This window comes from Urocitellus parryii, chromosome 8 (genome assembly GCF_045843805.1).
Source record: "Urocitellus parryii isolate mUroPar1 chromosome 8, mUroPar1.hap1, whole genome shotgun sequence".
Classification (NCBI taxonomy): Eukaryota; Metazoa; Chordata; class Mammalia; order Rodentia; family Sciuridae; genus Urocitellus; species Urocitellus parryii.
Window position 1 is genome coordinate 114266112 of NC_135538.1, and position 71789 is coordinate 114337900.

Below are 71789 nucleotides of genomic sequence, written 5' to 3' on the forward strand. Positions count from 1 at the left end.
CTGAGCTCAAGCCACAGCCCTGTGAGTGGCACACCTGGCAAGATATTTAAATGCAAGTTTTTGCTATTAAAAAATGGGAGAATAATAATACCTCTGTTAAAGCACCTACTCATAGGGACTTGTCCTGGTACACATTAATTGTTAACTTGTTTTTACTTATTTATTTGTAATTTCAGCCCAGCTGGGGGCTTGGACAGTGGTATGATCAGCAAATAGAGACTGAATCTGTGTCTGAGGTGGATGCACGTTAACCAAACCCACAAACCCAATAAATGAGCTGCCCGTGAGTGTTGCTAAGTCCATTGAGATCCCTGCTCTGCAGAGCACAGACTGTGCTCAGAGGCCCCTTGCAGGACAGGATCACTTCTGCATTCTTGCTTATATCCTTATGTCCAGGGCCATTCCTGCTACTCGCCTAAGACGTGTTGGTCCAGCAGGATCCCAGTTCATGAATATTTGCCGAATGAGAAAATGGTTACTGTGGTGCTCTCTGCAATGGCAAGACTGGAAACAATCTAAATGTGGAACAGCAGAGAGCATGTTATTAGATTGTGGTTCCATCACCTCACAAAACAGAAGAATCACGGCAAAGGACAATTAAAATGGTGATATATGAAGGTGGAAAAATGCTTGTGATGTAATTTTAGAAAAACAAAAGAAATCAAAATGGTCGGGCCATGAGATGTATCTCTGTTTACGACATTTTGAGTGACAAAGCAAAGTTCAGAGGAGGGTGTGTGATGTCACCATCAGTGTAAAAGAGAGCAAAGGATTTAAGAATCCACTTGCAGCTATAAGCATACGCCACCTCTGACAGATTCACAAAAGACCAAAAATGTTGGTGTCCTCTAGGCAGGGGACAGGGTGGTGACAGCAGGGAGACACAACCCTGATAATACTTCTGCCTTCTCAATGTTGAACCAAGCAGATGTGTTGCTGATTTTAAAATTAAATAATTTAAAATGCCTTCTGGTTTTAAAACAAATGTTTCTCTCTTCTCTGTTCCTTAAGTCTAAGAATTATGTCCTGCCCCCACCCTCAAATTTTAAGGTTTATTGCTGTCAATAGTTGTCGCGACCCCTTGCCCGCAAGGAAGACGCAACTCGGGAATCTTCTCTCAGCAGTTTATTCAGGTCCTTGATACTTTTTCTTCTCTCCCCTGGATGCCCCTCCCAGCCTTAATAAAGCACCTCAAGCCCCAATGCGAAGCTGCCACGTGGACTTTTCTCACAGGGTGCCAAGTCACAGCGTGCCAACTCATTCTGATAAGGAGTTGTTTGTCCCAGACTACAGGGGAAACCAGCGCCATCTTGTAATGGCGGCCACAGTTCACAGAAACGGCTCACCACAGTTCCCCCTTTTTTGTTTTTGTATGACAATACAGGCGAGAGTAGAGGTCCTATCCCACTGTGCAGAAGTGGCTGCATAGTATGGCTCAGCCCTAAGGAGGCGCCTTCCCCAGATCCGAGGCCATATCAGCCGACGCCTTTTTTCGTGGGGCGGGGCGTGGATAAGGTGGGGTAAGGAAGGACGTCAAACCCGCATGCAATAGGACATGCTCTCCTTGAGGTCCACTCCAAGGATCACTCAAGTGCAGTGCCTTGCCTCGCATCCTGTACCGTGACGATGGTGGACGGAGGGGGATAGCTGAGGCTGAACTGTGGCTGTGTACAATGACAAACAAGTTGACAGCACCCTGAAAGAAAGGCACGGAGTTTAAAGCGATAGAGAAGCACTAGTGTGGAAACCCATCTGCGTGCAATGGCAGCAAGACCGGCAGAGTGCAAGGGCTTTCCAACACTAAGAGAATAGCGAGGAAAGACATGTCGATCCCAGTGCAATGTTATAATAACTTGGGGTGCAACGACCATGTCAAAGATTTACTGCTTAAGATGCGCAAGCCAGACTTGAGGTGAATTGCCATTTTCTAAAGCTGCAAGAGCTTATATGATCATAGCCCTATCGTGAGCATTGCGGGCCTTGAGGCGACAGAGAAACCACAAACAGAGGAACATACCGAAGCAACACATTGCACCAAAAACGCCTACCCCCACCCACTCTTTAAAAAAGGAAAAGGCAGAAGATATCCAATCGGTGAATTGTCCCAAGGTCACGGGATCGACACGGGTACTGTTCAAGACAGCTATTTGGGTTAGTTGAGACTGGATCATGTCTTCCGCTTCCATGGACCAGTTTCCGGCCAAATATTCGCCAATGATGCGGGAAGCATTCCTGGAATCATTAAATCTGACAGAGGTTATGCATAAATGTGCACGTTGGTCAACGCAACCCAAAAGCACCAAGTCAGCTAATTCTTCTACCTGAGCTTGGAGTAAATCTATTCTTTGGTTGGCAGCTAAAATCCCTGACAAAATATGTTGATTGATTGTGTTTTGGGATTCGAGTATGGTGGAAGTTTGTTGAACAACTCGATTAATGGTGGCAGCAGTTTGTACTTGATTGGCCATGGCCACTCCGGTCGTAACCGCTGCAGCAGCAGATACCGCCACGGCTGTCACTATGGCTGCTGTGATTCCAAAATCCCTGCGGACTCGAAATAGCTCAACAATGGGGAATTTTTCAGGATCTGCAGTTACCGGGATTGGGACAAAAGTTGGAATTTTCATAACCACTGCTACAGTCCAAGAACCATTCCAACACTCAGATAAGAGACAGGTAACATTAGAACAATCTAGCATCCCTGACGAGGTGTCATTAGCCAAAAGGAACAGGAACGGGGATTGGACACAGACCATTGCAGGGGGCAATGTGGCACTATATAACAGAGAGTTGAACGAAACAGATGTAAGTCTATTTCCTCGTTCACTCTCCCTAACAGTGCCAGATGGTAAAGGCCCTTTAAACTCAGTTTCTACCAATTGGACTCCCATCTTAGGTGTCAATACGAGTCTGGAGGTGGAACAGAGGTCCAATCCTGCGGCGCCTGTAGTGGCTCTCCGCGTTTCATGGGATGGCGTAGAGACGGCCATGTCTCGGGTTCGGGTGTGACATTCTCCATTGCCCCATATATTTGTGGGCCCTGGGGTCGGGGGCCCCGTTGGCCGTTTTTTGGCCCAGCTGAAACAGGCTGTCCATGGATGTCTCTCACTGATTGACACTCTCTTGCCCAATGTTTCCCCTTTTTGCATCTTGGACACAACCCCGGTAGACGAAGGCCATTGGAAGGGCCACCGTAAGGAGGTCCAGTAAAACTGTCTTTTTTGGGACATTCCCGTCTGAAATGACCAGATTGACCACAATGGAAGCATGTTCTGGCACCAGGACCGCCCCCTTTGGCAATCCGAAGGACAGCAGCTGCAAGACCTGAATTAGTTAAAGGTCCTCCAATCTCTCTACACACCTTCATCCATGCTTCTATGCCCTTGTTTTTATAAGGAGTGATTGCTGCTTTACATTCCTTGGTGCATTGCTCAAAAACCAATTGCTTGATAAGGGGCATGGCTCTATCAGGATCCCCAAAAATCTTTCCAGCGGCATCTACCATCCTTGCAACAAAATCTGAAAAGGGTTCTGTAGGGCCTTGTAGAATCTTGGTCAAATTACCAGATACCTCTCCTCTATTTGGAAGTGATTTCCATGCCCGAATGCAAATGCTGTTAATTTGGTCATATACCTCAAGAGGAAATCCTGTCTGTTGATTAGCAAATCTCCCCTGCCCCAAAAGCATATCCTTATCCCAAGCGGGGTGTCCCGCCGCATGGTTTTGGGCGGCCTGCTCTATTGCGCCCTCTAGCATAAATGCTCTCCAGTCCAAATATTTACCCGGGGAAACGCAAGCCCGAACAAGGCTAGCCCAGTCAGAGGGAGTCATGCAGTATCTAGACAAACCCTCCACCTGAGTTAGTGGGAAGGCGGCATCCACCCCATAAGTACGCACGGACTCCGCCAGGGTCTTCACAATTTTGAAATCTAAAGGTTCATGGAATCTTCCCCTATTGTCATCCTGAAAAACTGGATAAGCAAGACCCATCTCAGCATTAACAACCCTCCATGTTTGGGCATGGAAAGCTCTCCCCGAAACACCCCCACCATACGGCGGTGGATCTGGAGGATCATTTTTCTTGAGCCCCTGTTTATTTCTGTTCCCTTCTCCCATACCTACACTCCCTAGCTGACAAGACAGCCTCCCAAGCTCCTCCTCCTCATCCTCCTCTTTCTCTGACCCACTTTCGCATGGGGGTGTGCGCAGCGCACTGAGATCTGGATACAATCGTCTCCTCCCCTGTTTCACATTCCGTACATTCCCATCCTTCTGAGATATCTCACTTCTTGCCGGAGACAGCCGCCTCCTCCCCTGTTTCATGCTCCGCACACTCCCATCCTCCTGAGATACCTCACTTTCTGCCGTCTCTGACTTCTCCTCATGTAATTGCTCTAAAACTTCCTGTCCTTTAGTAAGTGCTTCCTGACATCTGCCATCTGTGAGGCAACTACGGACCATCTTCCAAAGGGGTATCACCCCACCCTCTAATATGCCCTGCTCAGAAGCAAAGTCAAGGTCTTTGCCTAATTTATCCCAGCTAGGTATAGTAAGGCTGCCCGAGAATGCAAGCCACGGTGCAGCAATATCTGTCTTCTGTAAAAATCTCTCTAAAGTACTACGTTTCACTTCCAGGCCCTTGGAACGTAACAGGTCATCTAGGGCCAGGAGGAGCGGACTTGAAGATGCGACACCCATGACACAACAACAAAAGACGCACAAAAAACAACAAGAGATACCACAAAAAACAAAAACGAGATGACACAACAAAAGAAACACAGAAAACAAAAGTGAAAGTACACAGTGCAGCTGCAATAAATATGAGGCTCTCTCTTTCTTTGTAGAGGAGCTGACCCCGCTTTGGACGCGGATCCCACTTACTGGGACTATCCCTGCTTTCATCGCAGATCCCACTTACCTGGGACTAACCGGTGCACCACCCCTGATTGACTGAAAGTTCTGGTTCCCGGGTTTCGGCACCACTTGTCGCGACCCCTTGCCCGCAAGGAAGACGCAACTCGGGAATCTTCTCTCAGCAGTTTATTCAGGTCCTTGATACTTTTTCTTCTCTCCCCTGGATGCTCCTCCCAGCCTTAATAAAGCACCTCAAGCCCCAATGCGAAGCTGCCACGTGGACTTTTCTCACAGGGTGCCAAGTCACAGCGTGCCAACTCATTCTGATAAGGAGTTGTTTGTCACAGACTACAGGGGAAACCAGCGCCATCTTGTAATGGCAACCACAGCTCACAGAAACGGCTCACCACAAATAGTCATTCTTAATAGGCTGTGATAGCTCTCTCTGGAGTTTTTCCTCCCCCTAAAAAGCTTTTACTGGGCTGGGGATGTGGCTCAAGCGGTAGCGCGCTCGCCTGGCATGCGTGCAGCCCAGGTTCGATCCTCAGCACCACATACCAACAAAGATGTTGTGTCCGCCAATAACTAAAAAAAAATAAATATTAAAAATTCAAAAAAAAAAAAAAAGCTTTTACTAAATTGAGGCTGAATCTTCAAATAGGTGATATTTTAGAATCAAGGAAACATTGTAGATTTTAAAAAGGTGGGTGTGTGAAAACCACTGTGTGGGGCAACTGGGCCATCTTTCTTTTTCAAAATGATCTTCACTGTTATGTTTGTATCATTTCTTCAGTTTTTCCTTGAAATGTAACTTTCAGGGGTCCATCAACAGTTTGGGAAGAGTTCCCTAGCCCTAGGGAACAGATGATTGGCAACGCAGTAACCCCATGAAAGTCCCCATTTCCTCAGCTTAGTTTAGCTTAAATAATTGACCCCAAAGGCCCTGGCTCTATGTTTTGTTGTGTTACAAGGAAAGACTCCATGACCTTGGGTTTTTCAAGAGACACCATCTTCTAGGAGTTGACTGATCCAAAATAAAGAAATACGTGGCCACCAGGGAGTCTGTTCCAGCCATTGGTTCACACCTGAGTTTGGTAGCAACTCTTGCTCTGGTGCACAAAACAAGTATTGAGTTGGGAATATTGGTTCAGACAAGAGGCTGAATATTGTGACCAAAAGGTAGCTTTGGAACATTGATTGTGGCTTCCAGAAGTTAGACAGTTCTGCATAAGCTCTGTGGATAAAGGACCTATTGGTCAAATGAATACAGTTCAGAAATATGCAGATGAAGTTGGCCCATGGTGGAGCATGCCCACAATCCAGTGACCTGCACATGGGAGGCTGAGACAGGAGAGCTGCAAATTCAAGGCTAGCCAGGACAACTCACCAAGGCCCTTTCTCAAAATTAAAAAAAAAAAAATAAAAAAAGTAAAAGGTCTGAAAATGTAGCATCATGTGAGAGGCCCTGGGTTTGATTCCCAGGAAAACACACACACACACACACACACACACACACACACAGAAGAGCTAGGGAGAGAAAGACAAGCCCTTGGAGAGTCACCATGCCATCCTCATATTAAAGGCACTAAAAAGTTCTGTGTGGCAGTTTGCCTTGGTTTCTGGCTTATCCTTTCTCCTTTTTCCTGGTTAAACAAATCCTAATTCTGTTTACATTCTTGGGGCACTATGTCCTTTAGGGAAAGCAGGCCCTGGATGGAACAAGGGAGATTTAAAAAGGGCAGATAAACACAATCCTGGCCAATAAGAGAAGAAATCTGCTGGGGGATTATGAGAAAGCTGTCTTTGTTCTTTGAAAACTGACTCACAAAAATTCTGCATCCAGTGATGGCTGAGTAGCTCCCATTGGGCCAAAACCTCCCACATGACAAAATTATAAAACACAATTATGAAAACACTTGAGAAAGATCCAAACAGCATGGATACTGGGGAGAACACTAGGAGGAAGGGAATAGCACAGGGTGTTTGTTTTTATTTTTATTTTCTTGGAGCTTTTTGCCTAAGGAAAGCCACCAGTAAAGGTTATGTGAATGTTTAAAACTTGGATATAAGCCCACAGTAGTCCTGGCATGAAAAACCAGAGGACAGAATTCTAGTGACCACAAAGCTGGACAGTGAGACAGGAAACCCTGCAAAGATGAAGACACAAACAGGTAACTCCAGATTCTGTGTCTAGACCCTGTACATCACTGAACCCCACCTGTGTGGTATAGACTCCAAGCAGCACAGCCAAGTCTAGAAGATCTAAATTAAGATTTCAGCTCCTATCCAACAGAGGGGAGACAGCATTTCCAGTTTGAGAATTCAGCCAAGTTAACTGTCTGATAAACAAACACAAAAAGCAGTATATTCATTGGGAAAATGAAAGGAATCCAGAGTCCCTGCACTATATAGTCACAATGCTCAGGATACCATCCAGAGGTAGTTGACATGAAAAGAAACAGGAAAATGGGACTCACAGAAAAGAGAAGCAGAAGTCAACTGAAACCAAGTTCAAGATGGTCCAGATGTAATAATTAAATACAAAGACTTTAAAGCAACCATTATAACCACGTTCAAGAACATAAATGAAAGTATGTTCATAATGAATGAAAAGATAGGAAATCCAAGGGGAGAATCAGCAACTATAAAAAGACCACAATGGAAATTCTGGAACTAAGAATGTGACAACTGAAAGAAAGAGACCAACAAGAAAAAATAGCCCATTTTTTCTTTGCCTTTACCACTATCAGGATGTGGTGCTTGTTTCGCCACAGTTACCTTCTGGTCATGAGGACAGCTGGCCTAAGGAGGCCCAGGCACTATGCCATACATGGCACAGCAAGACAATGAACAGGACCTGAGTCCTTAATGATGTCATCAAGCCACTAGATTAGCTGCCCGAGGGACTTCTCTGCTACCAGATTTCTTGTATTGGGAGAAAAAGAAAATGTCTTTATTTAAGCTATTTCTGTTTGGGTTCTATGTTACTTATATGAGAAAGAAAGCATCATAACCCTTGCCCCAAAGTTCACTAAATGTATGTCACCACATCTTCTCCAAGTAATATCTATTGACACACCCAGAATGCTTGGTTCTGGTGTAGACCCTCGTTTCTATCTTCTAAATCTGCATCATTCGAGTTTATCACCTGTAGAACAGCAAAGGCTACAGTCTATTTTGACCAAATTGGTGACTTGAAGTCTGCTGGGAATGCATTACCAAAAAGTTCAGGTTTGCAAATTGCCGTTACTCAAAGTGTGATGTGGGCAGCGTCAGTGTCTCAGCCCACCCCAGCCTACTGAATCAGGGTCTGCACTTCAACAAGATCCCAGGTGAGTCACATGCACACTGGAGCTTGAGAAGACTCCTGAGAACTACAAGCGACAATACAGGTGTTAGCTGTATGTCACTAATTAACAAAAAACTTCTTAATCTGTTCTCAGAGACCTTCACAGAATCATTTCATTTGGTTTTCACAGCAATACTGAGAGATTTTTAAAAATCCATTTATAGACGCGGAAATGAGATTCAGAGAAGTAAAATGACATTTACATGATTATGGAAAGACAGTGCTCTTCTTTGTTCTGATACTGTGTTGTGGTTTTCAGTGATTCAGACCTTCGGTGTCCAAACTGGGAGGTAAGTTCTTAGCAACCCACTGACCGTCTTTTTGTATTCTCTGTTAGGATTGTGCCCTTTTGTCCCTGAGGAGCACATGAGCAGCCCCTTCTGTCTGCTTACCAAGGGCCTCAGCCCCTGTGACGAGCCAAGTTCACGGCTATACCTAATGATATACCTAGTGACACAGTAAGTAGCCATATTTTAAATGTTTGTGCTCAAAGTATATTTGGTATTGAATGCCTTTCCACTCAATAGATGAAAAAGGTTGAAACAAAGTTAAAAGTGAAAATTGCAAGACAAGATTATCTGTGACTTACCAGCTATAAAAACTGGCCTCAGCTATATTAGGAAGGGTGAACCTGGACTAGTATGATCTTTTCCATCCATCCAGGGAGTCCAGCCATTCTTCAACTCTGGCCTCCTCCACCCGGCCTCCTTGACTCCACTGGGCCTCTTGACTCCACCCTCCTTTCCCTTATCCCTGCTCCTACTGGACACTCTGGTCCTTGGACAGAGCTGATTTTCTTTTAAGCACCTGTCCCTTCCACAGGGCCCCCCACATACGTGCATCGGTGTCTGGGTTTTTAGGTATCTTTGTTCTGCCTTCCACAATGCCCAACCCCTGTTCCAAATCACTCACCAGGCCCTTTGGTTCTGCTTCCCACCTTTCCTCAGCTCTCTCTTCAGGGCCTCTGACCAGGGCCTCCTTGTCTCCCTCAGGGACCACTGCACCATTGCAGCTATCAGTGCTGAATCTTTTACTTGCAGCCTTAAGTAAAAGAAAACTCAACATGGAGTGGCTTGTGTAGTGAGGAAAGTCTACACTTTCTATTTAGGAAGCATCCTGTCTAGAAAGCCCTTGAGAAGACTTTCCCTCAGAGTTTGCCAGTTGGGAGGGGCTCACATGTCCATGCCTTAGCTGCAGCGGAGGCTGGGACAGCCACCATAGCGGGACACAGACTCTTCCAGAAGAAGGGAGAGAGGTAAAGGGGCAGCTTCTACTGCGGATCCAACTCTATCTGCCTCATACATCCCTGCCTTGGCACCGCTCCCCGTGCCAGCCCTTTCATACATTCCTGACACTGCCACTATTCATTCATTTAATGAATCACTCACTCATTACTTTAGGTTCAGCTAGGTTATATTGCAGGAACAATTAATCTTCTGCAACCAAATTGTTTGATAATGATGCGTTTTTATGGCCAGGGCATCAACTGAACTTTCTGTGCCATGGCAGCAGCAGAAAGAGAGCATAGAGATCTATAGTAACTCTTTAATGCCCCCACCTGAAATTGACATGTGTCAGTTCTGCTCGCATCATACTGGCTAAAGCAAGTCACACAGCCATACTGAACTTTAAAAAGGACATAGGCACAGAATTATCTTTTGCGTAGGGCGGGCAGCTTCTCCAAGCATTGGTGGAGCATCTACTGCAAGCAAGGCTGATGCTGGAGAAGTGCTAAAAATCTTTCCAGTCTAGAAGGAGGAGTCTGCCATCTGCTTTGTACCCTTGTGCTAACATGAAGCCTTCCGATGGACCACCTCCTACATTTTTGTTGCAATAAAACAACAAGGATCTGAATAGATGACAAAACCTGAAAGATGTCTCATCCCTTCTTGCAAACCTAATGCTTAGAATAGTGCTTTGCACTAGTGGAAACTTAATGTTTGCTTGTTTGTTTGAGTGGTGCATGAGATAGGGTGAACTCATACCAGGAACAAGAAGCTGACCCTGATTTAAACAAATATGGTTTGTATCTCCACAGAGTGAGAAATCCAGCAGCCACTACAGCTGGGCTTGTTGTCTGTTCAGCAAATTCACCCAGGACCCAGGCTCTTTCTAGCCTTAGGAGATTCTCAGCTTTTGGGATTTTCTCCTTGTGATTGTGCCTCGTGGTCATAAGACTGCTGCCACAGCTCCAAATAGCATATTCACACTTAAGGTAAGAACAGCAGAAGAGGCTACAAGGGCTTTCCTCCTGTGATTGTCCATTTTAGCAAGTAACAAAAATCTTCCCCGAAGCACCCACTAGCTTACATTTCATAGCCAAAATGTGGTTCACATGGCAGAAAAAGGCTGGGGGAGAAGACATCTGGGTTTCAATCTCTGTGTTATGCAATGGCAAAGAAGGGCCTGGGAATGGTTTTGGAACCAACTGATGTTGGTTGAAGAATATGTGCTCAGTAACTATCTGTGGAGGGTCTGATTCTTGTGATCTCATTCTTTACTTATTTTCAGTACCATATAAAGAGCTCTCTCATCACTGCAATGACTAACTAGTTTTGAGCACATCTTGAGTTTGTGCTGGGCCCCGGGCCAAGCAAGTTACATGAATTTTCTCATTCTATCTTTGCAACTTTATGACAGACTTATTATTGATCTCTGATTTACATATGAAGAAATTAAATCCCAGAGTAGTTAAGCAACCTGTCTAACTTGCTCATTTACTAGCTGGTAAGTGATGAAACAGGGCTTTGAACACCAGTGGTCTCAGTCCCAGAACCTGATTTCCTATCCTAGACCTTCACATCTAGAAGGGAACTGAGGACTCATCAGACCTTGCCCTTTATTTCCAGGGTGCTTAAACAGAGGGCCATGGAAAGAAGGTGACTCTGCTCAAGATGTGCTCAAAACTGGTTAGTCATTGCAACCTGCTACAGGTCACACAGCAAGCCGAAGTCAGAGCCAGACCCAGAACTCAAGAGCCCTCACTCCTAGGTGTTCCTTCCATCCACACTGGTCTGCCTCTATCTGGACACCTCACACTAATCTACTGATCTTTGAAAAAAAAAACAAAATGTCTAGCGAGGCATACTGTAGACAATTTTTAAAAATTGTATTTGAGGGCTGGAGATATAGTTCAGTTGGCAGAATGCCTGCCTCGCATGTACAGGCCGTGGGTTCAATCCCCAGCACCACAAATACACACACACACACACACACACACACACACACACACACAAATATATTTGATTTAAGGCTTGGCAAAGTAGTTGTCTTCTTTTTTGGAGTCAAAAATTGGTGCCAGGGTGCAGTGACACATGCTTATACTCTCAGAGGTTCTGGAGGCTGAAGCAGGAGGATCACAAGTTCAAAGCCAGCCTCAGCAACAGTGAGGCACTAAGCAACTCAGTGAGACCCTATCTCTAAATAAAATAGAAAATAGGGCTGGGGATGTGGCTCAGTGGTTGAGTGCCCCTGAGTTCAGTCCCTGGTACCAAAAAAAAAAAAAAAATTGGTGATAACTTGGTTCAAACTCTATTACCCATCTCAGTGGAAACTCCAGTCTCTATGACTTTTTTTCTGTTCTCAAGGAGTAAGAGGAAGAGTGTAAGGGCCAGAGCCTCCGCTGGAACATACTGAGATGACTTTGAGGCCCAGGCTCACGACCCAGAAACACTGTTCAGTCACATCCTGTTTGACACAAGCCTTGGGGGAGTCCCTTGAGAGAGTAGAAAAGTGTGGCTTCAAGTCCTGCTTCTGCCACTTGTTAGCTCTGAGATCCTAGGTCTTAGGCCCATTGTGGAGATTGAGGAGAACAAACATACAGAAGCACCTGGCACTCACTGGGACGGGGTCAGCATTTGTCCCCTTCCACGGCTGCCTGCCTTGGGACTTCTAGGATGGATATGCAGCCAGCACCCAATTCCTCGAGCAGGGCCCCTCATCCTGTGTCAGAGGAGGACGGGGGACGGGGCTGTCGCTCAGTGGTAGAGGGCTGGCCTGGCATGTGGGAAGCTCCAGATACTTCCCAGCACCTCAAAATAAATTAATTAATTAAAGTTGCAGAAAGATTGAATTCTTCCAGGCTGACTCCAACTGTCTGGAAAAGCCACTTGGTGTGGAATGTAAGACAGAGAGTAAAGACGCAAGTAGGGGCTCTGGAGCCCAGTGGGGTTTGGATTTAGGCTCTGACACTTCCTATAGTGTGTGTGGGTATGTGACCTCTTGTGCCCCAATACAAGGGAGGTAACAGTGACAGTGCCCTCCTCTGGCGTTGGCACAGGATTCAACAAGGTGCCACATGTAGAGCACCAAGAACTGTGTTGCCACATGGTGAGCACATCCCTTGGGTACCCTGGGGCTGGATTAGATCTGTCAACCTCTTCAGCAGCACATTTCAGTGTGAGCTGTGCTACACATTTTCTCTGTCTCTTTTAGGGGTGAGGATATTTGGGCAAATGACTGCATGTGGCAGCAGGGTGAGGCAGCATAGCTTGTGTCGAAGACACGATTGCAGGGCAGAAGGCCTGGGCTGAAGGCCAGCCTCTACCCGCCAACACCCCATCTAGGCTTCAGTTCTCTGCTTGCAAAATGCAGGGGTTGGAAGAGGTGATGGGTTGGGTCGCCCCTGGCTTTAGATTTAGGAGGTGACGGGGCAGGGGAGGGTGCCATCCAAACATCTGCTTAGAAACCTTAGGTAACTGAGACAGGAGGAAGCAACCATTTAGCAAAGGTAAATCATGTAATTTGGGTTCAAGAATGAAGAACACTCCCAAAATCATCTCCGAAGCCAAGAACAGCTAATTAGTCTCTTCTCCTTGGGCAAAGAGCTGGAGCCTGTCCTCCTCATCCTGGCACCCCCCCCACACACACACACACACACAACCTCCTCCAGCCTCTTGGATGGAAAGTGACTTGCCTTCCACTTCTTTCCTACGTACTAGTGTAAACTTGGCTCGCAGAGCCTTCTCCACACTCAGAAAGAAATGCATTCAACAAATGTGCACCTCCTGTGTACAAGGCACTCCTCTAGGTGCTGAAAAGAGCAGTGGATATAGTCCTTGCCCTTGTGGGGCTCATGTGCTAGGGGGAGAGGACAGAGGTAAGCAAAAAAGAAGTCAAATACACAGTGAACCCTAGGTATGGTGGCACATGCCGTAAACCCAGTGGCTCAGGAAGCTGAGGCAGGAGGATTGCAAGCTCAAAGCCAGCCTCAGCAACTTAGTGAGGCCCTAAGCAACATCTCAAAATAAAAAGGGCTGGGAATGTTGCTCGGTGGTTAAGCACCATGGGTTCAATCTCTGGTTAAAAAAAACAAAACAAAACAAACAAACAAACAAAAAAAACCCACCGTGGAGCTAGCGGAGAGCAGGATCTAACTAGAAAGAGGTTTAACACTGGCTTCTTTGGACAGCTCCGGCTTGACTGAGGATGGAGTAGGGAGACAGGGAAAGCTGAGTACTGGAGGTCAAAGAAGCAGGTAGCCAGGGCCACACCCGCTGGGGAGGTAAGTGGATAGAGAACCACTGAGGACCCAGGCAGGACCAACCACCAGAGGTGGCAGCTCAAAGTCACAGGGACACCAAGAGCAGCACCCCAAGGGGCTGGGATATAGTTCAGTTGGTAGAGTGCGCGTGCGCAAGGCCTTGGGTTCAATCCCCAGCACACCCCGCTCCACCCCGCCCCCCCCCAAAAAAAAAAAAAAAAAAACAAGGCAGAGCCCTGCAGGCAGGGAGCCTGGCCTGCCTTGTGGGGCTGCTCTCCTGTGCAGCTCGTTTTCCATCTGGGGAAACCTCTTTCATTTTTATAATAACAGGCAGGAGAGAGCCGCCTGCGTCCTGAGACGATGCCTGGGCACCAACACGCTGAGAAACGCCGGGAAGGACCCTGTGGGCACCGGGATCGAAGCCCAAGGCTCAGAGCGCAAATGGTGCCTGTGGCACGCACGGCACTGAGCTTCAGGTGACGGCTCGTTTTCTACGCGTGACAACGTGAGAACCTTCCGGTCCTCTCTGGAATAATGGCAACTCAACGGCCACCAGAGCAGCGGTGATCTGCCAGCTGTCCTGCATCGAGGGCCGCGCGGGGACAGTCGAGAGGGGCTCCGCTCCTCCTGCGCCCTCACCCGCGCTCCACCCCTGCGCCTGCCCCTGCCGGTGGGAGGAGCGGAGGAGCTCAGAACACCCGCAGTGCTGCGCGGACCCCAAAGGTTGCCACCGGTTCCATCTCTCTGATCTTTGTTGGCAGACAAACAAACCAATTTCAAAGCCTGTGACTGGGGAATGACAAACAAGGCTGAGGAGCCGTCCTGCCTGGGCTGATTGCTGCCCAGCTGCCACTGGGAGGCGGTGTGGCCCCAGGGCAGGGGCTGTGCCGCTCTGGAGGCCCTGGGATTCCTCCTCGGCCTCAAGGCGGAGGGCAGGTCAGGTTGTTCCGGAGCCTCGGCTTGCCCACCTGTAAAGTGGGATGGTCATTCTTGCCAGGCTCACACAAGGCTGTTTGAGGACCAATTAAGGAAATGGTGACACATCAGGAAGGTGGGTGCTGCTCACCATGCTGAGTGACCTCCTACTGTGTGCTGGGCACACGGCTGGGGATTGCCAACTGTCCCCTCCCTGCAGAGTCCAGAAGACGGGACCTGAGCCACACTATGTAGGAGAAAGGTCAGTCAGAGGAACATGGTAGGGAAGTCCGTTTGTACAAGGAAGAATCATTTTTTCTGGTGAAGTCTATGGACAGATTTGGGGAGAAGGTAATGAATGACACCAAGTGTGCCCAGTGGTTCCCCTTCCAGAGCATCATGTGACAGACACACCTGCTCATGCAAATGACCTGAGCGCAAGGCTGTTCACCCAGAAGGGTGTGTAATTGTGCAGGTCAGAAGTCCCAAAATATCTGCTAGTTAGAGGGGGCTTGAATAAACAGGCTACATGAAGAATAAGGAAAAGATCTTTGTGAGCCAATGTGGAAAGATTACCAAGAGTTACTAAGTGAGGGGAAAAAACTGGCCAAAACAGTACAAAAAAAGCAAGGAAGACTATCTATAGAATATACCTATTTATATGTGAGAGAATGTTCTAAAACTAGTTATCACAGACTAGCACCTTTAGTTGTCTCCAAGGAAGGAAAACTGGGAAATAGGGGTAGGAATATCATTGCAAATCCTTTGTGTCCTTTGATTTTGGGGCCATTTAAATGCAATATCTATGAGAGAGAGAATAAAGAAAAAGGAGGAAGAGGGAGAGAGTGGGACTCCAGAATCAGACGTAAGAATTCCAGCTGTTCACCCAGAAGGGTGTGTAATTGTGCAGGTCCACCACTTCCCAGCTATGTGACCTTGCCCGAGTTACTCAACCTCTCTGAGACTCAGCCTGGGCCTGAAAGAGGCATGATAATATCATGATGCCTCCAATCTACCTGGTCTGTTGGGAGTTAGAGACTAACGAGTTTCAAGCACTAAGTTGAACGTGATTATTGTAGCAGTCATGGCTTCCCACTCTCCAGATCAGCTTCCAGACTCCCTGTAGGACATGCTGCTTAGTCATAGGGAATGTCACCGGCACCCAGCCCTTGGGAATCCCATGCTGCAGGTTACCAGGTCACAGCTGAGTTAGGAAGGGGCACTTGTCTGAGTCACGTGCCACCCCCCAACATGCTCTCTCCTAGAGCAAACACCCCAGACTAGCTACTGAGCTCTCTGGTAGGGGGTCCAGTTCTGCTGAACCCCACAACCCTTTGTCCTGGGCTGCACCTCCCCAGGCAGATGAAAACAGCAGTTGTCAAGTATGGCTGTCAAGTTCAGGTAGGAGCGGGCATCTGAACTGCTGGCACCATGGCGAAGCCTGGGCCCACCCTGGACCCCATTCTGCCCACGAAGCTCTCCAAGAGGGAGACCAGAGGCACTCAGGGCTCTAAGTCCCACATCCTTTACCCAATACATCTTCCCAAGCACATCCCAACCTTTCCACCCTCACTCTCCTGAGTCTGGCTGCCTGGTGTCTTGTCCAAGGATCCTCACTTCCCAACCCATCAATGCCCTTTCTCATACTTGCTTCAGTGATGCCTGACTTGACAGAAGCAGCTCAAATATCCCTTCTCCGAGGAACCCTCCATCTAAGGCTCTGCTGGGCCTCCTCCAAGAGCCCTAGACCCTCCAGCTTCACCACAGCTTCATAGAACTAGACCGGTCTTGGATGACAAGGGAGCCAGCCCATGAACAGAGTGGTTCAGTAGCATTGGCCTGGTCCACTCCCAGCCCCAGAAAAGTAAGTGCTGTTGTCCTTTTCATGGTGGGGAGAAGCTGAGACTCAGGGAGGGCTGAGAATTCAGCCAAGGTGGCACAGCACATAGGTGGGGGGCCAGGGCGTGTCCTACATTTGCTTGTTTCTGCGCATGTGCTGCCCCGGCCCCTTTGAGACTCATCATCTGAGAGAAAGGGGTGGGGGGGTTCAGGGCAAATGGAACAAGGTGGCCCTGCAGAGAGCAGGTGGATGAGGCTCCAACCCTGGGCTCCAGGAATTAAAGAAATTTGCTGAAAATAAGCAGGCACAGGCCATAGAAGAAAGCAAACTGTCTTCCATCTAAACGGCTCAAGAGGTTCCTGGTCCAGACCTGCCCACCCACACCTCGCGCGCAGGTGCACTTTGTTCTCCACACCCTCAGTCAGGTGCCGCCCAATGGTTAAAGATTGGAGGCCATTCGTAAGGAATGGTGCAATCAGTCAGGAGAATGTCATATGATGGCACCCTCTGCAGCCAAGATGGGAGGAGGAAGTCCTCACTGCTCTGATCAGGAATCATTGCCAACATGCATTTGAAGTAAAAGAAAATGCCAGGTGCGTAATCGGGGAAATGAAAACCAAATCTGCACTTAATGACGATTGACCTGGATCCGTCTGGCAAGTTTAAAAGGTGATTAAGGGGAACTCTTACCGCGGGCGGGTGTGTGGAAAGTCACCACCACTTTAGAAAACTGATCGGCAGCATCTACTGAAGTCACCTGCATTCTTTCCCTAGGACCCTGCCCAGGACCCGGAGAAGTTTTGACTCAACCCTCACAAACACCAAGTGAGACAACTAGGCTCATGCACACCACTTCTCCGCCTAGAAATAGAAGCTCGAAAGCAATTCAAATGTGCTCCAACAAGACGATGGAAATGAACCCCAGTGTCTCCATACCATGGAATTCTGTGCAACAGTGAAGATGGGCTGGGCTGGGGCTTAGTGGTGGAGCGCTCGCCTGACACTTGTGAGGCGCTGGGTTCCATCCTCAGCACCACGTACAAGTAAATAAATAAAACAAAGGCATTGCGTCCATCCACAACTAAAAAAGAAAGAAAGAAAGAAAGAAAATGATCAGTCTGCAGCTTCCTCTCAGCACCCTGAGTCTGGGGATTACAGTCATGATTGGGATAAAAATCAGAGAGGACTATTCAAAACCCCAAAAGGTTGAGGAAGTATGCAGTATGTATTTGCTGCATTTTATTATATTTATTATATACAGTGCTTATGTTTATTATATCTACTGAATACACTACTTTTTATGATTATTTGATTATATTAAATACATATTTATTATAATATATTATAAATAAGTGACAAGATTACAAAGGAAAAAGGCATAATAGGCATAAAACTGGGGAAGTGTTCAGGGGAAGAGCAGTGGGGCTGGGGAAGGGCACAGAGAGCATTTTAAAAGCCAGCCTGGGCAACATAGGCTGTACAAGAAAAGGAAGGAAGGAGTAAAAGGAAGGAAGGAGAAAGAGAGGAAGAAAGAGAAAGGAAAAAGAAGAAAGAAGAAAAGAGAAAGAGAAAAGAGAAACAAGGAAAGTCGGCCCTCTTTGTCTAAAACAGATTGCAGATACCAGGTGGGTTCATTGTATCATGGGTGTCTTTTAAATTTATATATATCTTATGGGCTGGGGTTGTGGCTCAGCAGTAGAGCACTTGCCTAGCATGTGTGAGGCCCTGGGTTCGATCCTCAGCACCACATAAAAATAAATACACAAAATAAAGGTATTGTGTCCATCTCAAAAAAATATATATATTTTAAAAAATTAAAAAATAAATTTGTATATATCTTGTAACTGTTATATCTGCTTAATACTTAATGAGACCAATGTTTAAAAATGAGGTTCAAAACTGTGTGTGCAATATGCTATAATACGTATACAAAACGGAGACGTGCACATGCGTGTGCATACACACACTCACACACATTCTTATACTAAAGGATCTCTGGAAGGTTGCATCTGTGGCTGGTAAAATCCTCTGGCTGAGGACGGTGAGAGGAGTTTTGGAATTCTGAATCATATAACAAATGAAAATCAAAAGTCATAAGGAGAGAAGATTGAGAGGGAGACAACTGGTAGGGCGAGATGGAGGATGGAGGGGAGGCACCCAGTCCAGGTCCCAGGCTGGGGGCAGAAAAAGGGGAAGTGGTCTGTGGCTCTGGCTGCCATTCCTGGGTATGTCCAGAGCCCTGTATCCAGCTCAGTAAAGCCTGTGGCCTCACCCGCCTCTGAGGACCCACCCCCTGTCCCCAGTCCTAGATGATACTCTTGAGCCTGAGGACAAGGCCAGCTTCAGATCGTTGCTCAAGTCAACCCTGGATCCACAGTCCTATGTGTCCAGAGCTTGGCTCCCTCATGAGGCTGCCCAGTCTCTTCCCCTGACCTGCCTTCTTATCTCCGACGACCTTCACCCCACCAGAGATCTGAGTGAGTCCTTTGAAGTCACTTCAGAGTCTTCTGCGCCTTCTCCTGCCTGATTCTGAACACGGTCAGCCAAGGGCACATGGGCCCTTCTCCTCTCCTTTTAATCTTCCCTCAAGGTCTGAGTATCCTTGTCAATGGCCTCATGCAGACCTGCTTCCGTTGCCTTTGTTCATCCAGGGTAGCCAACCCTTTAAAGGGAAATGGACCCACTCTGACCGGGGTCGAGCCAGTGGGTCATGGCCTCGAGAGGTACAAGCATGGAGTGCTAATGGTGGGACTGGGGACATCAGCCTGTGGGCAAGGAAGGATTTGGACACGATGTGCTAAGGGTAGACTGAAGTGCTGGAGGCTGGTGTCCTTTGGAGCCCTGTGGGCAGGGTTGAGGAGGAGAGCCAGGGAAGGGCTGTATACTCTGAGCCAGGGACCGTCCAGCATGACTCACTTTGCAAAGAGCCAGTGCAGAGATGCATGGTGCAAGGTGGGTGCCAAGGGTAGAGGGCAGCACAGTTGGGTGGGCACATGCGTCTGCAGACTGCACCCGCTCAGCTTCCTTCCCCACCAGTCCCTTCAGTTGGGGGTTCCCCAGTTGAAAACACCCTGGAGCAGGGTAGCACTGTAAAGGAAGAAGAATGGCTGCCTGCTGGAGCTCAGTGGAAACCATTCAACAACCAGATCCAGAGCAAATGCCCTGGGCGAGGAGCCATGTATGACATGGATGGGGAACACCTGGACTTGTGCCTCTGCTGCGGACCTGTGTCACTGGGGAGTGTAAAACGAACAATCAATGGAAATCCGGCAGAATGGACTAAAGCTAAACATGAATCTGCCCCACCGCTGAGCGTTGCCACTCCTGGGGAAACGAGTGCTCATGTCCACCAAAGACACATACAAGAACGTTCCTAGCAGTGCCGGCCTAACAGCCCCCAAATGGAAACCCCAGTGTCCGTCAGCAGGAGAACACACAGACAGACTGCAGGGTGTCTGAACAATGAAATGCTGCTCAGAAATAGCAAAAAACAAACTATAGCTACAGGCCAAACAGGAGAGAGCTCAGAAACATGGTGCTGAGTGGAAGAAGCTAGACACAAGCAGCGCTTTCTGTGTGATGCCATTTACACCAAGTTCAAGAATAGGCGGTCACCTTTGGAGCAGGGGTACTGACTGGGAAGGGCCATGAGGAAACTTCTGGGGCCCTGGAAATATTCTGCATTTTGACCTGCACATGTACAAATTCATGGGACTCAAGGTAAAGTTACATCTAAAAAAAAAAAAGATTCAAAGTTTAGAGCCCAGTTGCTCCTGCTCCCAACCCACCCACTTAAGCCCCAGGTCTTGCCCTCGGAAGAGCATCGTGTCCACCTGAGAATGACCTTCCATTCTTGATGCTGGTGGCTGTACTAAAGGGCAGAGTGAGAGTTTCTTGAATCAGAGGATGATGTGGTCTTGTGATGCTTCCTTGTTCATGGACTTTTGGAAATGGGGCGCAATTTGGTCTAGAACTTATTCCCATGGAAATGTACAAAGTTGTTGGGACAGAGATGTGTTGCAACCGTCTGATTTCCAATGCTATGGAGACTTCCGGTATTTTAACAAAATGAAGGAAAACAAAAACAGGCAGTGTCTGGGGTGTATAGTTTTAGTAGAAGGCCAGTGAGGAGGAGGCGTGTGTGGGAAGAGGAGGCCGGGAGGCTCGCATCCTAGTCATACGGAGAACGGGGCCGCTGATTTCTCAGCCACCAAGTACAAGAAACTAAAACACATGCTCACCGAGAGAAAACAAGAGACTCTCAGGAATCATGTTAAAATGGTTATTGCTGAGGATAGTTCTTTCTCTTAGTACTTTCTTTTTTTCTGTCCACTCCAATTACCAGCTGAGGCCCTTGAAGGGGAAGGGCAAGCAGGACACCCCAAGTGCCAAGATGGAGCCAGCTCCCTGCTGCTCTGGCCCAGCACACACACACACCTCCCTGGCCCCTGCAGTCATTTAGAAACTTCTACCCCTTGTTTTAAAGAAACTATTCCCTGCTCTTGACTCTGGTAAAGGCCAGATTGGCTGCAGTTGGCAGGACCAGAGATGCGCATGATTGATGCTTGTCCACAGGCATTGATGGAGGCCTGCAGCCCCGGGGCTCATGAAGGCCTCACTGTCCATGTCCCCCTCAGCACCCTCTTGCATAGCCCGGCAGTCAAGACTGAGCCAAGCCAGGTCAGGCAAGCCCTTCTGAGAGGCAAACTCACACTCAAGTGGTAAGGCCAACACAGTGACGGAAGTGGCCAAGCCAACCATGTTTGTTGTTGTTTTTATTTTTTTCTTTTAATATTTTTTTTAGTTGTCAATAGAACTTTTTATTTATTTATTTATTTATTTATTTATTTATTTATTTATTTATATGTGGTGCTGAGAATCAACCCAGGGCCTCACACACGCTAGGCAAGCACTCTACCACTGAGCCACAATCCCAGCCCCCCACCCTCACCACGATTTTTTGGCAAATGCTTTTAGTGATATTTTAATTTTTTGGGTTTTTTTCCGTACCAGGGATTGAACCCAGGGGAGTTTTACCACTGAGCTACATTCCCCAGTGCTTCTTATTTTTTGAGACAGGGTGCTTAGGGTCTCACTAAGTTGCTGAGGCTGGCCTTGAACTTGCAGTCCTCCTGCCCCAGCAGCCCAAGTCCCTGGGGTTATGGGTGTAGGTGTGCACCATCACGCCAGGCTTCATGGTATTTTAAACTTCTTAGAAAAACGGGATTCTCTGTTCCAAGTCAGACCTCCCCTGCTGCATGCTCCAGGTTTAAACACCGTGTTAGACTTTGAGTTCATGAAGTCCAATCACACCATGAACAGAACTTACTAAGGACATGTTTGTTCCCCTGGAAGGCTCCGAGGGGTGGGTCTGTGGAGTAGGTGGTGCTGGGTTCTGGGCTCTGCTCGGGCACCGCCTTTTCTTGCCTTGTGACGCTGAGCACACCTGGCCAGTCTTCCCCCCATCCCCACCTGTGGGATGATCCCTAGGGCTTGCCAATTCTCCACAGCGACCCCTGGGGACCAGGGCCCTCTGAGGGTGCTGTCTCTATCCTCTCCCTGCCATCTATACACACATGGGACTTTCCTCAAGTCTTTTGTCACCTCCTCTTTCCTTGGCCGTTCTGCTAACTGCCCACCTCCTCGCCATCCATTCCTTTTCTTGAACTCCAGGTCCAACTCCCACTTGCATACTAGAGGTTTTTCTCAGAAGCTCCATAGGCAACAGAATGCACCCTCCAAATCCCCAGGCTCCCTGATCCCCGCAGTTAACCAGCAACCCTGTCTCACACACCTGTTTCTTTTCCTTTCTGATCATCTCTTCCCTGTTCAAGTCCTTAGCGGATGCTGCCACTTCCTGTGTACTGATGCCTTGCCCTGGGGGTCCTCCACTACACCAGTCTCAGAGAGGCTTAGAGATGTTGACTGTCATGCTTGAGGTCACACAGCCAGTGAGTGACAGGGTTTTTAAGCCTGATGGCACTGCCTCACCACCTTATTGGCTTCCAGTCAAAAGGGGTTTTAGTCAGTCACTAGTCAGTATATGCACAATTCTTTCCTTAGCCAGGACAAGTTGCTTCATCTATCTTTAGGTGTGCCTATTAAATCCCACCCACTTGGCCATTTTTCCTTATTTCTAAAGTATTTTATAGGCTTCATAATTTCATTACACTATTTCATAATTCAAAATTCAATTCATAAATAAGGACTTTTTGACAACTTTTCAAGGCTTGAATTGCTTATTTCTTCTGAAAGTTTTCATTATTCTTCAACCAAAAAAGTCTCCCAAACTTCCCCAGGCTTCTGGGAATCTGGTACTGGCCTCGTTCAGAGATTTCTGTGACGTCTTATCATCAGGTTGTGAGAACCTTGAGACCCAGGGTCTTTGCAACACAAGGATCATCAGCACAAAGGAGGAACCTCTTCAGTGTTAAGCTGAACTGACTTTCACACATTAGTAACCTCAATATCAAGAATGTCACAGGCCTGGGTAGAAGATAGTCAGGAGACCCATGTCCTCTGCCACACTAGATAGGCACAGGAGCTGGGCAGGCCCAGAGAGGCGGTGGGATGGAAAAAGCTATTTGAGGCCCAGCAACCAAGCAGCTTGTTCCTGGGAATCCTCCTGCTGCTTCCCTTCTTCTCAATGCCCTTTCCGGAAAGGTGAGGCCACAACCACCAAGAATGGGGAGCATGGTATACAAGAGGCCACTGCAGCCTTGAAATGCTGTGGAGCCCATGGGGCGCTCTGGCCAGATCCTCCTCCCAGGACTCTGCCACCATTCCCTTAGCTCGTGGACCTTGGTCAAGCCTTTCACTCCTGCTGGCCTTGTTCCTTGTTTCTGTGAATTGGGGGCTAGGCAGGTTCAAGGATCCCTTCCAAATCTAAGAAGAGCTGGGCTCTGTATGGTCAGCTGCCCATCTACAGAACAGACCAGCAATAATGGCAAAAGGAGAGAGCGTCTTAAACTCTTGAGGTGCTGTGAGTGTCCGGATGGCCACTCCTCCCACTGAAGAGGAGCAGAGCTCCTACAGGAACATGGCCACAGAGAATCTGAGTATAGGAAGGTGGGCTGGCCCTTCCGTGGCTCCCAGGTGGCACTATCTGGGAGGGAAACAAGGTCAGCAACCATCTTCATGCCTACCCAAAGGTTCAAGAGACAGAGTTGTCTCCAGCCAGGGGCCTGCAACAGCCAGACAACCCTATTCTTAAGGGCTCTGGCCTTCTGAGGAGCAACTGAGTAGGTCTTAGGAAGAGGGGCCCCCACTGACCACATCAAACACAGCAATTGCTGCCCATTAGAACATTTATTTCTCAGAGAGAAAATAAGTTTCCGACAGTCATATTATAGTAGGTAAAATTAACTTTTGTATTCTTTACAGGCATAGATTTTCTCTGTTTATTACCTCTCTTATACCATCTGTTATAAACAATTCTAGAAAGCAAATAAAGTCACTTTCTACAATAAATAGAGCATCATGTGCTTCACAGCAGACGCGACAGAGACACATAGGCCCCATGCCACAGCAGGATCTGAGCCGTTTCGCGTTCTAAAAGAGCATTTTTAAAAATGAGACTCAGAGAGAGACTGAAAGACTCAGAGGTTGAAAAATAGACTAAGAAAAGAAAGTGCTAGGGGAAGAGAGAGACAGACATGGAGTGGGGGAGTGGGGAGAGAGCTCCAAGATCTTACAACACAGGTTTAGACAAAGGTCACAGAGTCCACAGTTGACCAACTACCTGGGGAGAGGGGACGCGTAGGCTCCTTTAAATAAACCACACTGTGTGGCCACACAATGGAGGACTCCAGTAATGGACAGTATAGGCCTGAATAATTTAGAACAGTATTTTACAATTATATACACCATGTCCTTCCCTAGCCATATGCTGAATTGTTTTTTGTTTTTTTGTTTTTATTGTACAAAATCCAAAATCCCATCCTTTATGTTATTGAGTTTAGTTGGTTCCCTTTTAAACTCTGGCTCATGTCCCAAATGTATAAGAAGTCGGTGTGTGGTTGGCTGTATTTTTAAAAAGTTGAGTGTGTACAAATGGCAGTGATCTCCCCAGTGACTTTGTTTTGTCCAAAACTCCCCTATGAAAAATTTAAAACAATTAAAAAGAACGTCAAGTTAAAAATCAACATGGCGGTCAGTGGCCTGCAAGCTGGCCTGCGACTTTGGTGCTTAAGAGGAGGAAAAAAGAAATGTCCAGAGAACAAACATAGAAGCCTCTGAAAGCTGTGTTGGTTTGTCAGTCAGCATTCCCCATTCACAGTTTTGTTTTGTTTTTTCCCTTCCATTTTTTGAGAAGGTGGTGGAGAGGAGATTAAAGAGAAAGAGGGAAGGAGACAGGGGATGAAATTCAAGGGCTATGTTCCCTGGTTTGGGAGGAGGGAGCAGCAGAGCCATGGGGCAGAGCCATGGGGCAGAGTGCAGGCAGGGGGATGTGCGAGGGCAGCGCCATGCTGTCCACGGTGGTGGAGAGCTTTAAGGCTGCAGTTACAGAACAAAAAAGCCCATGAGAGGGGAGGAGGGAGAGGGCACACTCAGCTGATGGGCACCGCTCCATCCCAACTACCCATGGCATCTCAGGGGACAGATGGATACTCTCACAATCAGCCTGGTCTGCTGATAAGGGCCCACTCCAGCCTGGGCCCATGACACAGCAAAGCAGGGAGAGGGCAGGAGGGCCACTTCATCCTGGGGCATGCTCAGATGGCCAGGCTCAGCCCTATTAGCAGCAGCAGAGGTCAGTGGAATGGGGAGGTGTGCTGGTGGGTGGGGTTCTCATGGGTGGGCTGGCCCCTGCCTGGACCCTGAGGGGCCTGGCAGAGACATCCACCCAGCATAGCAGCCGGCCAGGAAGGGAATGAGACTTTAAAGAAAAAGACAAGTTTGGTGATATTTCTGTCAGTTTGGCACAAGAGAGAAAGGAAGGAAAGGAACAGGGAAAGAGGGTGAAGACAAGATAGGTTGAGAATGGGTTGGCGAGGGGTAGAAGGGGAGCTCGGTGGGATTCCCCAAGGGACCCTGGCGCATCCACAGCATCTCTGGGATCAGTGTCAGAACCTCGCCTGCCCTGAGGTGTAGTTAGCTGGGAAGGGGCTGGAGGAGCCAGGCAGCCCCTTGAGAAGGAGCCTAGCACCTCTTGCCTTCTGGGCCAGGTCCATCTCCTTGTTGGGCCCAAGCCCCACAGCTGTTTCTACTTCTAAGTGGTTCTTCAGTGGAATAGCCCTGATGGACCTTAGGTGGGAGTTTTTGGCACACAGCAGGCCCTCCAGGGAAACCATGTTATTGGTCAAAACTGAGGCCTTGCCCTAAGTGAGGACACAGTCCAATCCCTGGCCTGCCATGAGTGGGAACTGCCGGCCATACATCTGGCTGGGCAGAAGAGGCTTCTCTGTGCCCCATGGGACGGAGGCAGGCAAGGCAGCCAGAAGCAAACCCAGCCTCATCCTTACAGGTAGCTGGAGGTGACGAAGGAGTGGGGTCCCCGGACTCGGCTCAGGTGGATCATTGCACGGTCATAGGCCACCTGCACTGACTTGCGGATGCTGGTCTTGCGGCCTTCCAGCATCTTGAGCTTGTCCACAGTATCTTCTACACCCAAGGGAAGAACTTTGTCCCTTGGAAGCCACTGCCTGAAATACAAGCACAGTTAAAAAGCTGGGCTGTGATGAGTCCAGGGGCTCCTCTGGGCCCACTTGCCCAGAACAGGCAAGGCTGGAGAGAGGTTACAGTGCAGAGTAGGTTAGATTGGTACAAATTCATGCAAGAGCCACCAAGAACCAGGTGGGACAGGGCAGCAAGTATGCAGGGGTAGGGAGGAGGGCATAGGATCTGTTTGGCAGCCAGGTCCTTCCCTGGGCCCTCACTCTGCTCTGAGGGTTGTCAGGGCCCTAGAGCCATTAGAGGCCCATCTGCTGTCCCAGAGGGCAGGCTGAGTGACCCTGGAGGACTCTGATCCTCACATGCTTTGGGGAATTAGGGAGTTATGGCTAGGAAATGGAGCTGTGATTAGGAAGTAGAGGCAATGCCAGGAATTTATAGACCTCCTTGGTGTCTACATTGGGTTTATGTGTGTGTGTGTGTGTTATCCCCCTACCCCCAACCCCCATCCCCACTTCCCTAGTTGGATCTAATGTGTGGGTGAGAGCACAGCCTTCAGATCTTGGTTTCTATGTCAATTCTGGTCAAGGTGTCTTTTATTTTTTGGTACTAGGTATTGAACCCAGGGCACTTAACCACTGAGCCACATCCCCAGGTTTTTTTGTATTTTATTTAGAGATAGGTCTCACTGAGTTTGCTTAGTGCTTAGCTTTTGCTAAGGCTTGTTTTGAACTCACGATCCTCCTGCCTCAGCCTCCTAAGCCACGGGATTACAGGTGTGTGCCACAGCGCTCAGCATCCCCTGTCTTTTTTATATTTTATTTAGAGACAGGGTCTCGCCAAGTTGCTTAGGGCATCACTAAGTTGCCGAAACTGGCTTTGAACTTGCAATCTTCCTGCCTCAGCCCCCGGAATCACTGGTATTACAGGTGTGAGACAACATGCCCAGCAGGGGTATTGCCTGAGTCTCAGCCTCCTCATATAAAAAAATGAATTGTGAGGGGACTGGGATTTAAATGAGAATAAACGAGATCATGTTTGTAAAGCAATTAGCATAAGAACATGGAGTAAGCACTCAATAAACAGCAGCTATTGCTATCATTATTTTTACCAGCCAGTTCCACCTCCTTGTTCTACAATAGCAGAGGTGACAACACTCTCCTGCTAGTGTTAAGAAGAACCTTAAGGTGTTCATAAACCATGGCAAGTGATTCCCTTGTGGAGGGTTCACATCACCCAGATGTTCTCCAGGACAGAGATGCATGTTCCCACAGCTGCAGGGAGTGCTGGCAGCTGACAGGCTCTCAGCTGAGTCTCTCTCTCCAGGAACCATCCACCAAGGGAGCTGCCTGGCCGAAGGTCATGCCCTCTCCAGGGACAGCTGGCATTCAGGGACAAATTGGCATGAAGGTACAAAGACACAGTGCCAATTCCCAACAGCCCTCCCAAGCTCCTCAGAGGATGAGCTGAGGCCTCCATTTCAAGGTTTTTGCACTTTGACTTCTTCCTCTGCCCAATGCTGTGCCCCTCACCCCACAGCTCTCTGTATAGTCTGCCTCCTAATGCAAAGCTTCACCTCGGAGTGCTTCCCAGAGAGTCCCATCTGTGACCCCCTCAGTTACTACTAATGCTAGTAGCCAGTTATCATTAACACAGCAATGCAGGATAGCTGCTGGTAGGTAACGCCTCTCCCTTCACCTGATGGCCCCAAGTGGTGCCATCACTCACCAGGTGCGCTTGTTGTCAAAGAAGAGGACAAGGAAGAGCTTCTCTCCAGCCTCTGCCTGTTTCTGCTCTCCCAGCTTCAGCACGTCCAGTGGGGGGACAGGGATGGGGACACCATTGTGCAGGAGGCCCTCCCGGGGCATCTTGGGATCGATGATCTGGAGGCAGAAAGGAAAATGGGCACTCAGTGGGGGAGGATAGGCTGAACAGGAACCCCTGGTGCAGGACCAGTTGCCAAAACACCCTATAACTAAGCCATGCAAGGGCTCAGCTCTGCCCACAACTGAGGAATGGAGAGGCCGGTGTCATCCATGACCTGCAACACTTCAAAACAGAAACCATGACTCTGTCTAATCCTCCAGCTCTGCCCAATCAATCCTGATGACAGAACTTGTTTTATGGACTATCAGGCCTTGGAGCTGAAATAAGAAATGGGAAGTTCATGCAGGGATGGTACTGAATGGGGTATCTTTAAATGTCCTGACCAGATAGGTAAACCCCTTCTTCCCAATGTCCTTTACAAAGTAAGATCAGAGGTCATTTCCCCCCTCAATTTCCCTTTAGAACCTTTGCAATTCACCTCAAATGCTCAAGGGAATTGCCTAGCACCATGGCTACCAAAAAGGCTCAGTATCAGCAAGTAGGACATCCTTTCAGTTCTATGGAAAAAAACCTGGCCACCCAACATCTTTTTTTTTTGCAGTTCTGGGGATTGAACCCAGGGCATTATGCATGCAAGGCAAGCACTCTACCAACTGAGCTCTATCCCTAGCCCACCCAATACCTTCTTGCCCAACTATAACCCCTCCTGAGGTAAGGGTCAGATACATATCATACTTCCACGATAAAATCAGAAGAGGTTCAGTATACAGGTAGAAGACTGAGCTTGGAGGGTCAGTGGAGAAGGGAGAATGAGATTGTTGGAAACAAGGACCACTGGAGGAACTAATCCTTGAGGCAGAAGCACCAGAGGTGCAGGGGCTGGGCCTGCCTCGTTCGGGTTTGTTTCCAGCACCTAGCACCCCTGGCCTAACTCAGAGCAGGTGCACAGCAAAATGGCCGGCAGCATCAACAAAACAATAATTTTCTAGGCCTACGAAGCACTCTCAAAGTTTCCAAAGCTTCTAATTATTTACACATCATCTCATTTCAATCTCTTGCTGATGCTGGGAAGTCTGAAAAGTGTTACCTGACAGACAAAAGACCAAGCAAGTAGATGTAGTTGGTTGAAGCCACGGCTGGGACGACAACCAGATACCTGGACAAGGCCTGGGCCTCTGCTGCCAGCAGCCTCCTGCACAGCCCGTTTCCAGAGGAGTGGGCTGATAGTCTCTGCGCACAAAGGCCAGAGAGACTTGGAAACTTATTGAGGAAGCAGTCTTCTCTAGAGACAGAGTAATCTTAATTCCTATACCATGTCCCAGGGGCCTCTTCTTCATAATAAATTGCTCTCATTATTTACCTTTGGGTGTCTGCCAACTTCCCCACATCCCTCTCAAGATAAGCAGCTGAAAGCAGGTGCTCTGTTTAAGAGTTTACTCCAAGGAAGAACCACCTCTACCCCACCCGCCAGCTGTGTAATTTGGTCAAAAGTCTACATCCCTGCATGAGTCCCTTCTGGAACTGAAGCTAAGGGTTCTAATAAGAACAACTACACAAGCCCTTCTAAGCTTCCTCAATTACCAAAGGAGGCAGTGGGGCTACTATGGCATGCTGGTTCCTGAGAATAGATTGTGAAAAACTTTTTGAGGGCAAAAGCAAAGTAGGTAAGCCTGCCATCTGAGAATAGCTTTTATGTCCCAAAATAATAAATAATGGTCCATTCACTCATGAATGCTATACAGATGTAAAACAAGATGGAAACAAAGCTTGTGATAAAATTTAACATTATACAATAAAGTGTACCTTCTCTATTATCACAACTACAATAAGTAAACAACAAATAAAAGTATATAAAATATTTAAGAGCAACATGTTAGAATGGTGGGGTTTATGTTGCTTTTTTTCTGTTTTCCCAAAACTTCTACATTTTAGCACACACACACAAAAAAAACATTTGTATAAAAGACAAGGAATTAAAATAAGATTAAAGTACAATATAATATGCAAATATGTACTGAAATGTGCACAGGAAAAAAACTGGGAAAGCATGCACCAAAATAAAAACACAGGTTGTGTTCAGGTGGTGGCTGAATTTCTTTTTAAAAGACTAGTTTGGGACTAGGTCTTTTGCATGTGAGGCTTAAAACAAAAAACCACTAAACCTGCACAGCCTAAATAAATCATTTCCTTAATGACTTAAGCTGGGAGTGGGGGGGGGGGTCCTACAGTCTCACAGCTGGCAGGGCCCTAGCCTTGTGAAATCGGCAGCCCCTGGTCCAATGTCTACAGCTGCGGGACACAGGGTGGATCTTCCCAGCTGCCACTACTAGGAGAGAATGAGGTAGGTAAGGCGGGTTCCCATTATGGCTGCAGCAAACTGTATAACCTCTTTGAGATACAGTCTCCTTATCTGTCCAAACAGGATTGTGTTCCTGCCCTCTTTATCTTAAGATGCTGTTGTTAGGCTCAAAAGAAGCACAGATAGTAAAGGGCTTGGGGAAGCAAAAGTCCAGAGATGTGTGCATATGAGAGACTAGCAGGTGGCTCCCATCCAGGCTACAGAGCACTCAGGAAGTTTTTTAAAAAATTATCCATGCCTCAGTCTGGATTTAAGAGAGTCTAATTTGGCGGTTGTAAGGTGGAGTTGACTCAGTGTATGTGCTGTTTTAAAATCCTCCCCATCCCCAAATGATTCTGACATGGCCCAAAGGTTTAGGATCAGTGGTATCTTCCAGAACCAGGTGGACTTTTCCTCCCCAACTGAGAAAGAGCTCTAAGAAATAAGACTCAAGGCGGTAAAAATGGAATTCTTAGCTACTGTACTATGGAAGAAATGGAAATTTTAGCTACTGTTGGTGGAAATATAAACTGGAACTCATTTTCAGGCAACTTGGGAACTTGTACCAGAATTGTACAGACTCTGCCCCAGGAAGGCATTCCTCAGAATTCATTGTAAAGAAATAACAAGGATACACAGAAAAGTAAAGATACAGTGATCTCTATTGCCAACTGTTTATCATGGTGAAAAATTGGAACAATCTAAATGGCCAACTAGGGACTGATTAAAATATGGTACATGAAAACAACTGAAGATGATGCAGTCATTAAAAGTGATGCTGATGAAGAATGTTTAATGGCATAAGAGCTGCATATTCATAGTATGCTTTTTAAGTGAAAGGGAGGTTAAAAACAGTATGCTTTCATATATATGCATATTTATGCATTTAAAAAAAGGCTGAGTGAGGTATACACCAATTTATCCCTGAATACAGGACTGTGGATGATTTTGAACTCAATGGCTCAGAACAAGGGCTTTGGCATCACACATTTTGATCCCTGGACTCAAATTCCAACACATATGCATAACTAAATAAATAAATGCTATCAAAACCCTAAGAACCCTAATTTCTGTCTGCCTATGCTTAGCCTATTTCATATGCTCCCAGCTGGAAGTCTTACTTGCCTGCCCCATCCAGGCAGGGGTAAAACTCCGCTCCCATCTACAGTTAAAGGCACTCTGACTCCCACCACACTCTGCTGGCTTGACCCACTCAGATAAGCCCCCAAGGCAAGGCAACAGGCGGAGGTAGGTGGGTGGTGTCTGGGGCAGACTCACCAAGGCAGGGTAGGAGGGGTAGCCTCGGCACTTGGCCCACACCAGCTCCAGGGGCTCCAGGTCTCCGCGGTCTTCAAAGGGCATCAGGAGGCTTCTGCCTGGGGGTGGGGGAGGGGAGGAGACAGCGCCCGAAGGGGACTTGGAATGGTGCCCCAAAGCCCTGCCTGTGGCCTCCACTTGTCTGGGGCAGCCCAGAAATGAGTCAGCAACATCCCCTCCACCCTTCCTTTACCCTGCCCTTTCCTTAGGAGAAATTCTTAGTGGATCAGGGGTCGGCAAACTAGTTCTACAAACTGCCAAACAGTAAATATCAGGTACTTAAGGGCTACATGGTCTCTGTCCCAAGTATTCAACTCTGCAGTTGTCCAATGAAAGCTACCACAGATGATCTGTGAGTGAATAAGTGTGGCTGTGTACCAATTTTTGTTCTGAACACTGAGATTTGAATTTCAAGTAATTTTCACATTATAAAATATTCTTCTTTTGATTTTCTTCTTAATAGTTTAAAAATGTAAAAACCATTCATAGCTCACAAGCCATATAAAAACAGGCAGAAGACTATAGTTTACCGACCTCTGAACTTGAACCCTGGGATGGTTTTCCCAGGGAATCCTGCTTCATCCCCAGGGTCTCAGGGAGAAGGGCAATACCCCAGCTTGGGCAGAAAGAGCCACATATCACTCTCTGGCCCCGCTAAGTAGGGAGTCCTCATGATGGAAGCTTTGAGGGAAAAAGTATCTGGGAAGGACATTGAAGTAAAACCACTTGCAAAGTGAGTTCTTTTCTGACCAGGCCACACTGGGTCATCCAGGTCACCTGGCTGTACAGCACTCAGCAGAGCCAAGGTAGGTCTGTTTTTATCAGACTTTTCTTTGGGTGTCTGGCCCTAGGCAGGCACCCTATCTCCTCAGCTTACTTCATTCTACACTCAGGCCCCACCTAGCACACATGCACAGGTGCTTCACAAATGCTTCCGAACACCAGAGGAAGCTCTTTCTCTCCCCATATTTACAAACTGGGAACAAGGAGGCGATTGCACTCAACAAAGGAAAAAGGTCCAAAGCTCAACGTGGCTAATTATATTTCTAAGGAAATACTACACTCTCATTTACAGTTTTAAAAAAAATGTACCCAAATAATGAGGTACTGTTTTGACTCTACTGAATCAACAGTAATAACAATGAAAAGATAAAAGACACTAGTGAAGAGGCAGTGTGAGTGGGAACTGGTGCAGTGATACACTGCTGATACAACTGCAATTCTTTTAGAATGTAATTTGGGGTTATGTCTCAGGAGCCATCAAAAAAGTATATGAACCATCTGCTCCTTGGCTACTTATTCTAAGAAAAATAACTTTAAAGATGAATAAAAGGATTCTGAACAAAAATGTTCACTACATTATATAATGTTAATGTATAATGTATGTTAAAAGTTGGAGATGTCTAACAATAGACCAGTTCATTATAATGCATTGATTATATTCAACACATTTTACAATAAGAGATATATAAAGATTATGTGTCAACATGAAAGAAGTATGGGATAATAGTAAAAAAAATAACAGAAGACAAAAGTGTACATGTTTTGGATTAGCACTTTGTTAAAAACATGCCTAAAATAAACAGAAGGCAACACAGAGAAATGAAGACAATAGTGTTAAGATGATAGAAGTATGAGAGGTCAATTTCCTTTGGCATCATTTTAAGTATGTGGGTTTTAAAAATAAGAATAAAATGTCACCACCAGAAGCATAAAGTGTGCCAGTTCACTCTTGGTTTTGATATTCGATGCTACACAAATTCATCTAGACATGACCCTGCCTTCTGGGTGTTGACAGTCACAGAAAGTAATGAAACACGCGGGCATGCATTCATCAACACACATACCAGAAACTGATGCTAAGGGAAAAGGAAAGGGGCAGAGAAGTGCTGCAGAGACTGCATGGGGATGGACAAGAGTGAGCTCAGAGAATAGCCTGCTCTACCTGCTGCATCTGAGCCCCAGCTCAAGTTTCTCCTCTTGGCCAGGCCCTGCCCTTTAGTCCACTGATCCAAAGAGTAAGACCCATAAAACAACAGAGTTTTGTGAGATTCACACTCTATCACTGATTAATGAGCATAGACAGGCAATATCCATCCAAATTACAAATGCATATTTCCTTCAACCCAACAATTTACTTCTATAGATATATTGCCCTGGATATAAAATGGTCTATACACACATAAGGATACTCAAAATTGATTATAACAAATAAGTGAAAACAATCTACACTTCTACCTTTAGATGGCTAAGCAAATGAAGGCGCTCCATGTATTGGGAACAAGGCAACCAATACAAAGCACAGAGAGATCTCCAAGCTATACTATTAGATGAAAAAGAGAAATGGTTTAGAGGAATATGTATACACTAGCTTCTTTGCTCATTCAAATAGACACACAAATTTTGGCTTGTACATACGTGGATTACCTCTGGAAAGACACAAAAAAAAATGCTAACAGATGTTCCAGGGAGGGGAGCACAGCTGTCATTATATACCCTTTGGCACCTTCTCTCTCTTCTTTGGTACCATGGCATGGCATGCATTATATATACAAATTTAAGATGAAAAAAATGTTTAAAAGCACGAATGGCCTACAAGTAAGGGACATTTCCTTGGCCAGTGTCTGAGAGTTTGGGGAGCTCCAGGACTGGCTGCCTGATTCTGTGCCCCAGTGGTGAAGCTGCCTGAAGAGCTGGCTGCTCAGAAGACCTGCCCCCCACCCACCAGCACTGCCTCGACACCACTCCTCACCTGAACCACTGTAGTCGGTGTCTCCGTTCACACCTTCCAGGAAGGGCACTCGAGACAGGGCTGGCTTCCCACGACTGCGTTTGGGGGGCGTTAGACCACTGCATACAGAGTAAGGAGAGGGGTGAAATGAGCAGTTTAGATGACTAACACACCCACTTCTGCTCTCCTATCTCTGACACAGTGGAGCTGCAGAAGCCCACAGGGAGGAAGTGTTCACAGACAGCTTCGCTAAAGCCCACACTGGTCCACAGCACTCTTCTGACCTCAAAGTTCCCACCAGGTTTTCGGGGACCACTGCTTCTATGTAGAAGGATTGAACACGAACAGAGAGGGCCCTGTCCAGGGACTTTGGATTTCATCCAGAGGACAGGTCACTCTAGTCTCTTGTCAATCCTTCCACAGTCTCAGCAGCTTTGCCATGAGGGAGGGCCACTTCATATCTGCCCAGAATCCCTTGCTGTGTGGTTCACATGCTGCTTCTTTAGAAATCAGTTTATTTTAGAAGTACAAAAATTTGCCTCTTTTCCAAATTTTCTATAATGGACACATCTTACTTCTAGAATTAGAAAAGACATTTTTAAATGGGAAAAAAAAATCTACTTCTTACTTCCAAATGATTTATGTGTGAAGTTTTTCTTGGATAGAGAGAAATTTTTTTTAAAAAACTAAAAAGTAGATTGACTTTTTTTTTTCAAACATGGCTTGTGCAAAGAGGTAAAACATATATCTATATTAGACAAAGACTAGAAGATAATAAGCAAAACTAAGAATAGCAATACCAGAACAATAGTATAATGGAGGCCACCCAGGAGTCAGTATTTTAAATAGCTCCCCATGCAATTCTAATGCACAACCAAGCTGAGAGCCTCTAACAAGAATGATGTGGCAAGGGCTCTTTTTCACCCAAACTTTAAAAAATATTACTGCTATATATTTTTCCAATAAAACAATGCTTAAAAGACAGGTCAACAATCTGCAGAAAAGTATATGATTTGGGAAATCCTGGTGGGAAGAGCAGCAGCCAGGGGTAGAAATGGTTAGAGAGCAGAGAGCTATTTTACTGAACTCTCATGATCTTATACTTTTTATACAATCCTCCTTTGGTACTAGGGATTGAACCAGGGGCACTTTGCCGCAGACCTACATCTCCAGCCCTTTTAACTTTATCCACCTGCCTCAGCCTCCCATAGTAACAAGGTTTTGCTTAACCAAAACCCATGAGGGCTAAAATCCTTTAGTAAACAGTAGTTACACTGGAAGGTTTTTCTTCCTAGTCAAATTAGTATTTTTTTTTTTTTTTTTTTGGTGGGGGGAACCCAGTTCACATTAAGGATTCAGTTCTTACTCACCCTACAAAAATCTATCCATGGGCTTAGAGATTTTAAGGTCTTATACAAATGTTAAGTGCTAATAATTTTATTAGGAAAACCCCTCAAAGTTCATATCCTGAGTCTGGAAAGGCATCTTTAAACATGACAGGAGAGAGCACAGCAAAGGGGTTAAAATATTAAACTTGGAGCCAGGTTCTCTCTGTTCAAAACCCAGCTCTTCTCCTCATTAGTTGTGCAACCTCAAGTGAGTTATTTAACTTCTCTGAGGTTTGTGTTCCCTGTGTGATGTTATGGGGATTTAATGGTTTAATACACACAAACCACTCATTATAGCACATACCATGAAATGAATAAACAGCAGCTGTAGTTATGTGAAGGGCTGTAAATTTCAATGTCTTATTTAAAAAAGTATTCCAAACTACTAATGTTACACTATGGAATGATGAGCTCTGAGAAGGATGAGCTCAATATAATAGGACGCAATACTAACATGAGGCCTTGGGTTTCTGATTCCTAGAAACTGCAATGGCCTGCAATGCAGCCCTCTATTAAGAGACCTTCTGGAAGATAAGTCCATGAGAACAGATACCTCATCAGTGTCTAGAACAGGGTCTGGCATACAGTAGGTGTTCAATTATCAATAGGTGAATGAGTGATCTATACAAAGAGGACACAGCCCCAACCTGCTAAGAAAACCACCAGAGAAGATCATCCCAGGGGTGGGGGGGGAAGAGGGAGTCAACGATGGGTTAGTGACCCGTTCTTTCAAGGTTACTTATAGTTCTGGGATGATGTGATTCCAGTCTAATAAGATCTTCTTTTCTGTACTTACTACCATAATGGAGGGAAAAGAAAAAAGAACTGCAGTTGGAGTCCCTCAATCTCCTATTTTAAGCCCGGAAATTCCATTGATAATCACTGAGTTAAAGAGGAAATGCCTTCCAAGAGCACTGCTCCTATATCAAGTCGGTGCCCCAAAGCAATTGGTGACATTGGTCTGGAGTTCCTCCTAGACCAGCAGGCTGAGCTGAGCCTGGCTTGCTTCTCATGACTCATAGCTGGGAAGAATGCTTTCACAAAAGGAGACCAGCACACCTTCCACCTTTAGTCAAGAGCTAGAAGGGAAAGTTGGATGACCTTGCTCCTATTCCAACCTCAATGAACTAGGTTTCCAGGCACTTTAACTTTGAAGGAAGCCAGGAACTCCAAACTGGGCCCAGATTAGAAGCACCTTCTAAGATTCTGAACTCTCTGTTTCTGGTATTTCTCCTGGTATTTTATCTACTTCCCTTATCCATTTGGAGACTGCAACAAAGAGGGAGACAACTAGGGCAGTTTTGAGGCACTGTGGGAAGAAAAATCTCAAAGGAACCAAAGTGGGAGACCAGTCTAGCACCAAAGGGTAAGTAGAGGTCCGGATGGTCCTCCCTGGAGCCCAGCAGCCAGGGTAGAGAAGGTACCTATCAAACCATACACAAACCCTGCCTTGGAAGCACTGAAAACAAAGACATGTAGTCTTCAGGTGCCGCCCTGGGACCTTTCCTTCCTTCCTCTCTGAAACTCAGCAGCTGTGGTAAGACCAAGCCATCAGCCTTGAGGACTAGTCATTTTCTTTCTTTCTTTCTTTCCTTCCTTCCTTCCTTCCTTCCTTCCTTCCTTGTTCCTTCCTTCCTTCCTTCCTTGTTCCTTCCTTCCTTCCTTCCTTCCTTCCTTCCTTCCTTCCTTCCTTCCTTTCTTTCTTTCTTTCTTTCTTTCTTTTTTAAATGGACACAATACCTTTATTGTATTTATTTTTATAAACAACCCAGTGCCTCACACGCTCTAGGTAAGCTCTACCACAGAGCCACAACCCCAGCCCCAGAACTAGTCATTTTCTTTAGTGGCACCGAGGTTCTCTCAGTTTCTAAGAGTTTCATTGTTTCTGGGTTTTGCAGAACACAGAACACAGAGCAGAGGTTCAATAAACTCAAACCTCTGAAGAAACTTTTAAGGTTCTGGTCCCAAAAATCCTCCCTTCAGGTTAAAGAATGACAAAAGAGACCCATCCCTTCCCAGCTCAAAGATGACAGATGAACTGGGGCTTTTATTTGAATAAAAAGCAATTTCAAATTTCCTATTTGCTCATTCCTTATTCCATACAGCGCCTCTAAAGAGGTAGTTGCTATGAAACCCCAAGAGGCCTGAGGCAAAACTAAGTCTGTAACAAGTTGGGTTGCCTGGGGGTGTGTGCGCACACATGCGGGTGTGTGAGCACACATGCGAGTGCGCAGGAGTCTGGCTTAAACATTAGCTTCATTGGGCAATAGGAGATTCTGCTGTCCCCATCCTCTGGAGTCCAACTTCAGTCCCACAGACCGCATAAAGCATCAGAACCACACTCTTCTCTTAGAGCACATGGTAGAGTCAAGGATCACCCTATTTCTTAGGAGCACCCCCGCTCTACCCCACCAAGTTAAAGACTAGAAGCCTCAGAAAGTAGTAGGGGTTAGAATCAAGATAAGAAGTTCAAACCACTACTGAATGGAGAATAAAGGGAGAGGTGGTGGAGCTGCTGACAAAGTTTTGGGGACAAGTGTCCTTACCTGCAAGCTTCAAATGCCAGTCCACCACTGAGACCCAAACTACATTCCGAGTCAGACCCGCTTTCAGTGTGTTTTCCAAAGCCATTGGTCACGCCTGCCAAGGACACACAGAGTGAGCCTGTGAGCACAGAAACTCCCAGCCCCTGACACATGCCACAGCATGAGGCAGCCACCTCGGGAGGGGTCAGTGAGGAGGGTGGAGAGGATGGCTGCCCTTCACTGTGGAAATGGATCTTGGGTGGTAGAGAGAACCTCACAGAAATAAAGGTTTGGGGAGAACACTCTTGGTTTGGGCAATAAGCTGACACTGCATTTTCCTTCTCCTTTAAGGAAAACAGCACACAGTTGACTTCTGCTATGTATCTGAATGACAATCTGAATGACAATTCGGATACAAAGGAAAACACTAAGACTTTCCCATCTTGGCAGGCTCACCCTGGATCTGCTTCTAGTTTCAAACCTCAATTATCAGGGAGTCTCTTCTGTTTCTTGAGGAGCCCACCCGCCTTGCCTCTTTAGATAAACATTCACACCCTGCACATCACACAGCTGGCAACAGCTTGCTTCATTCTGTGGACATGATGTCAGGAGGGGCTGAGGCAGGATAAGAGCTCCGTGCCAACGGCCCCTGAGATATCTAGCAGAGATATCAGGATTAAGAATGGGAGACTTTCCAGGAGATCTACAGCAGCCCAGATATTGCCAAGACAGGGAGTCAGAACTCGGGGTTCTAGACTGGGCTCTAAAATATTGGGTCCCTTTTCCTTGTTAAGCCTTGGCCTTTCCTTTCGTGAAGATAATGCCTTCTTACTTGTAGAAGATGCTACTCAGCAAGATATAGGGGTCTGTTTACTGCAAGGAGCCTTCAGAAGCAGATGAGGATTGGCTGGTCATCTCAGGGGCATGATCTTGCTGTGAAGGCTTCCACTCTATCTATCCAATTTCTAACCACATTCCGGAGTCCTGCAACTGACAGCTGGATCCAGATAGGCAAGGAGGTGAGCCAGGCACCTGATTTGGGAGGTGTAACAGACACCTTGGCCAGAAAAACTGTGAGGCAAGTCACATCTGTAAGAGCAGGTATCTGAGCCAAGATGTCTGTACCCTGACCTGATCTTGCCTCTAACATTAGGACCTCAATTTAAATCATCGAATCCAGCTGTGCCTCAGGTGCCTCACTTGTAAAAGATCAATACCTGTTGTTATGAAATTCAACTAAGGTTGAACACATAAGTATTCCTGGGTTTCAGGCCACCTGGAATCTTGGGACTGAAATGTATTTTCTCAGTATCTCCAGGCAGGGGGCCTCATCAGATTGGATGGTGCCAATGTCCAGACCTATTCCCAAGAGCAAGAGGTTTCATTTTTAGTGTACAATGTTCTCAGTGCTATTTGGTGGAGCCAGAAAGAGCAAAAAGATGACAATAACTGCTCTCAACTACTGTGTATATTAAGTGCTTTACACAGCCTATTTCCAATCCTGAGAGTCTTCCAAGATAAGTATCCTAGCTCCATATCAGAAAGAAGGAAACAGTTCAGAGAGGTTAGTTTCCCCAGGTTACACATCTGTAAGAAGCTGGAATATGAACTCAGGTACACCTGACTCTGCTCTTGCCCCTACATACAACGTTCTTCCCCAACACAGGGAAACTTAGGACAGATAGGAAGAAAAAGTAATGTTGGAAACAAAATGTTAGGTTGGAAGGGAGAAAAGCAAGTGCTGGTTACACATTTCAAAGCCATCACATAAAAGAACATGAGAGCGACACAGGAACAAAAGACAAGAGCAGCCCCTCCCTGCCAGCAAGCTAGCCTTCACTATCCAAGACTAAACTACTTTGCCCAGCATTCCTGATCCTCCATGTCTAGGCCTACCTTACTCAAGTAGGCTCCCCCTAACTGTCCCTCTCCTTATTTCCACACACCTGGGCCTAAGCCCTTCACCCCCATGTATTCGTTTCCATCCTACCCTCACCCCTTAGGGCCAGCTCAGATACCACCAGACTGGGAAGCCTTCCTAACTCTTTCACCTCCAATTACAACAGCTCTGGTGGTGCCACCTGTCACCCTACACTTAACCACATACTGTTGGGTTCTGTGATTTCTCTGCACCTTGGGAGACTACTTTGTTTCCCTACTGAACTGTAAATTCTTCCAGAGCTGGGACTGAGTGAATCAGCTTATTATCCCCACAGGGACCAGTTCATTCTGGACATGTAATAAGAACTTCTCAGTGATCTAGCCTCACAGCCTACCTCTGGGACCTCATCTCCTCCACCAACCTCTGCTGCAGCCACACTGGTTCCCTTGCTGTTCCTCAGACATGCAAGCATGTTCCCACCTCCAGGGCCAGTGCAGCTGCTAGTCTCTCTTTTGGGAATATTACTCCTCTGGATACACAAACAGCTCTTGCCTCAACTCCTTCAGATCTTTACTCAAATGTCACTTCCTCAGAAGATCTCCCTGGCCATCCTTTAAAATACCACTCGCATTCCCTATCCCCCTTCCCTGCTGGGTTTTTCTTCAAAATTTCTAATACAGGATACCTCATTTTTTTTTTGATTGATTTCCCTTATAAAAGAGGAGATTTTTATCTGTTTTGTTCACTGATTTTTTTCCCAGTCCCTAAGATAGTGCCTGATATAAATATCTGATGAACAAACTAAAATGAAGATAAAAACTACATTAGCATACACAAGCCTACATCCCCTCAGGGGCAAGAAAAGCTCAAACATAACTTGGCTGTCTGAAATGCCACTCAAAGCCTGTTTCCCTGGGTTGCTACTCATGTTGGTCCCACTGTGAGCTTAGAGCCCTCCATGCTACTAATAGCATGCAGAGGCCTAAGGGAGATAGCCACTAGGGAAGGTGCTGGCTGGCAAGGTAAAGCAGAAAAGCAGCGAGAGAAGTCTCAGGCAGGGTCACCTGTCTCTTCCTCCTGCTGCGGGGACCTCTCCCCTTCGCTTTCACTACAGCTCCTGCTCCTTGGCCGCTTCCGGGAATGGTGCTCCTCTTCAGTGCTGGCTGGAGAGTCAGGAGAGCCCGCCAGACCATGATCCTCACCATTCTCTGGAGCCCGGTCTGGGCTCCTCTGTAACTTAGTCCCATTCTTGGCCTTCTTGAAGAGGACTGATGTGCGGCGACCCACACCACTTAGAGGGGTACCAGCAGGGGTGTCAGGAGCCATGACAGACAGTCTGTTGATGCCATTGTCACTGAGCAAGTGATGCAAGGGCTCACTCCCTAGCTGTAGAGATGATTTTTCCAAGAGCTCATCTTCTTCCACCTTTTTGGGCTTTGGGAATCGGCTTGGAGGTTTACTATCATTGATGGGTTTCAGAGTGGGGGGATCTGGGGGAGATTCTTGCTCAGACAAGGAAGGTGCAGGCCCAGTAGGCTCCAGGGTTGGTGGGGGAGGCAGTTTGGAGTCATCTGTTAGAGAAAAAGGGAACCTGCTTGAACATTTTAGAATGAGTCTGACCCTACAAGCCAGATACTGACACTGAAAACCAGGAACCAAAGGTATGGGACTGGCAAATGTAGAAAGTTTCTTAAAAATTCCAATGCTCAGGTCCCACCCCAGAGCAACTAAACCCAAATCTCTAAAAAAAATTTTTTTTTTTTTTTTAAAGCTTAACAGGTGAGTCTAAGAAGTGAGGGTTACAAACTGTTACTCTACACCTGAGAAAGCCACATGCATAGTCAATACTTAGGTTAAGTCCCAGCTTGGCAGATCAGAGGTCTAAAATTCAAGTGTTTTCTGTCTGTCACTGATTTCCTTTCATATCACCCAAGTTAGATCAAGTAGAGCAGGCGGCAAGAATGAGTTTATGGATGTGGAAAATGAGAGCAAGTAAATCAAATCAGTGCCTCCCAAACATGTCTACTCACCACCTTGCATCTTTTAAAAATTGAGACTTTCAAGTCACAGCCCAGACTTCCCTGTCTGAACCTCTAGAAAGTGAGGCTGGGAATTTGTTTTTGTCTTTTAAACCCTAGGAGATGCTGTAGCATCTGGTCTAGGGCGCATGACATTGCCCTGCCAGAGTCCAGAGTGGGATTCAATGGCATGCACACGCCACACAGGGAGTTGGTAAGAGTCACATTGAACATTGAACCCTCTAATGCCAAATGTGACCTTTCAGCCATCTTCCCATTCTCTGCCAACTTAAAATAAAATGGGCCACTCCCTCTGATTTGGGCCCCTATTTATTGGAGATAAGTCCCAGTCTTTTGGACAGTGTGGGTAAAAGGCCCTCCCAAGCCCTAGGCTAAGATCCCAGGGCAGGTGTAAGAGAGACAATTCTATCCTCAGAGAAGGGGAAGGATTGGGAGCAACTTAGCTTATAAAGCTCTGAAGTTTCTGAGAATTACTTCCCCAGCTGCCTTTTATAGCCAGATGCCTCTGCTTGGGAGGGGCCTGCAGACCTGACTCAAGAGCCCAAGCCATATGTAGGGTCATTCCTGCTCTGCTATCTCTCCTCATACCCTCCTAACCTGCTTGAAGACTTTCTCTTCATGGTGGAAGAATCTAGGCTGATATTTAGCTGAAATGCACAATATAGTCATATCAAGTGCAAAATATTGTGATATTTATCATTTTAGGTTAGTCAATAGCTACTGCTCCAACACCTGAAACTCCTAACTAAACCTCCCCCAAATCAAGCAACTAACCATCCACATCCAGGGCCCCCAGGAGCCCAGTCCAAAACAAAAGCCTACATCTAGTATGACAGATAAATTTTGGTCTCTACAGGTTATTATATTTTGAATATCATCCCCTGAACATGATATGGAAGGGTGATTCCTCCATGGGCTTCTGCTTGCTCAGAGGGTCAGACCTGACCTGAAATTTCCAAAAAAATTCAGCTTAGATTATGCCCGTCCCATCCCTCTCACCCAACACACCAGCACCCTGCCTGCCTGTGACTCACTCTCACCTCTGTCCCCATCGTCTTCTGGCTCCTCTTGCAGGGCCTGCTCCAACACAGCTGTATCCCCCGGGGGCCCTGCTGACAGCTCCCCATTGGACATTGTCTTGTTCAATGATGGCAGCTGTGGTGGTGGTGGTGGTTGTGCCAGCTTCTGCCGAAGGGCATTGATCTCCCGGCGCAGCAGGCGGACACGGCGGGTGCGGGCTCCACTGGATCGCATGGCACTCACCAGATCCAATTTCTCCAGCAGCTCCTTCAGCTGCACCTCTGGAGACAAATGGGCCCGGTTCTCCGGGACGAGGATGTTGTCCACTGCCAGGGAGAAGAAAGAACAGAAGGGGCTGAAGGACCGGCCCAGCCCAGGACAAGGGAAAGGGGCTGAATCCCTCAGATGTGAAATGCTCTCCTGTAATGCCTGGGCCAGTGGCTTCCAGCAACATCACTGCCCAAAGGCAGCCATGGGGATAAGGTCAGAATGTGGGAAATATCTGCAGGATACAGTCCCAATATGGGCTCTGTGGAGCAGGCACGAGGCAGCTTGGCAATGCCCTGGCCTGAGTGACTGTTTGGCTATTGCCATCAAGCAGCAGAGAGCAGGGGCAGGTGGAGTTGGAGGCTCAGCGGCAACGCTGTCTTTCTGGTCTTCCACCTGCACTGAATGATCCCCCCACACAGCAGCACTGTGCTGCCCTGTCCCATGCTCCAGTGCCACACAGAGGTGATCCAGGAGAGGAAGACTCCTGTGAAGCTTCTCAAGCAGACAGCAACACCTGATTTCCCTTTTCTACCACTCAAAAGGTATTCAGTACACTGGTTAAACTTGACCCTGGGAACTGTTCTATCCAAAAGCAGGATAGAACATGTACCTACCCCCAACTTTGCTTCTGGAGCCTACACTAGAGCCCCAAGGCCCACACTGACCCCTGGCTCTCTGGGCTCTGTCCCTGTGTTTTTTCCTGGTGCCTTCCCCCCTCACCCATCCAGGCTTCTCACCGTCTTCCCAGGAGAAGCGGTAAAAGTCTTCCAATTTGGGTGATTCAGGCAGATGGGTGCCCCTCTCGGGGTCATAGCCGATGTTCTCTGCCTGCCGACGGGCATGCCGCAGAATGGCCCCTCCCAGGTCCCGCAGGCGGACAGCTGCTCGGTGGAAAATTGTGTCTTTAGCATTATACTTCATGCAGTTGGTAACTATAAGGTTAAAGTCCTCCTCAAACTCCTCCAAGGTGCGGTACAGGTGGGACTCCAGCTTCCGCCTCATAGTAGAAAAATCCATTGGCTTGGATATGAATTCCAGGTAATCTGGAACCTAAACATATAAAACCTGTACAATTACAACAACCATTTACTAGCCAAACAGGCACACCCTTCACCGGCACTCTTTGTCTCCCCAGTTTCTGATTTGGGCATACCAGGGGTTCACTCAGAGCCTTGGAGGCCTGGTCCACCCTGACTTAATGCTGACCCTCACCATAGGCAAGTTTATTGGCTTTGCCAGATCACACCACTCAGAGTAACATAAACCCTTTAGCACAGTGCTACCCACCCAGCCCCCAGTCTAGTTACACCCTATTTCCAAGAGGGGTTTGCTGCTTGGGATGTGACAGGAACTTGCCTCACTCAGGTTGACAGGCTCGGCAAAGATGTGTGCAGGATCCTTTTCCTGCAGCAAGTCCAGTGTGGTCCTCAGCAGCACATTGAATGGCATCAGCTCCAACTCCATGGCAGCTTGCTGGACCTTGACCTGTGTGGAAGGTGAGAAGCAATCAGAACATCCCCTGCAAAAATGCAGTGAAACTTTTTTTTGACAACTTAATTTTCATCAATGATCTACAACAAATTTTCACAGAATATTAAGCTGACCAGTGTATGAGGAGCTATCATCCTAACTTCAGCCTAGGAATAATGACACGACCAGTGGTATGGTATGAAGGTGTCTCTCAAAAGTTCACATGTTGGAACCTTAATTTCCAGTGCAGGAGTTCTGGGGACATGGGACCTGACTGGAGGTGATTTATATATTACAGGATTCACCCTCATGAATGGACTGAGACTCCATGAGAGTTCTTACAGGAGTGGGTTAGTTTCTGAGAGTGGCTTTGTCATGGAGATGAGTTCTCCCACCTGTGCTCTCACCCCTTTACTTTTCCACCAAGAGATAATGCAGCACAACAGCCCTCACCAGTCCACCCTTGAACTTCCCAGCTTCCAAAATCATGAGCTAGATAATGTATGTGTGATAAACACACACACACACCCCATACATATGTATTTATTTATGTATTTGGTACCAGGGATTGAACTTAGAGGTACTTTATCCTCTGAATTATATCCCCAACTCTTTATTTTGAGACAGAATCTCATTAATCTAATTAAATCTCATTAATTTCATAGGCTGAGGCCTCACTAAGTTGCTGAGGCTGGCCTCAAAATTGTAATCCTCCTGCCTCAGCCTCCTGAGCTGCTGGGATTACAGGTATGTATCACCATGCCTGTTAAACTTTTCATTATAAATTATCTAGTCAGTGTATTCTATTTATAGCAGCAAAGGAAGTAAAATAGCCACCATTTTGTAAATGTTTCCTATGTTTCAAACATCATACCAAAACTAATAATGGTAATAATAATAATTACTACTATTCTAATAGTTTATAATTTTATAACCCATACTAAGTAATAGGAATGCCCTAAACATTTTATAAAATATAAGTGAGTATATGAGGCAGGTAAAGGTTAGATATTTTACAAACAGAAAGCTGAGGCAGAGAGAGGCTACCTGGCCCAAGGTCATACAGCTAATAAGGCTAGAATTAAGATTCAGTACAAGACAGTCTGCTTCTTGACCATTATGCCCCTCTACTTCTCTATTGTATTACCTCTGTTAATCACTATAACTCTGAAAGAGAAATTTTCATCTCTATTTTACAAATATGGAACCTGAGGTTTGGAGAAAGTTGATGGAGTCACAAATCTAAGGTCATCTGACTAAAGAATAGCACAGATGGCATTTTAAAACAGGTCTGACTTAGTCCAAGAAGTACACTGATAAAATTAAATGTGCCTTGGACCAGAATTTTTTACCTAGAGTTGCAGTTATTGATTCCATTAGCACTAAAGTGTCTGGGTTGGACTGGGGTGACCAGGGCCTTCAGGCTCATCTCTCAAGTGGCAAACGACTTCATATATTTAAAGTGGAATGCTGTACAAAATCTTACTTTCTATGTGTACCCTAATGTGAAATGGTTGGGAAGCCCACCTCTTGGCCTCATCAAAACAAGCCGGACTGCTTTACCAGAGCCAGGGTCTCCTTTTCCCTCTCATTTCTCTGACCTGAGGCAGGAAGAAAAGTACAACTATGGGACCAAGCCTGGGATGGCACTTAAAGTCTGAATTCATGGAGAAGATCCTGAGATAGCCTCCATGGTCACTCATGCTAAATATGGTAAGAGCTGCCCAGAAGCATAAGGAGAAACTCAGGTTATTGACCTGCTAGAGAAGAGCTGAACAGTAATATAGGGTTCAGAGAAAGAGAGTAAGGAGCATTTTTAACCCAGGCCTCTGAAGCACATGAGTAACGGCTGCTATTCCTGGACCAGAGAGAACAATTTTGGCTTGTCATCCATTCAATTAATAGTATTTGCTCTCTGCCATGTGCAGAGCCCTACAATAGATACTTTAGCAAGAAAAAGGGTATCAGTAACAACAACTACTGACACTTCTATAGTCCTTACTAGGTAAGCACTGTTCTAAGCTACTTTTTACATATACAAAGTCATCTAACTTCACAAAGACCTTATGATTTAGGCTCTATTATTACCCCCATATCACAGATGAAGAAATGAAGGTATTAAGAGATTAAGTACCTTGCTTAGTGTTACACAGGTAGTAATTAGCAGAGCCAGGATTTAAACCCAATCTAGTGTCACAGCCCATGTTCCTAAACCCCTGTGCTATATCACCTACCTCACCATGCTCAGGGGAATAGAATTTCCTAGAATTGAGGTTGGGAAATTTAAATGATTCAAGACCATAGTGTTTAAGGGCCAAGTGAGAACTTCTCCTCAGCAACTCCCAGGCCAAAGGTTTTCAGTAATAACCATTAGAATGGCCTAAGAAGCTCTTCAAAATATCCAAGGTAGGCTTCCCACTGAAACATCTGAATCAGAAACTCTAGGTATGCACTCTGGCATGTGATATGAAACTTATGCTTGAAGCCACAAAGAGTTGAACCTCAAAACATAGAAGCCATCAGCAGCTCTATACCAAATACAGAGCAGGTAGATCTTGGAGCCCATACAGCTAGGCAGGAAAGGAAGCAAGGGGTCTCCTAGTGCCACACTAAGATTGGGAGAAAGGGACCTCAACAAAGCGCCCCACGGCTGGGGGTTCCTCCTTACCTGCTCCCGCTTGAGCTTTTCTCTCTTCCGAATCAGCTCAACTAGCAGCCGCGCCCGCTCCAAGTCATGCCGCAGCTTCTGCCAATATTTCAGCTCTTCCTTTACTGCACTTGTCTTTTCGTCATGTTCTCGCTGTAGGAAGCAAGAGGAGGAGCTGGGGGCCTTCTTCCTCTCCATAGTTCTCTCCCTATTCAAGCCCCACAGGCTTCAGGAGATAGCAGAACCTCACCCGAGAGCCTCCACTTCACCACTCTTGCCCTGTGCCTTCCTCCCATCCTTCCCTGGCCTTATAACAAGATTCTCCATTAATAGCACAATAACCACTGCTGGGACTGCTTCTCCTAGTCCCTCAGGGATACCCGAGATCAGTTAGGACCCTCAGGGCTAGAAAGAATTTCAGAAGAAAACTAACAGACACCTTAGGGGTGGAAAGAATCTCACCCTAGAGCTTCAATTTGGCTAGAAAACAAAGTCAAGTTCTTACTATTTGCCTGTACTAAGTGGCTTGAACAAAAAATCTGTCAATTCTGTCCTAGAAGAGATGATAGTTGTTGGGGGAAGGAAAAGACCCAGTGTTTAAAACCAAAGCGCATAAGAGCATAAAGACAATAAAAACTGATAATGTAAAACTGCACATAAAATGCGGACAAGACAGAAAGTAGAGAGGTGGGGGTTAGATAGGGAAAAGTTCCCTTGGGAGTATCCTGCAAGAGCTTTTGCGTACAATAGTAGACATAGATAGGCTAAGCAGTAAGGAAGGTCTCTTCTGGAACTGACAGGACCAGAGGGACAGAAATGTAGAGGTAGAATTAATGATTCTGTGTTTAGTTGAGTAAAATGGGCTGGCCAGAGTAGAGTAGCTGGAGAACCACAAAAGCCATAGAACCCAGGATCTAGCTGACAAGAAGCCTCAAATGCCAGGGTAAAGAACCTGGACTTAGCCTCCTTGGAGAGGGAGAGTATATTCTGGAAAAGGAAGTGATAGAATGGAAAAACAGTATATATGACCCCACGAGTCATAGAGCAAAGAATTAGAGGCTGGAGACACCTACAAAACTATTGTTGAAAAGAAAACTATTGCTGAGACTGAGGGGGCATGGATAGGCAAGGTAGCATAAAATAAAGACAAAGGACTAAACTGATAAATCCCCCTAATAGCTTAAAGAATGATTAATTCTGACTCATTATAGGGGAAAAGTCAAAAGTAACTCTAAGGTGGAGAATTGAGAATTGGAGAATATGAAGTCAGGAGGAGGAAGAGTTCCACGGTAAAAATGAGAAAATAAGTTTACTAAAAGGAAGGAAGATAATTCATTCAGGTTCCAGAATCTGAGTTACAGTAACTACCTACACATGGAAGGATCCCAAAGGGACTGAGGACAGAAAAAAGGGATGAGAACAGAAAAAAATCTGGAGATACTGACACAACAGTTATTTTCAATTATTTTTACTTGGACTTGCTCTCTAAGTAAATAAGCAGGCAGCAGAGGGAATATTACTGTTAAAGACTTAAAAAAGGGATCAGCAAAAGGTACAATCAGAGGGGTAGAAGAGATGGGAAATGATATCACGGAAAAGCTTAGACACAAAGACCCAAAAAGAAATGCATCTTGAGGCTGGGGTTGTGGCTCAGTGGTAAGAGGGCTTGCCTAACATGTGTGAGGCACTGGCTTCGATTCTAAGCACCACAAACAAATAAATAAAATAAAGGTCCCTCAATAACTAAACAAAAAATTTTTTTACAAAAAGAAAAGAAAAGAGAGAAATGCATCTTGATGGGCAGTATGGTGGGAATTTAAGGAAAGACTTGCTGGAGGAGGTCACTGACGTAAGGGAGAATTCAGGGAAGCAAATGGTCCAGAAGGCTCAAGAGGAACCAGACATAGGTTTGTACTTCAGGAACTTAGTTACAAAAGGCAAACTAAGATCAAACAGAATGCACTAGTAAAGGGAAGGTTTCTTTCTTTTCTGGAACAACACTGTGGGATGATTTAAAGGCAAAAGTAATGAAGGATGTAAAGAGGGAGAGAAAACGGAAGATGTAAATACTGGAAGGAAAATCAGGAGCAAAAAAAAAAAAAAACATAAAATATGGAGCAACTATAGTTGTTAACGGCTAAAGGCCACCACAATTGGGTGAGCTGTGCACTATAATAAGATCATAAGTTTTTTTTATTTACTATGACACATTTTTTGGCAGATGGCAGTATACTGTCTTGAGAAAAGGGCGCCTTTTTCTAATTCACACAATGCAGCCACCCTGGCTCTTCTTCCTTTCTGTCCCATCTGGAGGGTTTCCCCACTATAGGGAAAGTGGAGCTGGCCCTACACTCTCCCCTAGAATTTGCTCCTAAGTCAAGCCTCTACCATCCAGAAAGGGCTGCTGTTAGGTCTGAAGATATCTGTAGTGCTAGAGGTTATTTCCAGGACAGACTACCCAACAGGGTGACCACCTGTATAAAAGGCTCCACAGAGAACTCAGGGATAGGTGCCAGCCCCTCCTCTCAAATCTTCACTTCTCCTTCAGGCTCAACCTCCCTCCACCAGCCTCCAATCAGCACCTACCTGTTCAGCGTTTCTTTGGGATTGTAAGTGAGAGTGCAGGCGCCGGATAAGGGGGACACCATTCCGTGCCTGCCGCTTCAACAGCCAGTAGTTGTGAAGCCGCTGCATGAACTGGTTTTTCCTCTGAAAGGAGAGACCACTACAGATCTTGTTCAACCTTGAGTAGAGGCACAGAGAAGTGAAAGATAGGGTCAGAGGGCAGCCCAGATTATAGCCCACACATCCTATCCAGAACCCGGTTCATTTCTGAGAGGAAGACAGAATAAAATAGCCAAATGCCTCACCTCAGAGAAAGCCTTGAAAAAGATAGCAAAGTTAAGCAGCTCAGATTCAGCAAGAGGTACTTTACTTGCTTTTCCACCTCCTGTGTCGCAGCCTTGATCCTCCAAAAGAACCTATTTCCTGTGATCCTGGACCCCTTCATTCTAAGTACTATTTGAGAAATGGGCCTGTACACTAAAACCTCCACCCTCCTATTACCAAAGGCAGCAAAAGAAATAGGAACTTAAATAAGCTATGGGCAATGTGGTCACTATTACTGCCTCATGTGGCTGAGGATCCCAGCTCACAATCAAGTAGGAAGAAAAAAACAGTAGGAATACATCAGGTTACTGCTTTCTGAGCCCAAATGCAACCCTTTAAGAGTTGTTTGATCTCTGATTTTCATTTTTTAAAATCAACAGCCTAAAAATGTCTAATTTTGAGCCAAATGGAGAAAAAAATGGATCTAAAGGTGTAAGATGGAGGACCTGAGGGAAAACCTAGCTAAATTACCCAAAAGAGAAGTCTTAAGGTCAGGGGTTAGGCCAGTAACACCTGGGGTGGAAGGAACCAGTAAGAACCTAAAATTTCTATGTTAATGCCCACACTGTAGGAGGAGAAACACTATTTACGTCACAAAAGACAGAAAAGCGGCTTAGATATATCAATTGAATAAATGGTCAGTGCAATTGATGCAGTTAATAAGATGGTGGATCTGAGTGAGATCTGAATCTATGATCTCTCTGCTCTACCATGGTGCATTCAAAATTGTTTCTCCACAGGGTAAGTCAGGTCTCAGTGCTCCTGTGTTATTTCTTCTGTTTTGTCTCCTCACCCCACTCCACTGAAAAGAAAATTAGTGTGGTTAATCAAGAAGGCGGAACCTTAGAAGGACAGGCATGTTGGGCAGGACATTGCTTACTTAGGTCTTGTTCATCTTCACAGTCAGACACTCCTGCCCCAAAGCCAAGCTTATAAAATCAAGACCTACACCTTTCCCCAAAGGACAGATCCCCACCAATGCCCATGCCAAGCACACCTGCCCAGATGCAGGCAGCCCCCTCCCTCTACAACCTTTTGGCCATGGGGGGCCCCAACAGCATTTGTGCAAGTAGGGAAAAGAATAATAATAATAAAATAGCAGCAGCAGCAGTGACCATCATTTATTGAGTACTTACTATTTGCCAGACACTGTGCTAAGTGCTTTACTAATATTACCTCATTTAGTTTTCAGAATTCTATGTGACAGATTCATTTATAAATAAACTAAGACTTAGAGCTGTTAAGCAACATGTCGAGTCATAAGTACTAAGTAACAGAAGGTCTGTCTGGCTCTTAGTGTAGCTGGTGCCTGGGAGAGGCTCTAGAAGAGCAGACATGGCACCCAAAGAATCTAGCCCCAGGGCCTAGTCACACTACAGACGGGGACAAAGCATAGATCTACTTACTTCAGGGAAGAGGTAGCCTAGAACAGCTCTATGCCTAGAATACACCCAGAATCGCTGGAATTCTAACTTGGGCCATAGGTTGCAACAAGAACATCCCTACCTTGATCTCACTTTTATGTCTTCTTCCTCGTCTGCCAAGTCTGGTTAGGCAGATTTGTCCAACCAGAAATGTGAATAGATTTCATACTTTTCATTCCCCACAATCTTCCAGTATTCCTTTCTCCCTAACCTTTTCATGGAGGCGACAGTACTAGCCTCGAGGTATCGTGAGCTACAGCTTGTAGTCCAAATCTGTCACTTTTCACCTGGTCCCATTTCTTAGAACAGGATGTGGCATGTAGTAAGTGCTCAATAAATATATCATTGAATGAATAAAGATGTAAACAACTTTACCTCCCGGGGCCGTGGTTTCTTCATCTGGGGGTATGGGAGAAGGTGCAAGGACTACATTAGATGAACAATCTCCAACATTCCTTCCTGCTCTAATCCTGTATATTTGCTAATGAATCACCCTTGAGATGAGCCCCTGCTGGAAAATCCTCCTTGTCTCTTGCTTTTCTACCAAGTTCCCACCTAACTGCTTCAACAACTTAACTGATATTTTAAAACAGGCACAATGATTTCTCTACAGCTTCAATGGGGGCCCAGGAGTTTCAGTTACACAGCTAAATTTTCCCCTAAATCTAAAGACTCTGAAAAGAAGGAATAAAACATTCTTCCCACACTGTCACCCCCTCATACAAAGTCCCTGATACACCCAGGACAGAGTTTGTTGTACAGCAGACCTGTCAACCCTTTAGCAGAGTGGTTCCAAATTAGGAACACTTCTATTCACCCAGGGGTGTTTGGAAACTCGTGTGAGGTTTTCACAAAGATCAGGCAATTAATTGGATGGGATGAAACGCATTTACCAAGAGCAAGGATGCTAAACATTTAGAAATGTAAGGGACAGTTCTAACAATGAAGAATTATTCTGTCCAAAATGCCAATTAGTGCCCTGCTAAAAAATACTACCTTACATATCCCGTTACCCGAGTTTCTAAGCAACTCAAGTATTTTGCTTTACCTGGAACCAAAGGAAACACATTACTCTGAGGATACAATCAAAACCACAAAACAAGCGGGGTGAGCCAGAATCCAAAGGAGATATTTAAATTTAGGGCATAGAAAAAGACATCCACCAACCATATTTGAGGAAGGCCTGGCCCAAAGCCAAGACCAAACCAAGAAGAAACCATGAATCATTAAAGAGCCCATCTGGGCAGGCTCACCTGTAAGAGGGTATCTGTGGGACAGTGACCATGGGGACAGTGGTGGTGGTCCCCATGGTGGGTGTGTCTCGGCCTGCTTCCTCTGGCTCCTTCTTGAACTTTTGCTTCAAACTCATCTTGTTCTTCTTGGGCACTCCCTTCAGAGGGCCACCCACCCCACTTTGGCCTTCCTGCTCCTCCTCCTCCACTTCTTCCTCTTCTTCTTCCTCCCCACCACCCTCCTTCAGCCCATCCTCGTCCCCAGCCTCACTGAGACTTCTGGGGGAGTCACCCTTCCTCCTGGCAGTGGCAGAACCTGGTGGCGAGTGGGCCTCACAGTAGGCGGTCTTACGCACGGTGAAGATGGTGCCATTGAGGCTGGTTTCTCGCATGGGCTCAATCTTCATGAAGAGCCCAGCCCGCTGTGCACATGTCACATGGAAGGCTGTGTAGCAGTTCACTTTATGGCACTGGATAGCTGCACCCAGCCCCTTCTGCTTACAGATATAGCAGGTGAGTTTCCATCGGGCAGGTGGGATGTTGTCAATGCCCTCGATAGGCTCCAGGAAGACAGTGTTAGCAAAACAGACTTCTGGAATCCAGATGGCACATACTACATGGGCCCAATGCCCATCACTGGTCTGTTTGAAGGCACCACCCTTGTTGGGGCAGAGGACACAATCCACAGGCCGAGAGGGAGACTGCAGGCAGCAGCGGCATAACCACTGGCCCTCGGGGATATAGGGTACACCATAGCACTCCTGGTGTACGGCCAGGTTACAGATGTCACAGAAGAGAATAACATTGCTATTATGACATTCATCGTCCAGGCATACACAGCAGAAGGCATCTTCATCAATGAGTGACTGTTGGGCCCCACTGCTGCGACTCTCCAAGTATGACTCCTTCTCAAGCCGGTCCACCAGCAGCTCAAAGGTGTCTGCTGACACCAAACTGTGCCCATCTACTCGCCGCTTTTCATTCACCATGTCCAGCCAGGCAAGGTCCTCCTCATCCATGTCATACTCTACCTCTGCATCCAGGTCTTCAGGTGGCTTCTCAATGTAGCGGTAATAGGCAGCAGGCAGTGGGGGTGCTTCAGGCTGGCTGCCTGGATCCACCACACGGAAGCTGGGCTGTGGGAGGTGGAAGGAAGTTCCAGATGCATGCTTAGAGCAGGATTCCTTCTTTTTGCCCTTGGATGAAGTTTTCTTGGACTTGCCTGGGAACTGAGGCTGCTCGCTATTTTCTTTGTTACTATTGCATTCGGTGATATCCTGAGCAGTCAGTTCATCTTCAGTGATGATCTTAAGTGGGTCATAGATGCTGATACGATGCAGGCGTCCATCAATATCCACCTCAACAATACGCTGGGCCTGGGCATATGTTAGGGTCTCCCGGGTGGGTGAGCACTTGAGACTGTAGGGGGACGGGGAACGCCGGCCCTCGGCATTCTGCCGCGACTTCCGGCGAGGCTTCCTCATGGCACCTAGGAACCAAGGAGACTGGCCTAAGGAGAGAAGACCAGGAGACTGTGAGCTGGATATTCATGCATGTATGTATCCTATCCACTCAACCTTCCATCCAATCAAGTGGCCACTGGGAGGACTAGCTGTTCCCTTAGTCTGAACAGTCTGCCCCTGAGGCATCCACAGGGCTTCACTCCTTCAGGCCTTTCAACAAACAGCATTTCTCAGTGAGACCTTCTCATTACTCTGTACACCACTGCAAATACCTTTTCTCCACCAGCTATGGACCTTTTATCCTGCTTTATTTTCTCTTATAACACACTTCATCTTCTACCATGCAATGTAATTTACCTATATATAATATTTATTATTTGCTTCCTTCTGCTAAAATGTAAGTTCCAAAGGGTTGGGAATTTATGCCTGTCTTCACTGCTATATCCCCAGTGCCTGGAGTGATGCCCACCTCCTAAGTAATTCTTCAATCAGTATTAGGCGAATGTATTCAGTGAACGAAAGGAGAAATGATCCCTGTCTTCAAGGTGCTATGTCTGAAGGGAAGGGAAAGAAAACAGATCCTTACAATATGACACATGGAAAGAGCTAATGTTCAAATGGTCTATGTAAGGTTGTGGGACACTAACTGTGAAAAAAGAGAGGGTGCTTAAGACTTCAGAAAGAGAAAACAGGATGGCCACAGTGGTACACATTGGTAGTCTCAGCTACCTGCAAGACTTAGGTGGAAGGATCACGTGAGTCCAAGAGTTTAAGGCCAGCTGGACAACATTGCAAGATCCTGTCTCAAAGAAAATAAACAAGAACAGCATCCATTTTTGAGCTCTATACCTGAACACTACGCCCCATTAGTGGACTGAAAACTCACAGGTCTAGAGCCCTCTCCCAATCCATCTTACCATAATCAAAAGCCCTCTCTGGGCAGGGGTTGTGGCTCAGCAGTAAAGCACTCCCCTAGCATGGGCGAGGCCGTGGGTTCAATCCTCAGCATCACATAAAAATAAAATAAAATAAAGGTATTGTGTCCAACTACAACTAAAAAATAAATATTTTTTAAAAAGCCCTATCTCCCCCCCCCCAACTTTTTTAAGTGGTACTGGGGATTGAACCCAGGGCTTCACACATATTAGACAAGCACCCTACATCTAAGGTGCATCCCTAGTCCTTTTTAATTTTATTTTGAGACAGGATCTAAGTTGCCCGGGACTTGCAGTCTCCCTTCCTCAGCCTCCTAAGCAGCTGAGATTAATGGGCATGTGCCTGCATGCCCAGCTCCAGAAGCCCTGTCTCTTGTGTCCAGGGTGAAGGCATCTAAAATGCTTATCACATGTGGTCAAAGGCTTCAAACTACAGTATGCAGGGCATTTCCTGCAAATAGAAGCATCCAGGATAATTGGCTAGTAATATATTTCCAAGCAGAAACCCTGCAAGTTCTGGGAGTAGCACCAAAATATTTTTACAGTTGTAAGTGTCCTGTGTGGGTTCCTCAGTGGAACCAAGACCAAGGTGACTGGGACAATTATCTGAGGTAAATTCCCAGTACTTTGTTACCTCATACTTACATCTAGTCTACCCTTGTGAAACAAAGAGAAAGCTCTAAAGTTTTCCACAACATTCTCAGGATGGAGGGAACTAGGGTAAGTAGTTATCAAAGCCATTACTACCAGAAAGACTTTGGGGATATGGTGTCCCACAGTATGGGCACAGATTTGGAAAGGTATGAACAGAGAAAGAGCTTTCAAGGGGAAAAACCAATTTCATCATCTTGGTTGCAGCACCAACCATCTTTACAAAGTGGGTGGTGATAATAATTTAACACACTTTTACTAATCACAAAACCCGTTTCCTTTTGGTATTGCTCACAACCACCTTGGATGACATAGAGATAGTATTTTTTTCCATCTTGTGCAGCTCAGAAGGGTGTCACTCAACCCAGAGCCAGTAAGGTGGTCTGGTACAAAAAGAGGTTCTGGGGCAATCGAGGTTCTAATCTTGGCCCTATGGGACTCGGAATAAGTCTTCTAACTCCATACTTCATCAGTAATGAGGCTAATAACATCTACCTCTTAAGGGCTGCTGTTTGTTAATAAAGTATTATCAACATCCTTATTCAAAAGGCCTTCTAATCCCAAAGTGACTGAAACAAACAACCTGCCCAAGGAATGGCAGGCACACACCCCATTTGGAAGCTCAAGGAAACAGAATCATCACAGCAATTCTGTCCAGGTTCCAGATACCCTTGGCCACGAGATTCCTTCCAAATACCAAGTTCCCAGAGGCAGGCCAGGCCAGCAGATGTGCTTCATTACCACCACCACCCCCAAGGCAAGGGAGCCCCTAGGAGAGACAGACCTCTACCTCCATAGTTCACAGAGCCCTCCCTTCAGCAAGCCCTGCACAGTCTTCCCACCTGCCACCTCCTCCGCAGCTCAGCAATCTCTCAACCAACCAGCAAGTATCTATGCAGACCTCTTCTGTCCCACCCAAGCCTCTAGACGCCTGGAGGCAAACCCTACAGGAGGAAGGGCTGCAGCTGAGGAAATCGAAATGAGCTTCGCCCACAAGGCGCTGACAGTCGCGTTTTTTTGGCGGGAGTTTTTCAACCTACACAGCTCTTTCCACATACATACCTATAAAATACCCCCCAACATCTCCCCGAGATGTTCTCAGCAGCCCCTGGTCCCCAACTCGCCCACCCCACCCAGATCCCCCACAGAACCAGGAGTTTCTGCAATTAGACGGAATCTCCTGCACTCTACACAAGACACTCCTGAGACGAGGGGAGACCCCAGTCGAGGCTACTGCCCCTTTAAGGGACGCCTCTTTCAGAAGAATCTTGACCCCTCAGAGAAGAATAAAGGAGGGAAATAACATCTCCTCCCCAGAGGGGAGAGAGAGGGCTAGGGCATCAGAGACATACTGATGCGGAGTCCGACCCTCAGAGAAAGCGAGCGCCAGCGAACTAGCGGGGCAGAGAGCCGAGCGCCTATTGGCCGCCTGACCTGCCCGTCAGGGGGAACTGGAGGGCCAAGGGAAGCACAGGGGGCGGAATTCTCCTCTGGTCTGGCCAATTGGAGAGCGTGGCGGAGGCGGGGCTTGGCAGCTTGGCTTCTAGGGCCGGGGGGAGACAAGATGGCGGGTGCGGGAGGGGGTCCTTGCTTTTCAGCTCCCCCACTCGCCCGCCTTCTCCTTCTCCGCCGCCGCCCTCGCTCCAAGGGAGAGCTTTCGCGCCGCCCCCGCCCCGCTTGGGAAGCCTCCCGCTCCCCGGTTTCCACCCCCCCGCGAAGTCCCTGGTCCCCGTAGGCCCTGCTGCTCCCGCCCCCGCTCCGTCCGGCCCCGCTGCCGCCCCCATTACCTCAGCCGCCGGCCCGGCCCCACCGTTCGGGGCCCCTGGGCGCGGGCGGGACGGCTGCCGAGCAGGTCGGCGCGGCCCTGGGAGCGGAGCGCGGCCTCCTCCCGCGCCAGCCTCCGCGGCCTCCGCCGTGCCCCCTCCCGGCGCGCGCTGGGGCCCCGGCCCGGCCGCCGCCACTGCCGCCGCTCCCGGGGGAGGAGGGGGAATGGAGCCGCCGCCGCCGCCGCTGCCGCCACGGAGCCCGGCCGAGGGGAGGGAGGGATCAGCCCCCAGGCAGGATCCGCCCCTCCGGCCTCCCCCCGCCACCTCCACCCCTTCCCTCGCTCCCTCCCTGGCTCCGCGGGCTCTCCCGCTGAACAGGAGCGAGAGCGCGAAAGGGGGAAACGGGAAAAAATCCCCCCGCCCGTGCCCGGCGCGGCTGCGGCCGGGGCTGCGCGGCGAGGAGCGCGGAGCCGCCGCCGCCACGGGGCACCGTCCCCAGCTCGGCCTCACGGTGGCGGTGCGGACGCGGCGGGGGCACCGAACAGAAACCGGGTCTGCGCCCGCCGCAGCCCCGACTCACCCCGGCCCTGCCCGCGGCGGGATGAGCCCGTCCGGAGAGCTGGAGACGTTCGGTCTAGTTGGAAAAGACTAGGGTCCCTAACTCTTTAGAGTCGTCTCCCCCCATTATTGCGGGGGAGGTGACCAAGGTTTGGTATAACAAGCCCCCTCCGAACTGAAGGGCTCTACAAAGGTTAAGCGAGAGCAATTAATAGAGCTGAAACCGGCCTGTAGTTTATTGGGGTGCAGGTGCCAGTACTATTCCCAGAAAGTCGCCCCCTCCCCCAGGTCCTAAGGACAAAGGTCTAGCGATGTCCGTCCCCTCCCCCAGTGAGGACAGCCAGGGAAGACCCGCGTCTGTCGTGTGCAGGTGAGCGCCTTGTACCACACAAGACATTCTTTTTAAGAAACAGATCTGACTTTTCGTTATGTGCTATCCTTTCCCTTTTGTATTTAAAAAGAGTAAACATAAAAGTTTTGACAGTCTACTTAGGGACGTCTGGTAACTGGTTTGTCACTGTAGGCATGGGAAACACTTTCTCCTTAAGTCTGAGTTGGCTAGGAATGGGTTAATTTAATATACTAGGGGCTTTCTAAAAGATGCCTGACAAAGAGCAACTTCAAACTCAGATGTAATCAAACTGGCTTTTGATTTGATTTATAAAAAATAAACTTTAAAAGGGCTTTTTTGCCACCTCCTTTTGCATATAAATTGGAAAGCTTACCTTCACATGACTGAAGTCTTAAGCACCAATATTTAATGATGTTTATAAAGGATACATGGATAAGCTGCCTTCAAATGTGAAGATGAATGACATATTTTGAAAGCATCTCATCTTCTCTGACCGAACTGATGTAGCTTTTGAGATTTCACCATTTCTTGCTGGGTTCTGATGATCCAGAACATGGGTTCTAGAGTCAGAAGGATAAAGGATAAAGTCTTAGGATCCAAGTCTTCCAGATGTTTAAATTGGATGTACTGCTGCTTTTGAAGTATGTATATTTATTAGCCTAAGAATTTAGATATAAATCATTTTAAGTTTAAAAGTTTGATTAAAGCAAGGAAGTTAATTTGCATTACAAAGGTGTTTTCTGAGTAGATGGTAGCATCTTTTGGCACAGAGTAGTGCAAAAAATACTTCTGTTAACCAATTTTTTAAAAGAAAGAGAAGTGGCTTGTGGTGCTAAGCAAGGGCAGGGCAATGTTTTGAAAGCTGTGAAGATGAAATAGTATGAATTACTGTCAAGTGTTTTAAAGCTAGGGGGAATAATCAACCAGAGAGAAGGTGTGGAAGAAAGATGATTAATTGTGGAAGGGAAGCCCCAGAGGCAAGAGAATATTGCAATTACTTTTAGTTAAGGAAAAAAAAAAAATCTGAAGACCAACAGGAACAAGAATACTGAATTTCATTTCTTGATCTTTTAAAATACGAAATATAATAACCATTTACACATATGAATAGTGACTTATTTCCTGAAGAAAGTTCTCAAAATTTATATAGCACCATTCCCAATTGTGTGATTGGGAGCTGACTTTTCCCACTAAAATAAATGAATAAATACCTTGAGAAACTGCTATGGTTTACGTTGGTTATAAAATAATGATTTAAACTTTTTTTTAAGTGGTTGAAGGACCTTTATTTTTTATTTATTCATTTATATGTGGTGCTGAGAATCAAACCCAGTGCCTCATGCACGCTAGGGAAGCACTCTACCACTGAGCTACAATCCTAACCCCTGTGATTTAAATGTTGATGAAAATATGTTGTCTACCTAGTTCATGTAATCTCCAGGTTTTTGTGTACAACACTTTTATGTTAAGACCTTATTCACCCCAAGTGTTTCTCTTCCATTTTCAACTTCCACTTTTTTAGTGGTAATATTGCAGTTATTCTTATTTACATTTTTGACATTTGGAATTGGCTTTTGTTAGTGTAACTACGCACATAACTAGTTAACTGTGGTGTAATCTTAAATGTAACATGGAACAATTACATCATTAAAAACAAATTTGGAACATGTATCAAAAATCCCAGAGGCACTACATGTAATTCACTTTAATCTTTAGCTATTTTAAACAGTTTAAATTCACCAGCTCCTGGCCTTTCCATGAAACCATACAACCATTAAGTTCAACCAACAGGGGCATGAGCCTTTGATTCCAAATAGTTGTTTTAAGAAAAAAAGAAATCCTCCGTCTCTAGAAAATAACTTATTTGGGCTAGGAGAATATTTTACATGTAGATCTAAAAAAGGAAACAAATACAAAAAGTCTTCATTTCACACATGTAATTTTTTTTAAGTGTCTCAGGGTATCTTTTTAATGCTTCAGGGCAGAAAGCCTCTGAAGGGTCAGATGATATACCCACTGGATTAATAAAATATGTATGATAAGAAAAAAATAGGCCTTGACTGATTGTTAAATTATTTTTAATAGAGTGTTCCTTCCTTAGACATTTGGCTAAAAGAATCTGAAACCACAGTTGGGAGGAATGTTGGAGGTTGGAATCATTGTGATATTTTTATGCTGTAATGCAAATGATTTCAGAATATAGTTTGCTTAGAAAAGGGAGAAAGTTTAGCTAAAATAACAACAGGTCTTAAATAGAATACCACACCCTCTAAATTTAAGTCCATTCATTTATTCCTGAAACACATTTTTTTGACCACCTACTGTGTGTTCAACACTAAACAAGTTTCTTTGGAAAATAATGACAAAATCTGAACCTGGAAAGGATGAGTGAGCATATAAAAAGACAGAATATTTTTCTTTGTCTTGAGTAGTGTGCAATCAAGAGGAAAGCCAGAAATAACCAGAAAACATGCAGAAGAAATTAGATATGGCATTGAACAGTGTTAAGCCATCATTATTCAAAGAAGGCTTCTTTAAGGACAGGAAGCTTCTTTTGCTAAGTACTAAGTAGGAATGGATGTAAACTGGTGAACAGTGTAGAATGCATCATTGGGTTGGTGATGGGGCAGTTCAGGCAAAAGGACAATACTCAGAGAAAAATAACAAAATCATCCTAGCTGGTCTGCATGGGCAGATGTTAAAAAAGAAAAGGTTGAACCCATAGTCCCAGCTACTCAGGAGGCTAAGGTAGGAGGATCACTTGAACTCATGAGTTCAAGACCAGCTTGGGCAAAAGGAAAAGAAAAAGAAAGAAAGATTGGATTGGGTATGAGGTGTGACAAAGGTATAGGGAGAAAAGGAGATACCCACTACTTAGTGCAAGTGGTGGAGGTACCCACAACTTTTATTGAAAGTATTTGTGGACGGAGATTAATAAAGGAAATGTATTGACAGGCATAACCATAAGGTCCAGGAATACATCTAACTTTAGGCATCAGGATGCTCTCTTGCAATCTGTCAGCCATCCTGTCCCCATATGTATGGTTAGAAAGACATACTACTCTGGTGAGGTCTGATCATATGCCCACTTCTAGAACTAGAGACATGGGCAGGAGGTGATTCTCCGAAGAGACTTTGGACACATGTACAAAATAGGTCCAATATGCACACCAAATTTTACTTATCAACTTACTAACTCTATGAAACAAATATTATATCCCCATTATGTATAGGGTAAACTGGAGCCAAAAGATCAAATAAACCAAAAAGAATTTACTAAAGGTAACAAGGCATTATGAAAAGGTATTAACTAGAATGGTAAGAGAGGTGGTAGGAAAAGGAAGAGAACAAATCAGAAGACAAATCAACAACTTGATGACTGACTGAACAAAGGGAAGATCAAGGATGAATCTAAGTTCTAACTTCACAGGATTTTTAAACTGCTGGTAGAATCACTGCAAATCAAGAGGTGGCAAAGGGTTGGTAACTCAGAGCTCCTGCTGGGACTGGGGCCTAAGGATTGAGGAAATTATCAGATCAGCTGAAGTTCTCTGGAGCCTCTTCTGAACACTCTAAAATACATACCCATTCAATAATAAAAAGTATTTGAGCTAATGGTTGGGCTCTATTTTATGTCTATAAGAGCCAAAAGGTGAAAAGGGTATGCTTTCATATGTGAGAAGGCACAATCACAAGAATAAAGCAAATGGAATGTGCCTGGGAGAAATGCAAACGAAGTCAGTTTGGTGGAGAAAGCAAGGTCATCTGGAGAAGAGGGAAGTTTCAGTCTTCCCTTTGAGCCATTTGAGCTTAGGTAGAGCTTCAGTTTAAAAGATAGTTACAGGTTGAGGTTCTGGCTGAGCCACACCATGAGCAAAGAGAAATGTGTGTCCAAGAACAAAATGTCAACAAATCGAGTTTCAAAGATCTAATTGACTTTTGTTAGCAATTTAGAAATAGGCAGCATCTATTCTACAAAATAAAAAGAAGCTCCAATGAACTAGACAGAGTGGGTGAGTTTCATAGGCAGGGGAAAAAAAAAGCTGAGGTAAAGCTAGAACAATGAGTGGAACAATGATGAGTACTTTCCTTATTGGAATGTCAACAAAATCTGGTTGGCTTAATGAGATTTGGCTGTCATCTCCTGATTGCTCCAAAGTTCACATCTTTCAAGTAAACAACTTAGATTTTGGTTTGGTGATGTGGAAACGGCTTAAGTGATTCCATTTGGGGTCTGCTGTCTTTTCTTTGACAGGCAGAACACCATAAAATTGGACAAAGAGTGGGATGGTTGAAAAAAGGGAGATGTGAGGGAGAAGGTTGGAAAAGATGGGATCAAATGAGAGCATGGAGAGCATTGGGGAGGGAAATAGACCTAAGGGGGTGAAAGTCTTGGTGATTATTGAAATAGGAAAAATAATCCAATAAGTCCATGCTTTAAGATATAGGCAGGCAAGAATGTACAGTGCGATGTAAATCATCCATCTAGCGTAGCTTGAATGATCCTCCTTGGACTTGACTCTAGCTAGAACTTCTGACCATGACCTCAGTGGAATGCTAACTACAAGCTTGAAAGCAAATAGGATGTGGCAAGTATAAATCATTCAACCTGATTTAATGTCTTATTTCAACCTTTAATTAACATTTCTGTTAAATCCTTAGATTTTTACTGTGAATGAAGCCAGGATACCAAAAAATAGAACTTATTTCCACATTTTAATAAAAGATTCAGCCCTATAAGAAGCTATCTTCTTGGTATAATTTTACCAAGAGAGAGAAAATACACAAAAATAATAGCACCTACTAAGCCTGCATTTTAACAAGGTCCCTCTTACATGATTTATATGCATATTAAAATTGGGAAACCACATTAGAGGATATTCGAGATTCCCAGGATTGAAGTGTTTTAAGATCCTTAAGATAACATTAAAGGATTAATATTAGCCATTGATTAGTCAAGAATAGGTAACAAAATGTGTGATTCTATTTTTATGAAATTCTTGAAAATGCAAATTAATCTGTAATGACAAGCAGCAAGTTGTTGGTTGCCTAGAAGGGAAGAAGAGCATCAATTATAAAGAGGTATGAAAGACCTTTTGGGAGTGATGGAAACATTCTGTAAGTTGATTATTGTGGTGCAGAAATAGGTACATGCACTTGTCAAAAATCAAACTACAAAATAGCTTTTATTTTATTTTACATAGATTTTTGCCACAATTAAGTTGATAAAGGATATCAGTTGTTAGGACTGGGGTTGTGGCTTAGCGGTAGAGCGCTCGCCTAGCGCATGCAGGGGGCCGAGTTTGGTCCTCAGCACCACATAAAAAAAAATATAATAAAGGTATTGTGTGCAACTACAATGAAAACAAAATATTTTTAAAAAAGAATATCAGTTGCAATTTTTAGACTAACAATTAAAAAAATGAAAAAATGAGGATGAACTCACAAATGAATAGAGGAGAAAAGAATCATTGAAAAATTTTAAAAACTCAAAAAGACAAGGAAAGAAAAAGGAATATAAGGGCCTGGGGATGTGGCTCAAGCGGTAGCGCGTTCACCTGGCATGTGTGCGGCCCGGGTTCGATCCTCAGCACCACATACAAACAAAGATATTGTCTGCAGAAAACTAAAATGTAAATAAAATATTTTTTTTAAAAAAGAAAAAGGAATATAATATAGAACAAATAAAAAACAAATGATTGTAGATTTAAACACAATATTTAATCTACTTTTCTACACCGTAGAATGGGATATTTCTGGATAAGTTTTAGATAAAGGGTTAAAATGTATACTTTGAGCACGTGTACTTATATCTACTCCCTCCCCAACTTCATTAATATGTTAGCAAAGGATTTTAAAAATCCACAAAATAGGGGCTGGGTTGTGGCTCAGCGGTAGAGCACTTGCCTTGCACCTGTGAGGCACTGGGTTCGATCCTCAGCACCACATAAAAATAAATAAACGAAATAATGGCATTGTGTCTATCTACAACTAAAAAAAATTTTTTTAAAATCCACAAAATAAAGTGAATGATGGAAAGAAAAAACAGCAGCTGAGCCAATGTCAACACTGTATCCTTGAACTTCCAGACTGTGAGCAAAAGTAAACTTTTCTTTATAGAGTTACCCACCCTGAGGTATTTCATCAAAGTAATGAAAAATGAACTAAGAAAAACCTCAACACATCTGGGGGTCATGTTTTGTGTTATGAACACAGTAGAAAAAAGCTAATTTTTTTATATATCAAATTCTTCTTTAATCTATTAATGTGAGGAATTAATTCTCTAATAATAAGGCATTTCGGCAACCCTAGAATTATCCTGACTTCATCATAATTTATTGACTTTTTTCTTATATGTCATAGTGGACATATATGTCTTAGTGGTTTGCTAGCATTTTAATATTTTTGTATATAGACCGTCAGAGAAGATTGGCTATAATTTGTCAATGAATCAAGTGTCATTGCTCTCATAGAAATGAGTTGGGAATTTTTTTTTTTTTTAAGAGAGAGTGAGAGAGGGGAGAGAGAGAGAGAGAGAGAGAGAATTTTTTTTTTAATATTTATTTTTCAGTTCTCGGCAGACACAACATCTTTGTTGGTATGTGGTGCTGAGGATCGAACCCGGGTCGCACGCATGCCAGGCGAGCGCTCTACCGCTTGAGCCACATCCCCAGCCCTGGGAATTTTTTTTTTTTAAAGAGTTTGTATAAGATTGGAACAAACTATTTCTTGAAAAGTTGGTAGAACTTGCTGCATTTCTGCTGCTATAACAAAACAGTAAAACTGGGTAATTTATAAACAATAGAAATGCATTTTCTCACAATTTGAGAGGCTAGGAAGTCCTGGCAGGTTTGATGTCTGGAAAGGGTCCCGGCCCTATTTCCAGAATGGAACTTGATTCTTTCCCATAACCCTCTTAAGCCTTGGCAACCACTTTTCTGTTTTCTATAGTTTTATTATATCAAGAATGTTATATAAATGGAATCATATATAATATTTTGAGATTGACTTTTCCCACTCAGCATAATTCTCCAGAGTCATCTAGATTATCATCTTTATTAATGATTTTTTCATTATTTTTGTTAAGTAATAGTCCACAATCGGGGTGTACCACAGTTTGCTTAATCATTCACTCATTGAAGGACATCTAAGTTGTTTCTGGCTTGAGACTTTTATGGAAAAAGGTGCTGTGAATATTTGTGTAAAGTATTATGTGAACATAAGTGTTTATTTCTCTGGGATAGATAGATGCCCAGGAGTACAATTGTTAAATTGTATGATATCTGTAGGTTTAGTTTTGTTTTTTTTAAGAAATTGCCAATCAGCTGGGTGTGGTAGTGCACGCTTGTAATCCTAGCTACTTGTGAAGCTGAGGCAGGAAGATCAAGTTTGAGGCCAGTCTGGGCAAGATAGTAAAACCCTGTCTCAAAATAAAAAATAAAAAGGATCAGGGTTGTAGCTCAGTGTGGTAAAGTGCCCCTGGGTTCAATCTTCAATACTGGGAGGGAGGGAAGGAAGGGAGGGGGGGGAGGGAGGGAGGAAGGGAGAAAGGGAAGGAGGAGGGAAAGCAGGAAGAGAACCTTACCAGTTTGTGTTCCAGAATGACTACTTTTTTTTTTTTTTTTTTACTGAGGGTTTAACCCAGGAGTGCTTTACCACTTACATCCCCAGCCCTTTTTATTTTTTATTTTGAGGTAGGGTCTCACTATGTTGCTTAGGGCTTTGCTAAATTGCTAAGGCTGGCCTCAAACTTGTGATCCTCCTGACTCAGCTTTCTGAGCCACTGGGATTACAGGCATGCATCACCATGCCTGGTGAATGACCATTATTTTACATTCCCACCAACAATGTATGAATAGTCCAGTTTATATTGCATCCTTGATGTCAAAATTTTTTATTTTAGCAATTATGATAGATGTGTTAATATTTTATTGTGGTTTAAATTTGCATTTCCCTAATAGTTAATGATATTAAACATCTTTATATGCACTCATTTGCCTCCTCAGCAAAATGTCTGTTAATATCTGGTACTCCTTTTCAAATTGGATATTTCTGTTTGTTTACTTCTTGAGTCTTGAGAGTACTTAATTTTTTCTAGAAATTAATCCTTTGTTGGATATATGGTTTATAAATATTTTCTTCATTTTGTAGCCATTCTCTTCATCTGCTTAACAGGAATTTTTTTCTTTTTCTTTTTTTGTATCAAGACTAAGAAATGTTTGCCTAGTACTGGATCTCAAATACTTCCTATTGTTTTTTTCTAAAATTTTTTCAGCTTTATGCTCTACGTATAAGTCTGTAATCTATTTTGAGTTAAGTTTTGTATGAAGTATGAGACTTAGGCCAAAGTTCACGGGTCTGTTTGCCTGTGGAGGTACAGTTCTCCAGCCCTGTTTGTTGAAAAGGCTCTTTCCTCCCCTGAATTGCTTTTCCCCCTTTGTCAAAACTCAGTTGGGCATGCTTGTGTCCCTCTGTTTCCGAGTTCTCTCTCTCCTGTTCCAGTGAGTGTGTTTCTCCCTTTGACAAGCCACACAGTCACAGTATTAACTATAGAAATTTGTGAAATTGGAGATACTCTGGTCTTCCCATTTTATTCTTTTTTTCAAAATTATTTGGCTAATCTATATCCTTTTTCACATAGCTTGTAGGGTAATTCTGTCTATTCTACATAAAACTTTGCCAGGATTTTAGTAGGAATTGCATTAAACCTGTATATCAATTTAGGGAGAACTGATATATTAAGAAGTGTGTTTTCAAATTTCTGAATACATAGAGAGGTTTTTCCTTTCCTTTTCTTTTTTTTTTTAAGAGAGAGAGAGAGAGTGTGTTTTTTAATATTTATTTTTTAGTTTTCAGCAGACACAACATCTTTGTTTTTTGTATGTGGTGCTAAGGATCGAACCCGGGCTCCACTCATGTTAGGTGAGCCCGCTACTGCTTGAGCCACATCCCCAGCCCCGAGAGAGGTTTTTCTTTAATCTCTTTGTTATTAACATTTAATTTAATTCTATTGTACTCAAGAGAAGGCTATCAATATTATGGCAGTTCTTTGAAATTTGCTCAGACTTAATTTATGGACTAATGAGTATTTAATTTTTTATAATGTTCCACACATGCTTGAGAAGAATGCAAAGTCCCTAATTTTTAGATTCAGGGTTCTATTGTATGGCCAATAATTATTTGTATTCTTCAAACCTCTATATATTTTTGCTGATTTTTTTTTTTTTTTGGTGTACTTATAAGTCCCTGGCATATCTTTTAGTTATGTAATGAAATATTCCCTCCCTGTGGGATACTCTGGTCCTCCTACTTTATTCTTTTTTCAAAATTTTGAGGCTGTGTTTGTCTTAAAATCCATTTATTTCTAATATTCATATAATTGCCTCTGCTTTCTTTTTTAAATATTTATTTATTTATTTTTTAGGTGGACACATATCTTTATTTTTTGTGGTGCTGAGGGTCAGACCCAGTGCTTCATGAATGCTAGGCAAGGGCTCTCCTTCTGGGCTTCAAGCTCAGCCCTCCACTTTTTTTTGTTAACGTGTGATTGAGTCTTTTCTTTTTGCTTTCAACTTCTCTGTGGCCTTGTGTTTTAAGTGAGCTAATTTCAAATAGTACCTCGTTGATTTTGTTTTATTTTAAATTTATTTTTTTTCTTTAATTTTTCTTCCCTGAATAGAACTTTTAATTTTTAATTTTATTGTAATTATGATATGTTGGTCTTCCTTCTGTCGTCTTGCTTTGTGCTTCTTATTTGTCTGCTTTCCCCCATGTCCCTATAATACTCATATTCCTTGCCTCATTTTGGATTTTTTCCAGTTGATTTCTTTTCTTTTTTCTCTCCTGATATATCCACTCTCTACTGGTTTAAAAATTATGCATTCTAATTTTATTTTTTTATAAATTACTAAAATTTTACCATGCACACTTAATGAAGTCCTGAGCTAATCAATACTATAAGTCTTCTGAACATTATAAGAAACTTAGAACTTTTTACTTCAACTACCCAAACTTCTGATTACATCCTTTAATTTTCCAGCATATTAGACGTTTTTTAAATTTAATTTTTGTTACTAAGTGATATATTCACATGGTTCAAAAGCCAGAAATACAAAACAGTATATAGAAAAAGTCTTATATTTGTCCCCCATCTGCTCAGTTATCCCTTGTAGAAAATCACAGTTCTTTGTTTACTATTCATCCTTCCGGAATTTTATTACACACAAGCAAATATAAACAGACTTTTAGTACTCCATCCTCCTCTTTGAATGAAAAAGTTAGCACGCTGCATTAACTACTTGGCATCTTGCTTCCCCCCCCACCCACATATGTTGAAATTCTTTCCATATCAGTGCATGCAGGTCATCACATTCTTTAAAAAAAAAATACTTATTGATATTTCATCATGTGTATTAGCACGATTTTGTTTTATAGTCCCATATGATGAAATTTGTTTTGTTTGCAGCCTTGTTATTACAAACAGTGCTAGAAAAGAATAACCTTATACATATGTTACTTCACACATGTGGAAGTGTGTCTATGGGATCAATCACCCAAGTGGAATTGCTGGGCCTGAGGCCATATGCATTCGGAAGTGTGACAAACTCCCTGAGGGCGATGCCAATTCACATTCTCATAAGGCATGAGTGAGCGTGCCTGTTTTCAAACAGCTTCATCAACAGAAGGTTCCACAAACTTTGGATATTTGCCAATCTGACAGGAGAATTTTTGGTATAAATTAGAATTTCTTTTATTATGAAAGAGTTTGAGCATTCTTTTGTATGTTTGAAGCCACTTTTTTTAAAAAAATATTTATTTTTTAAGTATAGTTGGACACAATGCCTTTATTTTATTTAATTATTTTTATGTGGTGATGAGGATCAAACCCAGGGCCTTGCTTAGGCGAGTGCTCTACCACTGAGCCACAACCCCAGCCCTGAAGCCACTTTTTATTGGGCTTTTCCTGGGAACTTATAATGGTCTGGATGTATTACCATGACTCTGCATGTGTCTGTCATCCAGAAAGAGGGCTTGGCTGAATAGAAGCTTTGAATCACATTTTCTTTTCTTTTTTAATATTTTTTAATTGTCAATGGACCTTTATTTTATTTATTTATTTATGTGGTGCTGAGAATCAAACCCAGTGCCTCACACATGCTAGTCAAAGGTTCTACCACTGAGCCATGACCCCAGCCTCTTACATTTTCTTTTCTTGAATATCTTTAAGGTATTGCTCCACATTCTGCTGGCACTGAGTATTGCTAGAAAGAAACCTGAAAACAATTTTATTTCTTTTTTTTTGTCAGGAGGCGGCGGGGCATTTTAAAATTGGTACATTATGGTAGGATTATACATGATGGTAGGATTTGTTGTTACATATTCATACGTGCATATAATATAGTATAATTTGTAAATATTTTTTCTTTTATAAACTATTTCATTTTTGTGGGGAGATACTGGTTGCCCAACCAATTCTTGGCCTTTATAGTCCAATAGTTTTTGGGGGATAAGTTTGAATCTGTTGTCTCTAATATGTGGTATGATTTGACTTGAAAGGAAGTCCAAATCTTTTTTTTTTTTCAATATTAGGAAAGATTATAAAGTTTTATATCTATCTTGAAATATATCTTGATCTCAATTAATAATCCTGAAATGTCCAGTTGGCTTGGTATTCTTCTTCAAGGATCCCAATTTTTTATGGGGTTGGATCTCCTTTGGCTGTCTTAAACACTATCATTTTCTCTCTAATCTTACACTATCTAATGTGGTAGCCAGTATCTAAAACATGACCATTTAAGTTAGTTATTTGTTCAGATTTTGCTGCATCAAAAAAAAAAAAAAATTAACCAAATGTTCTTTCCTGTATCTCAGACCTGTTAAGCAAACTCATTTTCCCTTTATCTGCTCTTTAGAAGTTTCTTCTAGAATCTAGAAATTCACTAGTTCTGATGGTTTTTTGTTATCTGGCAATATATTTAATTCATCAACAAAATTAAAATTAAAACAAAATTAGCTAGGCATGGTGGTGCATGCCTGTCATCCCAGCCAACTAGGGAGGCTGAGGCAGGAGGATCTCAAATTTGAGACTAGCTTCAGTGATTTGGTGAGACCCTGTCTCAAAAACAAGGTCTGAGGGCTGGGGATGTGGCTCAAGCGGTAGCGCGCTCGCCTGGCATGCGTGCGGCCCGGGTTCGATCCTCAGCACCACATACCAACAAAGATGTTGTGTCCGCCGAGAACTAAAAAATAAATATTAAAAATTCTTTCTCTCTCTCTCTCTCTCCTCTCTCACTCTCTCTTAAAAAAAAAAAGACATTGTGCCCACCTATAAGTAAAAAATAAATTTAAAAAAAAAAAAAAAAAAAAAAAAAAAAAACAAGGTCTGAGAATGTTGTTCAGTGCGAAAGCACCCCTGGGTTCAATCTCCAGTACCAAAAATTGATTAATTAATTAATTTATTTAAAAATTCAGTTCTTTAGTGACACTAACCTCATTCCCATGCTTGATAGCCATGTGCAGCGAAAGGTTACCATATGAAGACAGCACATATATAGATTTTTATCATTACAGAAAATTATATTAAACAGTCACTCCCTTAAACTCCTTTTGTTCCATTTTATTTTGTTTGCTTTTGTTATCTGTTCTTTTGTCTGGTTCTTGTTTTTTTTTTTTTAATTTTTTATTAGTTATAGAAGACACAATGACTTTATTTTATTTGTTTATTTTCTATATGGTGCTGAGAATGGAACCCAATGCCTCACAGGTGCCAAGCAAGCATTCTACCACTGAGCCACAACCCCAGGCCTAGCTCTTTGTCTTTTCTCTCTCTCTCTCTCTCTCTCTCCTCCCTCTCTCTCTCTCCCCCTCCCTCCCTCCTCCCTCCTTTTTCTGTATAGGGACTCCCACAAGCTAGGCAAATGCTCTGTCACTGAGTTACATCCCTGCCCCCATCTTTTTTCTTACAGTATCTTCATAATGGTGATGTGCCCATTCTTTAATCATTGCATTTTAT

The 71789-nt window shown here is 44.9% G+C and overlaps 1 protein-coding gene across 3 annotated transcripts; it reads right to left on the bottom strand.

The window, feature by feature from the left end:
* Positions 1-367: 367 nt before the first annotated feature.
* Positions 368-57994, bottom strand: Brpf3 (bromodomain and PHD finger containing 3). Of its 3 annotated transcripts, XM_077801692.1 has the most exons (14): positions 57889-57994; positions 53074-54562; positions 50094-50250; positions 47529-47660; positions 44747-44875; positions 44128-44440; positions 43141-43446; positions 41126-41632; positions 38201-38294; positions 34288-34385; positions 31497-31594; positions 27782-27936; positions 25906-26085; positions 368-515 (listed from the first exon to the last, which is right to left on the bottom strand). In XM_077801692.1, exons 2-14 carry the CDS (start codon positions 54534-54536, stop codon positions 476-478), a joined length of 3672 nt encoding a protein of 1223 aa, XP_077657818.1. In that variant the 5' UTR covers positions 54537-54562; positions 57889-57994; the 3' UTR covers positions 368-475. The 3 variants fall into 3 exon arrangements, with proteins under 3 accessions (XP_077657818.1, XP_026239220.1, XP_026239221.1); XM_026383435.2 differs by lacking the exon at positions 368-515 and having other exon boundaries at positions 25714-26085; XM_026383436.2 differs by lacking the exons at positions 368-515; positions 25906-26085; positions 27782-27936; positions 31497-31594; positions 38201-38294 and having other exon boundaries at positions 34295-34385.
* Positions 57995-71789: the final 13795 nt, after the last annotated feature.

Bases quoted from the DNA above. Each gene is read 5' to 3' on its own strand.
- Brpf3 (XM_077801692.1), bottom strand. From the start codon at position 54,536: ATGAGGAAGCCTCGCCGGAAGTCGCGGCAGAATGCCGAGGGCCGGCGT. The intron at 38,295-41,125 runs GTGACCCTGCCT...TGTCCTTGGCAG, and splicing joins GCAGCAGGAGGAAGAGACAG to GCGTGACCAATGGCTTTGGA. The intron at 31,595-34,287 runs GTGAGGAGTGGT...CCCCACCCCCAG, and splicing joins CACCGACTACAGTGGTTCAG to GCAGAAGCCTCCTGATGCCC.